The 67,742-nt window shown below is 44.8% G+C and overlaps 1 protein-coding gene and 38 non-coding genes across 39 annotated transcripts; 12 read left to right on the forward strand and 27 right to left on the reverse strand.

The window, feature by feature from the left end:
- The first annotated feature begins 2,021 nt into the window (after positions 1-2,021).
- LOC146547030 (uncharacterized) lies at positions 2,022-3,270 on the forward strand. Its single transcript, XM_085266090.1, has 2 exons — positions 2,022-2,299; positions 2,756-3,270. The coding sequence occupies exons 1-2, from the start codon at positions 2,122-2,124 to the stop codon at positions 3,268-3,270; spliced, it is 693 nt and encodes a 230-aa protein (XP_085122216.1). The 5' UTR covers positions 2,022-2,121.
- Positions 3,271-6,870: 3,600 nt separating this feature from the next.
- On the reverse strand, positions 6,871-6,942 carry trnaw-cca (transfer RNA tryptophan (anticodon CCA)). The gene has a single exon. It is a non-coding gene; the product is annotated as a tRNA-Trp (tRNA).
- A 1,615-nt stretch (positions 6,943-8,557) lies between these two features.
- Positions 8,558-8,629, reverse strand: trnam-cau (transfer RNA methionine (anticodon CAU)). Its single transcript has one exon. It is a non-coding gene; the product is annotated as a tRNA-Met (tRNA).
- Positions 8,630-9,934: 1,305 nt separating this feature from the next.
- On the reverse strand, positions 9,935-10,006 carry trnaw-cca (transfer RNA tryptophan (anticodon CCA)). Its single transcript has one exon. It is a non-coding gene; the product is annotated as a tRNA-Trp (tRNA).
- Positions 10,007-10,765: 759 nt separating this feature from the next.
- On the forward strand, positions 10,766-10,848 carry trnas-uga (transfer RNA serine (anticodon UGA)). Its single transcript has one exon. It is a non-coding gene; the product is annotated as a tRNA-Ser (tRNA).
- Positions 10,849-11,766: 918 nt separating this feature from the next.
- trnam-cau (transfer RNA methionine (anticodon CAU)) lies at positions 11,767-11,838 on the reverse strand. The gene has a single exon. It is a non-coding gene; the product is annotated as a tRNA-Met (tRNA).
- Positions 11,839-13,143: 1,305 nt separating this feature from the next.
- Positions 13,144-13,215, reverse strand: trnaw-cca (transfer RNA tryptophan (anticodon CCA)). Its single transcript has one exon. It is a non-coding gene; the product is annotated as a tRNA-Trp (tRNA).
- Positions 13,216-13,754: 539 nt separating this feature from the next.
- On the reverse strand, positions 13,755-13,826 carry trnam-cau (transfer RNA methionine (anticodon CAU)). Its single transcript has one exon. It is a non-coding gene; the product is annotated as a tRNA-Met (tRNA).
- Positions 13,827-15,131: 1,305 nt separating this feature from the next.
- trnaw-cca (transfer RNA tryptophan (anticodon CCA)) lies at positions 15,132-15,203 on the reverse strand. The gene has a single exon. It is a non-coding gene; the product is annotated as a tRNA-Trp (tRNA).
- Positions 15,204-15,962: 759 nt separating this feature from the next.
- trnas-uga (transfer RNA serine (anticodon UGA)) lies at positions 15,963-16,045 on the forward strand. Its single transcript has one exon. It is a non-coding gene; the product is annotated as a tRNA-Ser (tRNA).
- Positions 16,046-16,963: 918 nt separating this feature from the next.
- On the reverse strand, positions 16,964-17,035 carry trnam-cau (transfer RNA methionine (anticodon CAU)). The gene has a single exon. It is a non-coding gene; the product is annotated as a tRNA-Met (tRNA).
- Positions 17,036-18,340: 1,305 nt separating this feature from the next.
- trnaw-cca (transfer RNA tryptophan (anticodon CCA)) lies at positions 18,341-18,412 on the reverse strand. Its single transcript has one exon. It is a non-coding gene; the product is annotated as a tRNA-Trp (tRNA).
- A 759-nt stretch (positions 18,413-19,171) lies between these two features.
- On the forward strand, positions 19,172-19,254 carry trnas-uga (transfer RNA serine (anticodon UGA)). The gene has a single exon. It is a non-coding gene; the product is annotated as a tRNA-Ser (tRNA).
- Positions 19,255-20,172: 918 nt separating this feature from the next.
- trnam-cau (transfer RNA methionine (anticodon CAU)) lies at positions 20,173-20,244 on the reverse strand. Its single transcript has one exon. It is a non-coding gene; the product is annotated as a tRNA-Met (tRNA).
- Positions 20,245-21,549: 1,305 nt separating this feature from the next.
- Positions 21,550-21,621, reverse strand: trnaw-cca (transfer RNA tryptophan (anticodon CCA)). Its single transcript has one exon. It is a non-coding gene; the product is annotated as a tRNA-Trp (tRNA).
- Positions 21,622-22,380: 759 nt separating this feature from the next.
- Positions 22,381-22,463, forward strand: trnas-uga (transfer RNA serine (anticodon UGA)). The gene has a single exon. It is a non-coding gene; the product is annotated as a tRNA-Ser (tRNA).
- A 918-nt stretch (positions 22,464-23,381) lies between these two features.
- Positions 23,382-23,453, reverse strand: trnam-cau (transfer RNA methionine (anticodon CAU)). Its single transcript has one exon. It is a non-coding gene; the product is annotated as a tRNA-Met (tRNA).
- Positions 23,454-24,758: 1,305 nt separating this feature from the next.
- trnaw-cca (transfer RNA tryptophan (anticodon CCA)) lies at positions 24,759-24,830 on the reverse strand. The gene has a single exon. It is a non-coding gene; the product is annotated as a tRNA-Trp (tRNA).
- Positions 24,831-25,589: 759 nt separating this feature from the next.
- trnas-uga (transfer RNA serine (anticodon UGA)) lies at positions 25,590-25,672 on the forward strand. The gene has a single exon. It is a non-coding gene; the product is annotated as a tRNA-Ser (tRNA).
- Positions 25,673-26,590: 918 nt separating this feature from the next.
- trnam-cau (transfer RNA methionine (anticodon CAU)) lies at positions 26,591-26,662 on the reverse strand. The gene has a single exon. It is a non-coding gene; the product is annotated as a tRNA-Met (tRNA).
- A 1,305-nt stretch (positions 26,663-27,967) lies between these two features.
- Positions 27,968-28,039, reverse strand: trnaw-cca (transfer RNA tryptophan (anticodon CCA)). Its single transcript has one exon. It is a non-coding gene; the product is annotated as a tRNA-Trp (tRNA).
- Positions 28,040-28,798: 759 nt separating this feature from the next.
- trnas-uga (transfer RNA serine (anticodon UGA)) lies at positions 28,799-28,881 on the forward strand. The gene has a single exon. It is a non-coding gene; the product is annotated as a tRNA-Ser (tRNA).
- A 918-nt stretch (positions 28,882-29,799) lies between these two features.
- trnam-cau (transfer RNA methionine (anticodon CAU)) lies at positions 29,800-29,871 on the reverse strand. The gene has a single exon. It is a non-coding gene; the product is annotated as a tRNA-Met (tRNA).
- Positions 29,872-31,176: 1,305 nt separating this feature from the next.
- Positions 31,177-31,248, reverse strand: trnaw-cca (transfer RNA tryptophan (anticodon CCA)). Its single transcript has one exon. It is a non-coding gene; the product is annotated as a tRNA-Trp (tRNA).
- Positions 31,249-32,007: 759 nt separating this feature from the next.
- trnas-uga (transfer RNA serine (anticodon UGA)) lies at positions 32,008-32,090 on the forward strand. Its single transcript has one exon. It is a non-coding gene; the product is annotated as a tRNA-Ser (tRNA).
- Positions 32,091-33,008: 918 nt separating this feature from the next.
- Positions 33,009-33,080, reverse strand: trnam-cau (transfer RNA methionine (anticodon CAU)). Its single transcript has one exon. It is a non-coding gene; the product is annotated as a tRNA-Met (tRNA).
- Positions 33,081-34,385: 1,305 nt separating this feature from the next.
- Positions 34,386-34,457, reverse strand: trnaw-cca (transfer RNA tryptophan (anticodon CCA)). Its single transcript has one exon. It is a non-coding gene; the product is annotated as a tRNA-Trp (tRNA).
- Positions 34,458-35,216: 759 nt separating this feature from the next.
- On the forward strand, positions 35,217-35,299 carry trnas-uga (transfer RNA serine (anticodon UGA)). Its single transcript has one exon. It is a non-coding gene; the product is annotated as a tRNA-Ser (tRNA).
- Positions 35,300-36,217: 918 nt separating this feature from the next.
- On the reverse strand, positions 36,218-36,289 carry trnam-cau (transfer RNA methionine (anticodon CAU)). The gene has a single exon. It is a non-coding gene; the product is annotated as a tRNA-Met (tRNA).
- A 1,305-nt stretch (positions 36,290-37,594) lies between these two features.
- trnaw-cca (transfer RNA tryptophan (anticodon CCA)) lies at positions 37,595-37,666 on the reverse strand. Its single transcript has one exon. It is a non-coding gene; the product is annotated as a tRNA-Trp (tRNA).
- Positions 37,667-38,425: 759 nt separating this feature from the next.
- On the forward strand, positions 38,426-38,508 carry trnas-uga (transfer RNA serine (anticodon UGA)). The gene has a single exon. It is a non-coding gene; the product is annotated as a tRNA-Ser (tRNA).
- A 918-nt stretch (positions 38,509-39,426) lies between these two features.
- trnat-cgu (transfer RNA threonine (anticodon CGU)) lies at positions 39,427-39,498 on the reverse strand. The gene has a single exon. It is a non-coding gene; the product is annotated as a tRNA-Thr (tRNA).
- A 1,305-nt stretch (positions 39,499-40,803) lies between these two features.
- Positions 40,804-40,875, reverse strand: trnaw-cca (transfer RNA tryptophan (anticodon CCA)). The gene has a single exon. It is a non-coding gene; the product is annotated as a tRNA-Trp (tRNA).
- A 759-nt stretch (positions 40,876-41,634) lies between these two features.
- trnas-uga (transfer RNA serine (anticodon UGA)) lies at positions 41,635-41,717 on the forward strand. The gene has a single exon. It is a non-coding gene; the product is annotated as a tRNA-Ser (tRNA).
- A 918-nt stretch (positions 41,718-42,635) lies between these two features.
- Positions 42,636-42,707, reverse strand: trnam-cau (transfer RNA methionine (anticodon CAU)). Its single transcript has one exon. It is a non-coding gene; the product is annotated as a tRNA-Met (tRNA).
- Positions 42,708-44,012: 1,305 nt separating this feature from the next.
- Positions 44,013-44,084, reverse strand: trnaw-cca (transfer RNA tryptophan (anticodon CCA)). Its single transcript has one exon. It is a non-coding gene; the product is annotated as a tRNA-Trp (tRNA).
- A 759-nt stretch (positions 44,085-44,843) lies between these two features.
- On the forward strand, positions 44,844-44,926 carry trnas-uga (transfer RNA serine (anticodon UGA)). Its single transcript has one exon. It is a non-coding gene; the product is annotated as a tRNA-Ser (tRNA).
- A 918-nt stretch (positions 44,927-45,844) lies between these two features.
- On the reverse strand, positions 45,845-45,916 carry trnam-cau (transfer RNA methionine (anticodon CAU)). The gene has a single exon. It is a non-coding gene; the product is annotated as a tRNA-Met (tRNA).
- A 1,305-nt stretch (positions 45,917-47,221) lies between these two features.
- trnaw-cca (transfer RNA tryptophan (anticodon CCA)) lies at positions 47,222-47,293 on the reverse strand. The gene has a single exon. It is a non-coding gene; the product is annotated as a tRNA-Trp (tRNA).
- Between the last annotated feature and the right edge of the window lie 20,449 nt (positions 47,294-67,742).

Genomic DNA, 67,742 nt, shown 5'->3' on the forward strand with positions numbered 1-67,742 from the left:
GAGGAGTGTGTAGATCATCCTCACGCAGTTGCTGGACTGTCGAATCTGCCTGACAGTCTATGGTCAAAAGGGCCCACGGATGTTGGCCTAGCTAAGTGTCCTCCTGTCTTGTTCCAGCTCAAGTCACACACACCAATCAATAGACCACAGTATAAACACAAACCTGAAGCAGAGGCAGGAATTACAGAAACAATAGAAGGCCTGCTAAGGGCCGGGGTGTTAGAGCCCTCTCACTCACTGTGGAACACACCAATTCTACCAGTGGAGAAACATGGAACAGGAAAATACCGTATGGCACATGATTTGAGAGCCATTAATGAAATATTGCTCTCTACTACTGCACCGGTACCAAATCTGTACACAGCTTTATCAGCTATCACATGTGACCAAAAGTGGTTCACGTGCATTGACCTGGCAAATGCATTCTTTTGTCTTCCTCTGCATGAGTCACTCAGAGACATTTTTTCATTCACATACAGAGGCCAACAACTCAGATACACACGTTTGCCACAAGGCTTTGCACTTTCTCCAGGCATTTTCAATCAGGTGCTTAAAGAAGCCCTGTCGTCATGTAAATTGCCTAATGATTGTACATTAATACAATATGTTGATGATCTTCTCATTGCAGCCCCGTCAGCAGCGGATTGTACAGCGGCATCGTTCGTTGTGTTGAATAGGTTGGCGGAATGTGGCTTTAAAGTAAGTAAAGACAAGCTGCAGTTAGTTCGCCCTGAAGTGACCTTTTTGGGCCGGGTAATCGCACACAAATCAGTGGGTTTGATGAACACACACAGAGACCAAATTTTGACACACCCAAAACCGCGAACTGTGAGAGAAATGCTTTCTTTTCTTGGTTTAACAGGTTACAGCAGGCAGTTCATTCCGGATTATGCAGGCAAAACTGCCCCTTTAAGGGGCCTAATGAAGCAAGTTGGTGTTCGAAACTTTAAGGCTGAGTTGCCTTGGACGCCTGAAGCTGAAGCCGCATTTATTAGGGTAAAACAGGATTTGTCAAGGGCCTCAGATTTAGCCACACCCAATTATGATGAGCCATTCTATTTGGATGTTTCTGAAACAAACTCAATTGTAAATGGAGTGTTGTTTCAGAAAAAAGGGGGGGGTAGAGAAGTGCTCATGTATGTTAGTGTAAAACTACATCCAACAGAAGCAAAGCATCCTACATGCACACAACATGCAGCAGGGGTCGCTAGAATTATCCAAAAAACAGCACATGTAGTGAGAGAACACCCACTAAAAATACTCACTACACATAGCATAGTGGCATACGTGAATTCACAAGCATTTTGTATGTCACCACGGGCACAACAGAGACTGAGTAAAGTCTTAGAGGCCCCAAATTTGACATTCACACATGAAGGAATTAACATGGCAGATTTAATGGGTGTAGGGGAACCACATGACTGCGCCAAAAGAGCACAGATCGAGGAAAAGATTAGAGAGGACCTGAAGGCCGAACCCATACCGGGAGCTGAGGACTGGTTCACCGATGGATGTTGCCACCGAGACGAAGGAGGACTGAAAGCAGGGTATGCGGTGGTCTGCAGAGTAGAAGGAGATTATCAGGTCAGAGAGTCAGGAAGGATTGAGGGAAAGCAGTCGGCCCAGAGAGCTGAAGTGATAGCCTTAGCTCGAGCTTTGAGACTAGCCAAGAACAGGAGAGTGAACATCTACACCGATTCGGCATATGCGTTTGGAGCAGCGCATGTGGAGCTGCCTCAGTGGAAAAGAGCAGGATTCAGAACAGCAACCAATGCACCTATTTCCCACAAACATGAAATGGAGGAACTGGAAAAGGCCTTGGCTGACCCAGAGGAGGTGAGCATTATAAAATGCAAAGCTCACTCCCAAGGAACCAGCATGGTGGAAAAAGGAAACCAGAGAGCAGACGAAGCCGCAAAGGAGGCCGCAGGCTACAAAGGACAGAGACAAATGATACAGGTAACCCCAGAAGAGGAGAGATCTGTTGACTTGATTGAGGAAGTTAAACGGGCCCAGGAGGAGGCATCCCCAGAGGAAAAGGGGGTGTGGAAAAACAAAGGAGCCTGGCAGGATGGACATTTGTGGAGGGGGCCAGACGGGCGCCCCGTGCTGACAGCCAAAATGGCAGAACAGAAGGTGGATGAAGCCCACGGACTTGCCCACGTGGGGAGAGCCCAGATGGAAAGAAATTTGTGTCATTGGTGGCATCCTGAGCTGCGAGGAATGATAAGGGAGAAGGCCAGGATGTGCTTAATCTGTGGGGCACACAATCCTAAGCCAGCAGTAAAACCGGAAGTGGGTAAGTTTCGGCCCCCTGAGAGGCCGGGAGAGGAGATTGTTATTGATTTCACTGATATGATTGATTCTGGGCCGGGCGGTGTAAGATATTTGTTAGTGTGTGTTGACGCTTTGACCGGCTGGCCAGAGGCCTGGGCTACAAAAAAGGAGGATGCTAAGACTGTCATTAAGTGTTTAATCAATCATTACATTCCCCGTCATGGGTTCCCGAAAAGAATTAGATCAGATAATGGAACCCATTTTAAAAATCAAGATTTGGAAAAAGTAGAAAAAATGTTGGGCGTCCAGCATAAATTTGGAACGGTCTATCATCCTCAGTCTCAGGGGAAAGTAGAAAGAATGAACCTAAATTTGAAAAACAAATTGGCAAAAATCTGCGCGCAAACAGGGCTAAATTGGGTCGCAGCCCTGCCGGTTGCGTTGATGACCATAAGATGTTCTGTTAATCAATCCACAGGTTTTACACCATACGAGCTGCAAACCGGGAGACAGTTTCCGGCACCTTGGACGGTGGGCTCAGTTGAACGGGACAAAAAGGGGAACCGGTCCCACGCAGACTACTGGAACGAGCTAAAGGCGCTAGTGTCCAGTTTCACGAAACAGGCGGCTTGTAAAGGGCCCACAGGAGAAGGAGAGGTCCCGGACGCGAAAACAGTGTGGCTGAGAGTCATCAAACGAAAGTGGAAGGAGCCCCGCTGGACTGGTCCATATGAGGTATCGGCTCGGACGGCGACAGCGGTCCAACTGAAGGGGAAAGGCGACACCTGGTATCACTGGACGCAGTGCGCGGCTGCGCACGAGGGCTTGGTGGGGAAGGATCAATCTCAACCCGACGCAGGTGAAATTGAGCGGCAGAATAATCCCTCACACCTGTGCAACGGACCGACCGGTGGTCTACCCGGAAGGTCGAAGAAAGAAGAGCAGCCAAGGAGGAGATCGCCGCGCCAACGAAAAGGAGCGGTACCACACTGAACACCTAAAACAGGAGAGAGGCTCTGACAAAGGGCTTTGAACTTTTTACTACACCATAACATTCACATACCACCATGCCATCACAACAATTAGACACTGGTGATGAAAGAAGAGTTTCAAAAGCCATCACAATGTTCAAAATTATTATGAGTTTGATGTTAACTATGTTGCTAATCATGGCTATTTGTTTTTTGATTTGATTGTTGCAGACCGACCCGGGAAACCAGTCTGAGCACGGAGGCCATGCCAGTCCGGCGTTGTTTGATACACCAAGTACATCACGCGTGGTCCATAGTGATTTAAGGTTGCGGGCAAGAGTGAAGCGCGAGGTCTCTGGTAAAAAGGATGAGTGTCTCAGCACATATGGTGGTTTAGAATTAGATTATGTTATTGGCTCCACAACTTCCTTTACGTTTGATCTGTGTGATGTTGTTAATTGCAGGGACGTCGGCAGTGCTTGGAGGGGATACAATGTGTGGGTCTGTTGGGATTATTCAGTGAGTACGCACTGCGAGAGGGGAAATCGTCCGTATGACAGCTGGTGCCGTAATTGGGACCAGGTAAGGGGTTACACTGGGCAAAATTGGGAACCGTTAGAATCAGGATCAGAAAACGGGCTTAAACTACAGAGGGATTTTAGCCCCTCTGGAAACGCGTTAACTTTATCATTGGGGAATTGGCATCGCAAACAATCTATGTATTTGGTTCTGGGGGTGGAAATAGCGGGGGTTGATCCAAAAGGGTTAATTAAAGTTAATTTCCTAGAAAAAACTAATCGCGTACCGTCAGGTAGAGAAGACATAACAACTCGTGTGATTTCTACTCCCACCAGCTCTGTTGCATCTTTTACAGGGCATGAGGGGAGCGGGTCATCGGAAGCTACACCAGAGGAGCACGAACCAAGGGAGAGGCGAGTAGTGTCGGTGGACTACACCACCCTGAAACCTCAGGATTTGATTGAACGCGCTACCGGGTTCAGTGACAGCAACATCTGGCTGGACTGGATAGCCCAAAATGCTAGAGAACAAAAAGTGGCTAATTGTGTAGCCTGCGCTTCGGCAAGGCCGCGTTTATTTATAGAGCCTGCACCTCTGTATCCAGAGGATCAGTGGGGCTATAATTGTATGTTGCAAATAACTAGAGGAGCTGTGAATACGGGGAACTGCACTGTGTTGTCCAGTCTATTTCCCCCTATTGGCAAGCTCACGCAAGTAGGGCCGTTTATGCCCCGGAAAGATAATTATACGTGCTTTAAGTTTACCACAGATAAAGTTAAATATCGGTTGGGGGAAATTGACCCCAGTTGGTGTTCGGTCACCCAGATTGGGAGGACCACCAACAATGTGAGTGATGCAGCCACCCTAATTGGGACTTGGGCTAGGAGCGGGCTGTATTTCTATTGCGGGCACAGGACTCTACTGGTACGTGTTCCTCTTGGGAGCGTGAGGACGTGCGCGATGGTGAGACTAGGAGCGCCACTTATGCTAATCGGAAATAAGGTAAAGTCAATTCCCTCACACAATACGCGCACTTTGGCAGCCAGGCGCAAAAGACACATTTTGAGAAAGAGAGGAATACAAGACACAAATGTTTATGACCCTAGAATGAATTCCCCCACCTGGATCGACTCCATTGGAGTGCCCAGGGGGGTTCCAAATGAATTTAAACTTGTTGACCAAATAGCAGCCGGGTTTGAAAATATTCCAATAATTTCTGCTTTCTTTCCAGTGACTCCAAACAAGAATGTAGATAGGATTAATTATGTTCATTACAATGTACTGAGGCTCTCTAACCTGACCAGAGACGGATTGGAGGGGTTAGCGGAGCAGGTGGGTCCGACCTCGTTAATGGGAGTGCAGAATAGAATGGCCCTTGACATGTTGTTAGCGGAAAAGGGGGGCGTGTGTGCTATGTTTGCCGACCAGTGTTGCACCTTTATTCCAAACAATACTGCTCCAGATGGGTCGGTAACCAAGGCTCTGGAGGGCCTAAAGAGCCTTTCTGAAACTATGCATGATCACTCCGGTGTTGGTAATCCGTTAGAAGGCTGGCTGACCTCAGTGTTCGGACGGTGGAAGGGGGTCATCGCTTCGGTCATGTTTTCTTTGTCTGTTGTGGTGGGTATTATGGTTATTTGTTGTTGTCTCATCCCTTGTGCCAGAAGAATGTTCAAAAGTATGTCTGTGAGGGCAGTGGACCCTGGAGTCATTACTCCAATGTCCATGATGCCAATGATGCATGTGGAACTGAATGTGTAGGCCAAGGAGGGACACAACTGTTTGTGACCTCTGGATTCTCCAGAGGTCAACAGAGGGAATTGTAGAATAAGGAGGGGATGTTTTTCTCATTATCATTTAATATTTTAATATGGCATTATTAGTTCATTAGAAGTATATAACCAGCTTTGCATTAAGCATGAATTGAAGTTTTTGATCTTACATTATTCTTTGCATTACAGTGATGGTGATAACTTTAGTTTGATCTTTTTTACAGGTACCAGAATAATAACATGATTTTCCATTGCAGATGTAACCATGATCATTCCATACACATTGCAGTTTGTTGCTCATTCTAGAGTTGTGCTCAAGGTAATTAAAGGTTAAAAGCTACAGCCAGCGCGAGTCTGGCTGATCTATGGAGGGCAAAGGCTTTGAGCTTGGAAGGCCGCACGCGCTTACACAGCACTTATAAGATGTTATTCTTGGTGATTTTGTGCTTAGTCATGTTTTAATATGTTTTAAGTAGAAGTAGCTGATCCAGCAATATTCATTTAATATTATATACTTGATTTAGAGCAATACACACTGATGGTCTTAATAAATGAAAGAGTCCTTGTAGCTGCCATGTTGTGTCTTAGCAGGGTACAGACGGTTCCAGGAGAGGGGGGCAGTTAGCATCTGCCCTCGGGAAGGAGACGATGTTATTCTTTGTGTTAAATAAAATTGTCAACATTGATTGTATTACACCTGTCACTACGCATGAGGGGGCGTTCTAATACCCTGATTTCATAAAACTATGGTGATGTGTTTTTTGAGATGAGATCTGAGACTGTCTGCATACAGTGTCCATCTCCCACGTGTGTGATCATTAAATCATCGTTTGACTCAACCCGACCGGACCAGTGTTGTTATTGTGGGTTTTTCCTCTGGTGTCCATCTCCAATATTTTTGAACCATAACAACACCTATCCAATGTATTCACACCTGGTGCTTTCAGAAAACAATGGAACGTCCAGCTACCCGGGCCCCCTCCCCAGACGGTCAACACTTGCGGCTCCCCCATCACCTCTACCACTCAGTAAAGCTCACAAATTTCTCCATGTGCCTTCACACCTCTTTCCATACTTGAAAGGGATGTAAACAGACTCTCTAAGACACAGGACCCATGCAAAGCAGCTGGGCCAAATTCGGTGCCTCCATCCACCCTGAGGCACTGTGCTGATCAGTTGTCTACAGTGTTCACTGACACCATCAACAACTCACTGGAGACACGTCATGAGTCATGGACCTGAATTTCTGGACAGACGGACGAGTATGCCACAAGCAACTAAAAACCTCCTATTGGAAGGGAATCACAGGCTGCAGTCCTCTCACTCTCGGCTGACCTTGACGTGATTTGAACACGCAACCTTCTGATCTGGAGTCAGATGCGCTACCATTGCGCCACAAGGTCCCACAAACCTGCCCCTCTGCTCAAAACTTCTGAAAATCTCTGAGAAGCCAGACCATCTTTCCACACAAGCAATTTTTCTGCAACTGGAGGTTGTTCAACTTGTGAATGCAAAGAGGTTGTGCCAAAGACGCATGTCATTTCAGACCATGCATGTCAACATGCACACGTAGAATCTCTCTTTATACTTGAAAGGTTCTCCTCTTTGAGAAAAGAATACAAATCGAGGTTTGAAGTGCGCTTGCAGTAGTCAATCAAAGGCCTAATATAGTGTCTGTCATCCAGTGCTCACGCTCTGATGAGCTTTGCAAGCCAGCTAGACAAATTCTTAACAATGCATATTTGTTACTGATGCTTGTCAGAGAAAGACAAAGTCCTTGGACAGTGTCTAAAAATAAAAGACCTTCCTCTCACACACACCTAAAAAGTGATTGCTCAGAAGGGAGTGCTTTTGTACGTGATGATCTCCTGTCTCAAACACAAGCTGCTCTGGAGAGGCTCCTTGTGCCGTCTGCACCAAAATGCTATTCATGGGGGTAGGAGACCAGTGCTGTCAGCCTTGAATGAAATCTTACCTGACTAAACCACCTTACACTTCACACACAATGGTCTCTTCAACGACTGTTAATGGTATTTACCAGAGAAGTGACTTCTGACTAGGGAGTGTTCTGGCATGTGATGATCTCCAAAAGAACCAGCGCTGTTGGAGTATGGGTGCTTCTTTTTCTGCTAAGATAAGGTTGCAATTAGTCGGAGGGGCTCATATACAAAAGTTGCAACGGTGCCCAGGAGCATTGAGTGATTGACAGTTCTCCAATCACCGGTTCACACCACTGTACTTACATACTAATCATTCATGTACAAAATGTGCTTGTCTCCAAGGAGAGTCCCTCTTCTTCTCTCCAGGCTTTATAAACAAAAACGGTGGGAGATGTCGATCAGTGGCATGTGCACAGACTTTGAGTCACATATTAATTCAAACAGGCTGCAGTCCTGTCACTCTTGGTTGACCTTGATGTGATTTGAACATGCAAGCTTCTGATCTGGAGTCAGATGCGTTACCATTGCCCCAGAAGGTCCCACAAACCTGCCCCTCTGCCCAAAACTTCTGAAAATCTCTGCAAAGCCAATCCATCTTCTTTCCACACAAGACATCAAAATTGTTGCAGGGGGCTACTTGTTATCACTGCTATAGAAAGGCTAGAATGACAAATCTTAATCCTTTCTGGCTACGTTTGGTTTTCAGTTAGGCGGCAGTACCTGGTCACTGGTCTCCCGGCAAACACAGCCAGCCATTTGGGTACACCCAAAGCAACACAGTGGTCCAACCGTTTACCGTCACTTTAGCAGCAGGTACACCGTTGCCTCCATTGTTGTTCTTGTGTTGCAAACAGGTGATGTCACGCTGTTGAGGTAACAAAGTGAATGGGCTTTGAAGAAGATGTGGCAAACAGGTTATATTAACTAGGATTTGCTTCTTAGTGAGGCAACTTATGGGTTTAGTCTGTTTTGTCCAATTTTAGGAAGGTGAATGGCTTCTTCCTGGAAACCTATCCCAGACTTGTAAGCAAGCCTTTCGGAGCACAGTTGTTTAGTACGTCCTGAAAACAGACGAGCCTAGCAGAGGATGGTTTCGATCCATCGACCTCTGGGTTATGGGCCCAGCACGCTTCCGCTGCGCCACTCTGCTCCACACGTACCACAAGACTAGCGCTGCTTAAAAGTGGGCCTTCAATAACATCTTGCATGAACAAACTGTGGGAATTCTGAAGGTGGACGGTACCCGTTTGAACACTGACTTTTATAAATCTTTGTCACCTCGGTGTTCAATGCTTCAGAGCTTTTTGGACTGCTTGTCAGGTCTCGTGTGCGGCCCAACAGATTTTAAGCTAGGGTCAGCCAACCATTTCCTCGTTAGCTGCTAACTCGAATCACTGAGCTTATTGTGTGAGCCACTGAGTCGCATAGTCACGTAAACGCTTAGACGTGAAAACACTGACACTTGGTGTTGCGTATGTTTACTTCCTAAATAAACCCATGAACTCTCTTCAATGAACCTTATTTTACCTTTAGTTAACTAAAATCGACGTTCTGTTACACGAACACACTCTGCTGATGCACTTCGATGCTCTTAATACTTCCCGCTGATTGTCAATGGTACTTCTCATCGGTAGAGATGTAATACCGTCTGTAATCACAAGCACCGACATTAGACATGAAATCTGAATGTATCCAACACAGCGGACACAGTGACATTGTCCACAGTGAAAAACTATCCTGGATATGATGAGCTTGCTTCAGAATGCCAAGCCCAGCTCTGAAGCTGCTTTTAGATTTCATTATCATTCAAAACTGTTTGTTTGCTCGGAATGAAAAACTTATACTTGATATTTGAATGTTTTTTTCTTTACAATAATTTTGTGAGTTTCTCTTTGGTGCAGTCTTTACTTCTTTCAACTATGTGTTTACATGTATCTCATGGCATTGCTCTCTGTATACCTAAAGCATGTGGGTGTTTTGTTTGCCATTTGTATTCAGTTCCATTTACAGAAGCCCTCTAATTCAGCTACTATTCACACCTATCCAATGTATTCACACCTGGTGCTTTCAGAAAACAATGGAACGTCCAGCTACCCGGGCCCCCTCCCCAGACGGTCAACACTTGCGGCTCCCCCATCACCTCTACCACTCAGTAAAGCTCACAAATTTCTCCATGTGCCTTCACACCTCTTTCCATTCTTGAAAGGGATGTAAACAGACTCTCTAAGACACAGGACCCATGCAAAGCAGCTGGGCCAAATTCGGTGCCTCCATCCACCCTGAGGCACTGTGCTGATCAGTTGTCTACAGTGTTCACTGACACCATCAACAACTCACTGGAGACACGTCATGAGTCATGGACCTGAATTTCTGGACAGACGGACGAGTATGCCACAAGCAACTAAAAACCTCCTATTGGAAGGGAATCACAGGCTGCAGTCCCCTCACTCTCGGCTGACCTTGACGTGATTTGAACACGCAACCTTCTGATCTGGAGTCAGATGCGCTACCATTGCGCCACAAGGTCCCACAAACCTGCCCCTCTGCTCAAAACTTCTGAAAATCTCTGAGAAGCCAGACCATCTTTCCACACAAGCAATTTTTCTGCAACTGGAGGTTGTTCAACTTGTGAATGCAAAGAGGTTGTGCCAAAGACGCATGTCATTTCAGACCATGCATGTCAACATGCACACGTAGAATCTCTCTTTATACTTGAAAGGTTCTCCTCTTTGAGAAAAGAATACAAATCGAGGTTTGAAGTGCGCTTGCAGTAGTCAATCAAAGGCCTAATATAGTGTCTGTCATTCAGTGCTCACGCTCTGATGAGCTTTGCAAGCCAGCTAGACAAATTCTTAACAATGCATATTTGTTACTGATGCTTGTCAGAGAAAGACAAAGTCCTTGGACAGTGTCTAAAAATAAAAGACCTTCCTCTCACACACACCTAAAAAGTGATTGCTCAGAAGGGAGTGCTTTTGTACGTGATGATCTCCTGTCTCAAACACAAGCTGCTCTGGAGAGGCTCCTTGTGCCGTCTGCACCAAAATGCTATTCATGGGGGTAGGAGACCAGTGCTGTCAGCCTTGAATGAAATCTTACCTGACTAAACGACCTTACACTTCACACACAATGGTCTCTTCAACGACTGTTAATGGTATTTACCAGAGAAGTGACTTCTGAGTAGGGAGTGTTCTGGCATGTGATGATCTCCAAAAGAACCAGCGCTGTTGGAGCAGGGAGCAGGCATCTCTCACCACAGGCCAAAAGGTGCAGGTGAAGAGGAGGAGCTGTGATGGCCGAGAGGTTAAGGCGTTGGATTTGAAATCCAATGGGGTGTTCCCCGCGCAGATTCAAACCCTGCTCACAGCGAAAATGCGTTACGGGTGCTTCTTTTTCTGCTAAGATAAGGTTGCAATTAGTCGGAGGGGCTCATATACAAAAGTTGCAACGGTGCCCAGGAGCATTGAGTGATTGACAGTTCTCCAATCACCGGTTCACACCACTGTACTTACATACTAATCATTCATGTACAAAATGTGCTTGTCTCCAAGGAGAGTCCCTCTTCTTCTCTCCAGGCTTTATAAACAAAAACGGTGGGAGATGTCGATCAGTGGCATGTGCACAGACTTTGAGTCACATATTAATTCAAACAGGCTGCAGTCCTGTCACTCTTGGTTGACCTTGATGTGATTTGAACACGCAAGCTTCTGATCTGGAGTCAGATGCGCTACCATTGCCCCACAAGGTCCCACAAACCTGCCCCTCTGCCCAAAACTTCTGAAAATCTCTGCAAAGCCAATCCATCTTCTTTCCACACAAGACATCAAAATTGTTGCAGGGGGCTACTTGTTATCACTGCTATAGAAAGGCTAGAATGACAAATCTTAATCCTTTCTGGCTACGTTTGGTTTTCAGTTAGGCGGCAGTACCTGGTCACTGGTCTCCCGGCAAACACAGCCAGCCATTTGGGTACACCCAAAGCAACACAGTGGTCCAACCGTTTACCGTCACTTTAGCAGCAGGTACACCGTTGCCTCCATTGTTGTTCTTGTGTTGCAAACAGGTGATGTCACGCTGTTGAGGTAACAAAGTGAATGGGCTTTGAAGAAGATGTGGCGAACAGGTTATATTCACTAGGATTTGCTTCTTAGTGAGGCAACTTCTGGGTTTAGTCTGTTTTGTCCAATTTTAGGAAGGTGAATGGCTTCTTCCTGGAAACCTATCCCAGACTTGTAAGCAAGCCTTTCGGAGCACAGTTGTTTAGTACGTCCTGAAAACAGACGAGCCTAGCAGAGGATGGTTTCGATCCATCGACCTCTGGGTTATGGGCCCAGCACGCTTCCGCTGCGCCACTCTGCTCCACACGTACCACAAGACTAGCGCTGCTTAAAAGTGGGCCTTCAATAACATCTTGCATGAACAAACTGTGGGAATTCTGAAGGTGGACGGTACCCGTTTGAACACTGACTTTTATAAATCTTTGTCAACTCAGCGTTCAATGCTTCAGAGCTTCTTGGACTGCTTGTCAGGTCTCGTGTGCGGCCCAACAGATTTTAAGCTAGGGTCAGCCAACCATTTCCTCGTTAGCTGCTAACTCGAATCACTGGGCTTATTGTGTGAGCCACTGAGTCGCATAGTCACGTAAACGCTTAGACGTGAAAACACTGACACTTGGTGTTGCGTATGTTTACTTCCTAAATAAACCCATGAACTCTCTTCAATGAACCTTATTTTACCTTTAGTTAACAAAAATCGCCGTTCTTTTACACGAACACACTCTGCTGATGCACTTCGATGCTCTTAATACTTCCCGCTGATTGTCAATGGTAGTTCTTATCGGTAGAGATGTAATACCGTCTGTAATCACAAGCACCGACATTAGACACGAAATCTGAATGTATCCAACACAGCGGACACAGTGACATTGTCCACAGTGAAAAACTATCCTGGATATGATGAGCTTGCTTCAGAATGCCAAGCCCAGCTCTGAAGCTGCTTTTAGATTTCATTATCATTCAAAACTGTTTGTTTGCTCGGAATGAAAAACTTATACTTGATATTTGAATGTTTTTTTCTTTACAATAATTTTGTGAGTTTCTCTTTGGTGCAGTCTTTACTTCTTTCAACTATGTGTTTACATGTATCTCATGGCATGGTTCTCTGTATACCTGCAGCATGCGAGTGTTTTGTTTGCCATTTTTATTCAGTTCCATTTACAGAAGCCCTCTAATTCAGCTGCTATTCACACCTATCCAATGTATTCACACCTGGTGCTTTCAGAAAACAATGGAACGTCCAGCTACCCGGGCCCCCTCCCCAGACGGTCAACACTTGCGGCTCCCCCATCACCTCTACCACTCAGTAAAGCTCACAAATTTCTCCATGTGCCTTCACACCTCTTTCCATACTTGAAAGGGATGTAAACAGACTCTCTAAGACACAGGACCCACGCAAAGCAGCTGGGCCAAATTCGGTGCCTCCATCCACCCTGAGGCACTGTGCTGATCAGTTGTCTACAGTGTTCACTGACACCATCAACAACTCACTGGAGACACGTCATGAGTCATGGACCTGAATTTCTGGACAGACGGACGAGTATGCCACAAGCAACTAAAAACCTCCTATTGGAAGGGAATCACAGGCTGCAGTCCTCTCACTCTCGGCTGACCTTGACGTGATTTGAACACGCAACCTTCTGATCTGGAGTCAGATGCGCTACCATTGCCCCACAAGGTCCCACAAACCTGCCCCTCTGCCCAAAACTTCTGAAAATCTCTGCAAAGCCAATCCATCTTCTTTCCACACAAGACATCAAAATTGTTGCAGGGGGCTACTTGTTATCACTGCTATAGAAAGGCTAGAATGACAAATCTTAATCCTTTCTGGCTACGTTTGGTTTTCAGTTAGGCGGCAGTACCTGGTCACTGGTCTCCCGGCAAACACAGCCAGCCATTTGGGTACACCCAAAGCAACACAGTGGTCCAACCGTTTACCGTCACTTTAGCAGCAGGTACACCGTTGCCTCCATTGTTGTTCTTGTGTTGCAAACAGGTGATGTCACGCTGTTGAGGTAACAAAGTGAATGGGCTTTGAAGAAGATGTGGCGAACAGGTTATATTCACTAGGATTTGCTTCTTAGTGAGGCAACTTCTGGGTTTAGTCTGTTTTGTCCAATTTTAGGAAGGTGAATGGCTTCTTCCTGGAAACCTATCCCAGACTTGTAAGCAAGCCTTTCGGAGCACAGTTGTTTAGTACGTCCTGAAAACAGACGAGCCTAGCAGAGGATGGTTTCGATCCATCGACCTCTGGGTTATGGGCCCAGCACGCTTCCGCTGCGCCACTCTGCTCCACACGTACCACAAGACTAGCGCTGCTTAAAAGTGGGCCTTCAATAACATCTTGCATGAACAAACTGTGGGAATTCTGAAGGTGGACGGTACCCGTTTGAACACTGACTTTTATAAATCTTTGTCACCTTGGCGTTCAATGCTTCAGAGCTTCTTGGACTGCTTGTCAGGTCTCGTGTGCGGCCCAACAGATTTTAAGCTAGGGTCAGCCAACCATTTCCTCGTTAGCTGCTAACTCGAATCACTGAGCTTATTGTGTGAGCCACTGAGTCGCATAGTCACGTAAACGCTTAGACGTGAAAACACTGACACTTGGTGTTGCGTATGTTTACTTCCTAAATAAACCCATGAACTCTCTTCAATGAACCTTATTTTACCTTTAGTTAACTAAAATCGACATTCTGTTACACGAACACACTCTGCTGATGCACTTCGATGCTCTTAATACTTCCCGCTGATTGTCAATGGTAGTTCTCATCGGTAGAGATGTAATACCGTCTGTAATCACAAGCACCGACATTAGACATGAAATCTGAATGTATCCAACACAGCGGACACAGTGACATTGTCCACAGTGAAAAACTATCCTGGATATGATGAGCTTGCTTCAGAATGCCAAGCCCAGCTCTGAAGCTGCTTTTAGATTTCATTATCATTCAAAACTGTTTGTTTGCTCGGAATGAAAAACTTATACTTGATATTTGAATGTTTTTTTCTTTACAATAATTTTGTGAGTTTCTCTTTGGTGCAGTCTTTACTTCTTTCAACTATGTGTTTACATGTATCTCATGGCATGGTTCTCTGTATACCTGCAGCATGTGGGTGTTTTGTTTGCCATTTGTATTCAGTTCCATTTACAGAAGCCCTCTAATTCAGCTACTATTCACACCTATCCAATGTATTCACACCTGGTGCTTTCAGAAAACAATGGAACGTCCAGCTACCCGGGCCCCCTCCCCAGACGGTCAACACTTGCGGCTCCCCCATCACCTCTACCACTCAGTAAAGCTCACAAATTTCTCCATGTGCCTTCACACCTCTTTCCATACTTGAAAGGGATGTAAACAGACTCTCTAAGACACAGGACCCATGCAAAGCAGCTGGGCCAAATTCGGTGCCTCCATCCACCCTGAGGAACTGTGCTGATCAGTTGTCTACAGTGTTCACTGACACCATCAACAACTCACTGGAGACACGTCATGAGTCATGGACCTGAATTTCTGGACAGACGGACGAGTATGCCACAAGCAACTAAAAACCTCCTATTGGAAGGGAATCACAGGCTGCAGTCCCCTCACTCTCGGCTGACCTTGACGTGATTTGAACACGCAACCTTCTGATCTGGAGTCAGATGCGCTACCATTGCGCCACAAGGTCCCACAAACCTGCCCCTCTGCTCAAAACTTCTGAAAATCTCTGAGAAGCCAGACCATCTTTCCACACAAGCAATTTTTCTGCAACTGGAGGTTGTTCAACTTGTGAATGCAAAGAGGTTGTGCCAAAGACGCATGTCATTTCAGACCATGCATGTCAACATGCACACGTAGAATCTCTCTTTATACTTGAAAGGTTCTCCTCTTTGAGAAAAGAATACAAATCGAGGTTTGAAGTGCGCTTGCAGTAGTCAATCAAAGGCCTAATATAGTGTCTGTCATTCAGTGCTCACGCTCTGATGAGCTTTGCAAGCCAGCTAGACAAATTCTTAACAATGCATATTTGTTACTGATGCTTGTCAGAGAAAGACAAAGTCCTTGGACAGTGTCTAAAAATAAAAGACCTTCCTCTCACACACACCTAAAAAGTGATTGCTCAGAAGGGAGTGCTTTTGTACGTGATGATCTCCTGTCTCAAACACAAGCTGCTCTGGAGAGGCTCCTTGTGCCGTCTGCACCAAAATGCTATTCATGGGGGTAGGAGACCAGTGCTGTCAGCCTTGAATGAAATCTTACCTGACTAAACCACCTTACACTTCACACACAATGGTCTCTTCAACGACTGTTAATGGTATTTACCAGAGAAGTGACTTCTGAGTAGGGAGTGTTCTGGCATGTGATGATCTCCAAAAGAACCAGCGCTGTTGGAGCAGGGAGCAGGCATCTCTCACCACAGGCCAAAAGGTGCAGGTGAAGAGGAGGAGCTGTGATGGCCGAGAGGTTAAGGCGTTGGATTTGAAATCCAATGGGGTGTTCCCCGCGCAGATTCAAACCCTGCTCACAGCGAAAATGCGTTACGGGTGCTTCTTTTTCTGCTAAGATAAGGTTGCAATTAGTCGGAGGGGCTCATATACAAAAGTTGCAACAGTGCCCAGGAGCATTGAGTGATTGACAGTTCTCCAATCACCGGTTCACACCACTGTACTTACATACTAATCATTCATGTACAAAATGTGCTTGTCTCCAAGGAGAGTCCCTCTTCTTCTCTCCAGGCTTTATAAACAAAAACGGTGGGAGATGTCGATCAGTGGCATGTGCACAGACTTTGAGTCACATATTAATTCAAACAGGCTGCAGTCCTGTCACTCTTGGTTGACCTTGATGTGATTTGAACACGCAAGCTTCTGATCTGGAGTCAGATGCGCTACCATTGCCCCACAAGGTCCCACAAACCTGCCCCTCTGCCCAAAACTTCTGAAAATCTCTGCAAAGCCAATCCATCTTCTTTCCACACAAGACATCAAAATTGTTGCAGGGGGCTACTTGTTATTACTGCTATAGAAAGGCTAGAATGACAAATCTTAATCCTTTCTGGCTACGTTTGGTTTTCAGTTAGGCGGCAGTACCTGGTCACTGGTCTCCCGGCAAACACAGCCAGCCATTTGGGTACACCCAAAGCAACACAGTGGTCCAACCGTTTACCGTCACTTTAGCAGCAGGTACACCGTTGCCTCCATTGTTGTTCTTGTGTTGCAAACAGGTGATGTCACGCTGTTGAGGTAACAAAGTGAATGGGCTTTGAAGAAGATGTGGCGAACAGGTTATATTCACTAGGATTTGCTTCTTAGTGAGGCAACTTCTGGGTTTAGTCTGTTTTGTCCAATTTTAGGAAGGTGAATGGCTTCTTCCTGGAAACCTATCCCAGACTTGTAAGCAAGCCTTTCGGAGCACAGTTGTTTAGTACGTCCTGAAAACAGACGAGGCTAGCAGAGGATGGTTTCGATCCATCGACCTCTGGGTTATGGGCCCAGCACGCTTCCGCTGCGCCACTCTGCTCCACACGTACCACAAGACTAGCGCTGCTTAAAAGTGGGCCTTCAATAACATCTTGCATGAACAAACTGTGGGAATTCTGAAGGTGGACGGTACCCGTTTGAACACTGACTTTTATAAATCTTTGTCACCTTGGCGTTCAATGCTTCAGAGCTTCTTGGACTGCTTGTCAGGTCTCGTGTGCGGCCCAACAGATTTTAAGCTAGGGTCAGCCAACCATTTCCTCGTTAGCTGCTAACTCGAATCACTGAGCTTATTGTGTGAGCCACTGAGTCGCATAGTCACGTAAACGCTTAGACGTGAAAACACTGACACTTGGTGTTGCGTATGTTTACTTCCTAAATAAACCCATGAACTCTCTTCAATGAACCTTATTTTACCTTTAGTTAACTAAAATCGACATTCTGTTACACGAACACACTCTGCTGATGCACTTCGATGCTCTTAATACTTCCCGCTGATTGTCAATGGTAGTTCTCATCGGTAGAGATGTAATACCGTCTGTAATCACAAGCACCGACATTAGACATGAAATCTGAATGTATCCAACACAGCGGACACAGTGACATTGTCCACAGTGAAAAACTATCCTGGATATGATGAGCTTGCTTCAGAATGCCAAGCCCAGCTCTGAAGCTGCTTTTAGATTTCATTATCATTCAAAACCGTTTGTTTGCTCGGAATGAAAAACGTATACTTGATATTTGAATGTTTTTTTCTTTACAATAATTTTGTGAGTTTCTCTTTGGTGCAGTCTTTACTTCTTTCAACTATGTGTTTACATGTATCTCATGGCATGGTTCTCTGTATACCTAAAGCATGTGGGTGTTTTGTTTGCCATTTGTATTCAGTTCCATTTACAGAAGCCCTCTAATTCAGCTACTATTCACACCTATCCAATGTATTCACACCTGGTGCTTTCAGAAAACAATGGAATGTCCAGCTACCCGGGCCCCCTCCCCAGACGGTCAACACTTGCGGCTCCCCCATCACCTCTACCACTCAGTAAAGCTCACAAATTTCTCCATGTGCCTTCACACCTCTTTCCATACTTGAAAGGGATGTAAACAGACTCTCTAAGACACAGGACCCACGCAAAGCAGCTGGGCCAAATTCGGTGCCTCCATCCACCCTGAGGCACTGTGCTGATCAGTTGTCTACAGTGTTCACTGACACCATCAACAACTCACTGGAGACACGTCATGAGTCATGGACCTGAATTTCTGGACAGACGGACGAGTATGCCACAAGCAACTAAAAACCTCCTATTGGAAGGGAATCACAGGCTGCAGTCCCCTCACTCTTGGCTGACCTTGACGTGATTTGAACACGCAACCTTCTGATCTGGAGTCAGATGCGCTACCATTGCGCCACAAGGTCCCACAAACCTGCCCCTCTGCTCAAAACTTCTGAAAATCTCTGAGAAGCCAGACCATCTTTCCACACAAGCAATTTTTCTGCAACTGGAGGTTGTTCAACTTGTGAATGCAAAGAGGTTGTGCCAAAGACGCATGTCATTTCAGACCATGCATGTCAACATGCACACGTAGAATCTCTCTTTATACTTGAAAGGTTCTCCTCTTTGAGAAAAGAATACAAATCGAGGTTTGAAGTGCGCTTGCAGTAGTCAATCAAAGGCCTAATATAGTGTCTGTCATTCAGTGCAAACGCTCTGATGCGCTTTGCAAGCCAGCTAGACAAATTCTTAACAATGCATATTTGTTACTGATGCTTGTCAGAGAAAGACAAAGTCCTTGGACAGTGTCTAAAAATAAAAGACCTTCCTCTCACACACACCTAAAAAGTGATTGCTCAGAAGGGAGTGCTTTTGTACGTGATGATCTCCTGTCTCAAACACAAGCTGCTCTGGAGAGGCTCCTTGTGCCGTCTGCACCAAAATGCTATTCATGGGGGTAGGAGACCAGTGCTGTCAGCCTTGAATGAAATCTTACCTGACTAAACGACCTTACACTTCACACACAATGGTCTCTTCAACGACTGTTAATGGTATTTACCAGAGAAGTGACTTCTGACTAGGGAGTGTTCTGGCATGTGATGATCTCCAAAAGAACCAGCGCTGTTGGAGCAGGGAGCAGGCATCTCTCACCACAGGCCAAAAGGTGCAGGTGAAGTGGAGGAGCTGTGATGGCCGAGAGGTTAAGGCGTTGGATTTGAAATCCAATGGGGGGTTCCCCGCGCAGGTTCAAACCCTGCTCACAGCGAAAATGCGTTACGGGTGCTTCTTTTTCTGCTAAGATAAGGTTGCAATTAGTCGGAGGGGCTCATATACAAAAGTTGCAACGGTGCCCAGGAGCATTGAGTGATTGACAGTTCTCCAATCACCGGTTCACACCACTGTACTTACATACTAATCATTCATGTACAAAATGTGCTTGTCTCCAAGGAGAGTCCCTCTTCTTCTCTCCAGGCTTTATAAACAAAAACGGTGGGAGATGTCGATCAGTGGCATGTGCACAGACTTTGAGTCACATATTAATTCAAACAGGCTGCAGTCCTGTCACTCTTGGTTGACCTTGATGTGATTTGAACACGCAAGCTTCTGATCTGGAGTCAGATGCGCTACCATTGCCCCACAAGGTCCCACAAACCTGCCCCTCTGCCCAAAACTTCTGAAAATCTCTGCAAAGCCAATCCATCTTCTTTCCACACAAGACATCAAAATTGTTGCAGGGGGCTACTTGTTATCACTGCTATAGAAAGGCTAGAATGACAAATCTTAATCCTTTCTGGCTACGTTTGGTTTTCAGTTAGGCGGCAGTACCTGGTCACTGGTCTCCCGGCAAACACAGCCAGCCATTTGGGTACACCCAAAGCAACACAGTGGTCCAACCGTTTACCGTCACTTTAGCAGCAGGTACACCGTTGCCTCCATTGTTGTTCTTGTGTTGCAAACAGGTGATGTCACGCTGTTGAGGTAACAAAGTGAATGGGCTTTGAAGAAGATGTGGCGAACAGGTTATATTAACTAGGATTTGCTTCTTAGTTAGGCAACTTCTGGGTTTAGTCTGTTTTGTCCAATTTTTGGAAGGTGAATGGCTTCTTCCTGGAAACCTATCCCAGACTTGTAAGCAAGCCTTTCGGAGCACAGTTGTTTAGTACGTCCTGAAAACAGACGAGCCTAGCAGAGGATGGTTTCGATCCATCGACCTCTGGGTTATGGGCCCAGCACGCTTCCGCTGCGCCACTCTGCTCCACACGTACCACAAGACTAGCGCTGCTTAAAAGTGGGCCTTCAATAACATCTTGCATGAACAAACTGTGGGAATTCTGAAGGTGGACGGTACCCGTTTGAACACTGACTTTTATAAATCTTTGTCACCTCAGCGTTCAATGCTTCAAAGCTTCTTGGACTGCTTGTCAGGTCTCGTGTGCGGCCCAACAGATTTTAAGCTAGGGTCAGCCAACCATTTCCTCGTTAGCTGCTAACTCGAATCACTGAGCTTATTGTGTGAGCCACTGAGTCGCATAGTCACGTAAACGCTTAGACGTGAAAACACTGACACTTGGTGTTGCATATGTTTACTTCCTAAATAAACCCATGAACTCTCTTCAATGAACCTTATTTTACCTTTAGTTAACTAAAATCGACATTCTGTTACACGAACACACTCTGCTGATGCACTTCGATGCTCTTAATACTTCCCGCTGATTGTCAATGGTAGTTCTCATCGGTAGAGATGTAATACCGTCTGTAATCACAAGCACCGACATTAGACATGAAATCTGAATGTATCCAACACAGCGGACACAGTGACATTGTCCACAGTGAAAAACTATCCTGGATATGATGAGCTTGCTTCAGAATGCCAAGCCCAGCTCTGAAGCTGCTTTTAGATTTCATTATCATTCAAAACCGTTTGTTTGCTCGGAATGAAAAACTTATACTTGATATTTGAATGTTTTTTTCTTTACAATAATTTTGTGAGTTTCTCTTTGGTGCAGTCTTTACTTCTTTCAACTATGTGTTTACATGTATCTCATGGCATTGCTCTCTGTATACCTGCAGCATGTGGGTGTTTTGTTTGCCATTTGTATTCAGTTCCATTTACAGAAGCCCTCTAATTCAGCTACTATTCACACCTATCCAATGTATTCACACCTGGTGCTTTCAGAAAACAATGGAACGTCCAGCTACCCGGGCCCCCTCCCCAGACGGTCAACACTTGCGGCTCCCCCATCACCTCTACCACTCAGTAAAGCTCACAAATTTCTCCATGTGCCTTCACACCTCTTTCCATACTTGAAAGGGATGTAAACAGACTCTCTAAGACACAGGACCCACGCAAAGCAGCTGGGCCAAATTCGGTGCCTCCATCCACCCTGAGGCACTGTGCTGATCAGTTGTCTACAGTGTTCACTGACACCATCAACAACTCACTGGAGACACGTCATGAGTCATGGACCTGAATTTCTGGACAGACGGACGAGTATGCCACAAGCAACTAAAAACCTCCTATTGGAAGGGAATCACAGGCTGCAGTCCTCTCACTCTCGGCTGACCTTGACGTGATTTGAACACGCAACCTTCTGATCTGGAGTCAGATGCGCTACCATTGCGCCACAAGGTCCCACAAACCTGCCCCTCTGCTCAAAACTTCTGAAAATCTCTGAGAAGCCAGACCATCTTTCCACACAAGCAATTTTTCTGCAACTGGAGGTTGTTCAACTTGTGAATGCAAAGAGGTTGTGCCAAAGACGCATGTCATTTCAGACCATGCATGTCAACATGCACACGTAGAATCTCTCTTTATACTTGAAAGGTTCTCCTCTTTGAGAAAAGAATACAAATCGAGGTTTGAAGTGCGCTTGCAGTAGTCAATCAAAGGCCTAATATAGTGTCTGTCATTCAGTGCTCACGCTCTGATGAGCTTTGCAAGCCAGCTAGACAAATTCTTAACAATGCATATTTGTTACTGATGCTTGTCAGAGAAAGACAAAGTCCTTGGACAGTGTCTAAAAATAAAAGACCTTCCTCTCACACACACCTAAAAAGTGATTGCTCAGAAGGGAGTGCTTTTGTACGTGATGATCTCCTGTCTCAAACACAAGCTGCTCTGGAGAGGCTCCTTGTGCCGTCTGCACCAAAATGCTATTCATGGGGGTAGGAGACCAGTGCTGTCAGCCTTGAATGAAATCTTACCTGACTAAACGACCTTACACTTCACACACAATGGTCTCTTCAACGACTGTTAATGGTATTTACCAGAGAAGTGACTTCTGACTAGGGAGTGTTCTGGCATGTGATGATCTCCAAAAGAACCAGCGCTGTTGGAGCAGGGAGCAGGCATCTCTCACCACAGGCCAAAAGGTGCAGGTGAAGTGGAGGAGCTGTGATGGCCGAGAGGTTAAGGCGTTGGATTTGAAATCCAATGGGGGGTTCCCCGCGCAGGTTCAAACCCTGCTCACAGCGAAAATGCGTTACGGGTGCTTCTTTTTCTGCTAAGATAAGGTTGCAATTAGTCGGAGGGGCTCATATATAAAAGTTGCAACGGTGCCCAGGAGCATTGAGTGATTGACAGTTCTCCAATCACCGGTTCACACCACTGTACTTACATACTAATCATTCATGTACAAAATGTGCTTGTCTCCAAGGAGAGTCCCTCTTCTTCTCTCCAGGCTTTATAAACAAAAACGGTGGGAGATGTCGATCAGTGGCATGTGCACAGACTTTGAGTCACATATTAATTCAAACAGGCTGCAGTCCTGTCACTCTTGGTTGACCTTGATGTGATTTGAACACGCAAGCTTCTGATCTGGAGTCAGATGCGCTACCATTGCCCCACAAGGTCCCACAAACCTGCCCCTCTGCCCAAAACTTCTGAAAATCTCTGCAAAGCCAATCCATCTTCTTTCCACACAAGACATCAAAATTGTTGCAGGGGGCTACTTGTTATCACTGCTATAGAAAGGCTAGAATGACAAATCTTAATCCTTTCTGGCTACGTTTGGTTTTCAGTTAGGCGGCAGTACCTGGTCACTGGTCTCCCGGCAAACACAGCCAGCCATTTGGGTACACCCAAAGCAACACAGTGGTCCAACCGTTTACCGTCACTTTAGCAGCAGGTACACCGTTGCCTCCATTGTTGTTCTTGTGTTGCAAACAGGTGATGTCACGCTGTTGAGGTAACAAAGTGAATGGGCTTTGAAGAAGATGTGGCGAACAGGTTATATTAACTAGGATTTGCTTCTTAGTTAGGCAACTTCTGGGTTTAGTCTGTTTTGTCCAATTTTTGGAAGGTGAATGGCTTCTTCCTGGAAACCTATCCCAGACTTGTAAGCAAGCCTTTCGGAGCACAGTTGTTTAGTACGTCCTGAAAACAGACGAGCCTAGCAGAGGATGGTTTCGATCCATCGACCTCTGGGTTATGGGCCCAGCACGCTTCCGCTGCGCCACTCTGCTCCACACGTACCACAAGACTAGCGCTGCTTAAAAGTGGGCCTTCAATAACATCTTGCATGAACAAACTGTGGGAATTCTGAAGGTGGACGGTACCCGTTTGAACACTGACTTTTATAAATCTTTGTCACCTCAGCGTTCAATGCTTCAAAGCTTCTTGGACTGCTTGTCAGGTCTCGTGTGCGGCCCAACAGATTTTAAGCTAGGGTCAGCCAACCATTTCCTCGTTAGCTGCTAACTCGAATCACTGAGCTTATTGTGTGAGCCACTGAGTCGCATAGTCACGTAAACGCTTAGACGTGAAAACACTGACACTTGGTGTTGCATATGTTTACTTCCTAAATAAACCCATGAACTCTCTTCAATGAACCTTATTTTACCTTTAGTTAACTAAAATCGACATTCTGTTACACGAACACACTCTGCTGATGCACTTCGATGCTCTTAATACTTCCCGCTGATTGTCAATGGTAGTTCTCATCGGTAGAGATGTAATACCGTCTGTAATCACAAGCACCAACATTAGACATGAAATCTGAATGTATCCAACACAGCGGACACAGTGACATTGTCCACAGTGAAAAACTATCCTGGATATGATGAGCTTGCTTCAGAATGCCAAGCCCAGCTCTGAAGCTGCTTTTAGATTTCATTATCATTCAAAACCGTTTGTTTGCTCGGAATGAAAAACTTATACTTGATATTTGAATGTTTTTTTCTTTACAATAATTTTGTGAGTTTCTCTTTGGTGCAGTCTTTACTTCTTTCAACTATGTGTTTACATGTATCTCATGGCATTGCTCTCTGTATACCTGCAGCATGTGGGTGTTTTGTTTGCCATTTGTATTCAGTTCCATTTACAGAAGCCCTGTAATTCAGCTACTATTCACACCTATCCAATGTATTCACACCTGGTGCTTTCAGAAAACAATGGAACGTCCAGCTACCCGGGCCCCCTCCCCAGACGGTCAACACTTGCGGCTCCCCCATCACCTCTACCACTCAGTAAAGCTCACAAATTTCTCCATGTGCCTTCACACCTCTTTCCATACTTGAAAGGGATATAAACAGACTCTCTAAGACACAGGACCCACGCAAAGCAGCTGGGCCAAATTCGGTGCCTCCATCCACCCTGAGGCACTGTGCTGATCAGTTGTCTACAGTGTTCACTGACACCATCAACAACTCACTGGAGACACGTCATGAGTCATGGACCTGAATTTCTGGACAGACGGACGAGTATGCCACAAGCAACTAAAAACCTCCTATTGGAAGGGAATCACAGGCTGCAGTCCTCTCACTCTCGGCTGACCTTGACGTGATTTGAACACGCAACCTTCTGATCTGGAGTCAGATGCGCTACCATTGCGCCACAAGGTCCCACAAACCTGCCCCTCTGCTCAAAACTTCTGAAAATCTCTGAGAAGCCAGACCATCTTTCCACACAAGCAATTTTTCTGCAACTGGAGGTTGTTCAACTTGTGAATGCAAAGAGGTTGTGCCAAAGACGCATGTCATTTCAGACCATGCATGTCAACATGCACACGTAGAATCTCTCTTTATACTTGAAAGGTTCTCCTCTTTGAGAAAAGAATACAAATCGAGGTTTGAAGTGCGCTTGCAGTAGTCAATCAAAGGCCTAATATAGTGTCTGTCATTCAGTGCTCACGCTCTGATGAGCTTTGCAAGCCAGCTAGACAAATTCTTAACAATGCATATTTGTTACTGATGCTTGTCAGAGAAAGACAAAGTCCTTGGACAGTGTCTAAAAATAAAAGACCTTCCTCTCACACACACCTAAAAAGTGATTGCTCAGAAGGGAGTGCTTTTGTACGTGATGATCTCCTGTCTCAAACACAAGCTGCTCTGGAGAGGCTCCTTGTGCCGTCTGCACCAAAATGCTATTCATGGGGGTAGGAGACCAGTGCTGTCAGCCTTGAATGAAATCTTACCTGACTAAACGACCTTACACTTCACACACAATGGTCTCTTCAACGACTGTTAATGGTATTTACCAGAGAAGTGACTTCTGACTAGGGAGTGTTCTGGCATGTGATGATCTCCAAAAGAACCAGCGCTGTTGGAGCAGGGAGCAGGCATCTCTCACCACAGGCCAAAAGGTGCAGGTGAAGTGGAGGAGCTGTGATGGCCGAGAGGTTAAGGCGTTGGATTTGAAATCCAATGGGGGGTTCCCTGCGCAGGTTCAAACCCTGCTCACAGCGAAAATGCGTTACGGGTGCTTCTTTTTCTGCTAAGATAAGGTTGCAATTAGTCGGAGGGGCTCATATACAAAAGTTGCAACGGTGCCCAGGAGCATTGAGTGATTGACAGTTCTCCAATCACCGGTTCACACCACTGTACTTACATACTAATCATTCATGTACAAAATGTGCTTGTCTCCAAGGAGAGTCCCTCTTCTTCTCTCCAGGCTTTATAAACAAAAACGGTGGGAGATGTCGATCAGTGGCATGTGCACAGACTTTGAGTCACATATTAATTCAAACAGGCTGCAGTCCTGTCACTCTTGGTTGACCTTGATGTGATTTGAACACGCAAGCTTCTGATCTGGAGTCAGATGCGCTACCATTGCCCCACAAGGTCCCACAAACCTGCCCCTCTGCCCAAAACTTCTGAAAATCTCTGCAAAGCCAATCCATCTTCTTTCCACACAAGACATCAAAATTGTTGCAGGGGGCTACTTGTTATCACTGCTATAGAAAGGCTAGAATGACAAATCTTAATCCTTTCTGGCTACGTTTGGTTTTCAGTTAGGCGGCAGTACCTGGTCACTGGTCTCCCGGCAAACACAGCCAGCCATTTGGGTACACCCAAAGCAACACAGTGGTCCAACCGTTTACCGTCACTTTAGCAGCAGGTACACCGTTGCCTCCATTGTTGTTCTTGTGTTGCAAACAGGTGATGTCACGCTGTTGAGGTAACAAAGTGAATGGGCTTTGAAGAAGATGTGGCGAACAGGTTATATTCACTAGGATTTGCTTCTTAGTTAGGCAACTTCTGGGTTTAGTCTGTTTTGTCCAATTTTTGGAAGGTGAATGGCTTCTTCCTGGAAACCTATCCCAGACTTGTAAGCAAGCCTTTCGGAGCACAGTTGTTTAGTACGTCCTGAAAACAGACGAGCCTAGCAGAGGATGGTTTCGATCCATCGACCTCTGGGTTATGGGCCCAGCACGCTTCCGCTGCGCCACTCTGCTCCACACGTACCACAAGACTAGCGCTGCTTAAAAGTGGGCCTTCAATAACATCTTGCATGAACAAACTGTGGGAATTCTGAAGGTGGACGGTACCCGTTTGAACACTGACTTTTATAAATCTTTGTCACCTCAGCGTTCAATGCTTCAAAGCTTCTTGGACTGCTTGTCAGGTCTCGTGTGCGGCCCAACAGATTTTAAGCTAGGGTCAGCCAACCATTTCCTCGTTAGCTGCTAACTCGAATCACTGAGCTTATTGTGTGAGCCACTGAGTCGCATAGTCACGTAAACGCTTAGACGTGAAAACACTGACACTTGGTGTTGCATATGTTTACTTCCTAAATAAACCCATGAACTCTCTTCAATGAACCTTATTTTACCTTTAGTTAACTAAAATCGACATTCTGTTACACGAACACACTCTGCTGATGCACTTCGATGCTCTTAATACTTCCCGCTGATTGTCAATGGTAGTTCTCATCGGTAGAGATGTAATACCGTCTGTAATCACAAGCACCAACATTAGACATGAAATCTGAATGTATCCAACACAGCGGACACAGTGACATTGTCCACAGTGAAAAACTATCCTGGATATGATGAGCTTGCTTCAGAATGCCAAGCCCAGCTCTGAAGCTGCTTTTAGATTTCATTATCATTCAAAACCGTTTGTTTGCTCGGAATGAAAAACTTATACTTGATATTTGAATGTTTTTTTCTTTACAATAATTTTGTGAGTTTCTCTTTGGTGCAGTCTTTACTTCTTTCAACTATGTGTTTACATGTATCTCATGGCATTGCTCTCTGTATACCTGCAGCATGTGGGTGTTTTGTTTGCCATTTGTATTCAGTTCCATTTACAGAAGCCCTGTAATTCAGCTACTATTCACACCTATCCAATGTATTCACACCTGGTGCTTTCAGAAAACAATGGAACGTCCAGCTACCCGGGCCCCCTCCCCAGACGGTCAACACTTGCGGCTCCCCCATCACCTCTACCACTCAGTAAAGCTCACAAATTTCTCCATGTGCCTTCACACCTCTTTCCATACTTGAAAGGGATGTAAACAGACTCTCTAAGACACAGGACCCACGCAAAGCAGCTGGGCCAAATTCGGTGCCTCCATCCACCCTGAGGCACTGTGCTGATCAGTTGTCTACAGTGTTCACTGACACCATCAACAACTCACTGGAGACACGTCATGAGTCATGGACCTGAATTTCTGGACAGACGGACGAGTATGCCACAAGCAACTAAAAACCTCCTATTGGAAGGGAATCACAGGCTGCAGTCCTCTCACTCTCGGCTGACCTTGACGTGATTTGAACACGCAACCTTCTGATCTGGAGTCAGATGCGCTACCATTGCGCCACAAGGTCCCACAAACCTGCCCCTCTGCTCAAAACTTCTGAAAATCTCTGAGAAGCCAGACCATCTTTCCACACAAGCAATTTTTCTGCAACTGGAGGTTGTTCAACTTGTGAATGCAAAGAGGTTGTGCCAAAGACGCATGTCATTTCAGACCATGCATGTCAACATGCACACGTAGAATCTCTCTTTATACTTGAAAGGTTCTCCTCTTTGAGAAAAGAATACAAATCGAGGTTTGAAGTGCGCTTGCAGTAGTCAATCAAAGGCCTAATATAGTGTCTGTCATTCAGTGCTCACGCTCTGATGAGCTTTGCAAGCCAGCTAGACAAATTCTTAACAATGCATATTTGTTACTGATGCTTGTCAGAGAAAGACAAAGTCCTTGGACAGTGTCTAAAAATAAAAGACCTTCCTCTCACACACACCTAAAAAGTGATTGCTCAGAAGGGAGTGCTTTTGTACGTGATGATCTCCTGTCTCAAACACAAGCTGCTCTGGAGAGGCTCCTTGTGCCGTCTGCACCAAAATGCTATTCATGGGGGTAGGAGACCAGTGCTGTCAGCCTTGAATGAAATCTTACCTGACTAAACGACCTTACACTTCACACACAATGGTCTCTTCAACGACTGTTAATGGTATTTACCAGAGAAGTGACTTCTGAGTAGGGAGTGTTCTGGCATGTGATGATCTCCAAAAGAACCAGCGCTGTTGGAGCAGGGAGCAGGCATCTCTCACCACAGGCCAAAAGGTGCAGGTGAAGTGGAGGAGCTGTGATGGCCGAGAGGTTAAGGCGTTGGATTTGAAATCCAATGGGGGGTTCCCCGCGCAGGTTCAAACCCTGCTCACAGCGAAAATGCGTTACGGGTGCTTCTTTTTCTGCTAAGATAAGGTTGCAATTAGTCGGAGGGGCTCATATATAAAAGTTGCAACGGTGCCCAGGAGCATTGAGTGATTGACAGTTCTCCAATCACCGGTTCACACCACTGTACTTACATACTAATCATTCATGTACAAAATGTGCTTGTCTCCAAGGAGAGTCCCTCTTCTTCTCTCCAGGCTTTATAAACAAAAACGGTGGGAGATGTCGATCAGTGGCATGTGCACAGACTTTGAGTCACATATTAATTCAAACAGGCTGCAGTCCTGTCACTCTTGGTTGACCTTGATGTGATTTGAACACGCAAGCTTCTGATCTGGAGTCAGATGCGCTACCATTGCCCCACAAGGTCCCACAAACCTGCCCCTCTGCCCAAAACTTCTGAAAATCTCTGCAAAGCCAATCCATCTTCTTTCCACACAAGACATCAAAATTGTTGCAGGGGGCTACTTGTTATCACTGCTATAGAAAGGCTAGAATGACAAATCTTAATCCTTTCTGGCTACGTTTGGTTTTCAGTTAGGCGGCAGTACCTGGTCACTGGTCTCCCGGCAAACACAGCCAGCCATTTGGGTACACCCAAAGCAACACAGTGGTCCAACCGTTTACCGTCACTTTAGCAGCAGGTACACCGTTGCCTCCATTGTTGTTCTTGTGTTGCAAACAGGTGATGTCACGCTGTTGAGGTAACAAAGTGAATGGGCTTTGAAGAAGATGTGGCGAACAGGTTATATTAACTAGGATTTGCTTCTTAGTTAGGCAACTTCTGGGTTTAGTCTGTTTTGTCCAATTTTTGGAAGGTGAATGGCTTCTTCCTGGAAACCTATCCCAGACTTGTAAGCAAGCCTTTCGGAGCACAGTTGTTTAGTACGTCCTGAAAACAGACGAGCCTAGCAGAGGATGGTTTCGATCCATCGACCTCTGGGTTATGGGCCCAGCACGCTTCCGCTGCGCCACTCTGCTCCACACGTACCACAAGACTAGCGCTGCTTAAAAGTGGGCCTTCAATAACATCTTGCATGAACAAACTGTGGGAATTCTGAAGGTGGACGGTACCCGTTTGAACACTGACTTTTATAAATCTTTGTCACCTCAGCGTTCAATGCTTCAAAGCTTCTTGGACTGCTTGTCAGGTCTCGTGTGCGGCCCAACAGATTTTAAGCTAGGGTCAGCCAACCATTTCCTCGTTAGCTGCTAACTCGAATCACTGAGCTTATTGTGTGAGCCACTGAGTCGCATAGTCACGTAAACGCTTAGACGTGAAAACACTGACACTTGGTGTTGCATATGTTTACTTCCTAAATAAACCCATGAACTCTCTTCAATGAACCTTATTTTACCTTTAGTTAACTAAAATCGACATTCTGTTACACGAACACACTCTGCTGATGCACTTCGATGCTCTTAATACTTCCCGCTGATTGTCAATGGTAGTTCTCATCGGTAGAGATGTAATACCGTCTGTAATCACAAGCACCAACATTAGACATGAAATCTGAATGTATCCAACACAGCGGACACAGTGACATTGTCCACAGTGAAAAACTATCCTGGATATGATGAGCTTGCTTCAGAATGCCAAGCCCAGCTCTGAAGCTGCTTTTAGATTTCATTATCATTCAAAACCGTTTGTTTGCTCGGAATGAAAAACTTATACTTGATATTTGAATGTTTTTTTCTTTACAATAATTTTGTGAGTTTCTCTTTGGTGCAGTCTTTACTTCTTTCAACTATGTGTTTACATGTATCTCATGGCATTGCTCTCTGTATACCTGCAGCATGTGGGTGTTTTGTTTGCCATTTGTATTCAGTTCCATTTACAGAAGCCCTGTAATTCAGCTACTATTCACACCTATCCAATGTATTCACACCTGGTGCTTTCAGAAAACAATGGAACGTCCAGCTACCCGGGCCCCCTCCCCAGACGGTCAACACTTGCGGCTCCCCCATCACCTCTACCACTCAGTAAAGCTCACAAATTTCTCCATGTGCCTTCACACCTCTTTCCATACTTGAAAGGGATGTAAACAGACTCTCTAAGACACAGGACCCACGCAAAGCAGCTGGGCCAAATTCGGTGCCTCCATCCACCCTGAGGCACTGTGCTGATCAGTTGTCTACAGTGTTCACTGACACCATCAACAACTCACTGGAGACACGTCATGAGTCATGGACCTGAATTTCTGGACAGACGGACGAGTATGCCACAAGCAACTAAAAACCTCCTATTGGAAGGGAATCACAGGCTGCAGTCCTCTCACTCTCGGCTGACCTTGACGTGATTTGAACACGCAACCTTCTGATCTGGAGTCAGATGCGCTACCATTGCGCCACAAGGTCCCACAAACCTGCCCCTCTGCTCAAAACTTCTGAAAATCTCTGAGAAGCCAGACCATCTTTCCACACAAGCAATTTTTCTGCAACTGGAGGTTGTTCAACTTGTGAATGCAAAGAGGTTGTGCCAAAGACGCATGTCATTTCAGACCATGCATGTCAACATGCACACGTAGAATCTCTCTTTATACTTGAAAGGTTCTCCTCTTTGAGAAAAGAATACAAATCGAGGTTTGAAGTGCGCTTGCAGTAGTCAATCAAAGGCCTAATATAGTGTCTGTCATTCAGTGCTCACGCTCTGATGAGCTTTGCAAGCCAGCTAGACAAATTCTTAACAATGCATATTTGTTACTGATGCTTGTCAGAGAAAGACAAAGTCCTTGGACAGTGTCTAAAAATAAAAGACCTTCCTCTCACACACACCTAAAAAGTGATTGCTCAGAAGGGAGTGCTTTTGTACGTGATGATCTCCTGTCTCAAACACAAGCTGCTCTGGAGAGGCTCCTTGTGCCGTCTGCACCAAAATGCTATTCATGGGGGTAGGAGACCAGTGCTGTCAGCCTTGAATGAAATCTTACCTGACTAAACGACCTTACACTTCACACACAATGGTCTCTTCAACGACTGTTAATGGTATTTACCAGAGAAGTGACTTCTGACTAGGGAGTGTTCTGGCATGTGATGATCTCCAAAAGAACCAGCGCTGTTGGAGCAGGGAGCAGGCATCTCTCACCACAGGCCAAAAGGTGCAGGTGAAGTGGAGGAGCTGTGATGGCCGAGAGGTTAAGGCGTTGGATTTGAAATCCAATGGGGGGTTCCCCGCGCAGGTTCAAACCCTGCTCACAGCGAAAATGCGTTACGGGTGCTTCTTTTTCTGCTAAGATAAGGTTGCAATTAGTCGGAGGGGCTCATATACAAAAGTTGCAACGGTGCCCAGGAGCATTGAGTGATTGACAGTTCTCCAATCACCGGTTCACACCACTGTACTTACATACTAATCATTCATGTACAAAATGTGCTTGTCTCCAAGGAGAGTCCCTCTTCTTCTCTCCAGGCTTTATAAACAAAAACGGTGGGAGATGTCGATCAGTGGCATGTGCACAGACTTTGAGTCACATATTAATTCAAACAGGCTGCAGTCCTGTCACTCTTGGTTGACCTTGATGTGATTTGAACACGCAAGCTTCTGATCTGGAGTCAGATGCGCTACCATTGCCCCACAAGGTCCCACAAACCTGCCCCTCTGCCCAAAACTTCTGAAAATCTCTGCAAAGCCAATCCATCTTCTTTCCACACAAGACATCAAAATTGTTGCAGGGGGCTACTTGTTATCACTGCTATAGAAAGGCTAGAATGACAAATCTTAATCCTTTCTGGCTACGTTTGGTTTTCAGTTAGGCGGCAGTACCTGGTCACTGGTCTCCCGGCAAACACAGCCAGCCATTTGGGTACACCCAAAGCAACACAGTGGTCCAACCGTTTACCGTCACTTTAGCAGCAGGTACACCGTTGCCTCCATTGTTGTTCTTGTGTTGCAAACAGGTGATGTCACGCTGTTGAGGTAACAAAGTGAATGGGCTTTGAAGAAGATGTGGCGAACAGGTTATATTCACTAGGATTTGCTTCTTAGTTAGGCAACTTCTGGGTTTAGTCTGTTTTGTCCAGTTTTTGGAAGGTGAATGGCTTCTTCCTGGAAACCTATCCCAGACTTGTAAGCAAGCCTTTCGGAGCACAGTTGTTTAGTACGTCCTGAAAACAGACGAGCCTAGCAGAGGATGGTTTCGATCCATCGACCTCTGGGTTATGGGCCCAGCACGCTTCCGCTGCGCCACTCTGCTCCACACGTACCACAAGACTAGCGCTGCTTAAAAGTGGGCCTTCAATAACATCTTGCATGAACAAACTGTGGGAATTCTGAAGGTGGACGGTACCCGTTTGAACACTGACTTTTATAAATCTTTGTCACCTCAGCGTTCAATGCTTCAAAGCTTCTTGGACTGCTTGTCAGGTCTCGTGTGCGGCCCAACAGATTTTAAGCTAGGGTCAGCCAACCATTTCCTCGTTAGCTGCTAACTCGAATCACTGAGCTTATTGTGTGAGCCACTGAGTCGCATAGTCACGTAAACGCTTAGACGTGAAAACACTGACACTTGGTGTTGCATATGTTTACTTCCTAAATAAACCCATGAACTCTCTTCAATGAACCTTATTTTACCTTTAGTTAACTAAAATCGACATTCTGTTACACGAACACACTCTGCTGATGCACTTCGATGCTCTTAATACTTCCCGCTGATTGTCAATGGTAGTTCTCATCGGTAGAGATGTAATACCGTCTGTAATCACAAGCACCAACATTAGACATGAAATCTGAATGTATCCAACACAGCGGACACAGTGACATTGTCCACAGTGAAAAACTATCCTGGATATGATGAGCTTGCTTCAGAATGCCAAGCCCAGCTCTGAAGCTGCTTTTAGATTTCATTATCATTCAAAACCGTTTGTTTGCTCGGAATGAAAAACTTATACTTGATATTTGAATGTTTTTTTCTTTACAATAATTTTGTGAGTTTCTCTTTGGTGCAGTCTTTACTTCTTTCAACTATGTGTTTACATGTATCTCATGGCATTGCTCTCTGTATACCTGCAGCATGTGGGTGTTTTGTTTGCCATTTGTATTCAGTTCCATTTACAGAAGCCCTGTAATTCAGCTACTATTCACACCTATCCAATGTATTCACACCTGGTGCTTTCAGAAAACAATGGAACGTCCAGCTACCCGGGCCCCCTCCCCAGACGGTCAACACTTGCGGCTCCCCCATCACCTCTACCACTCAGTAAAGCTCACAAATTTCTCCATGTGCCTTCACACCTCTTTCCATACTTGAAAGGGATATAAACAGACTCTCTAAGACACAGGACCCACGCAAAGCAGCTGGGCCAAATTCGGTGCCTCCATCCACCCTGAGGCACTGTGCTGATCAGTTGTCTACAGTGTTCACTGACACCATCAACAACTCACTGGAGACACGTCATGAGTCATGGACCTGAATTTCTGGACAGACGGACGAGTATGCCACAAGCAACTAAAAACCTCCTATTGGAAGGGAATCACAGGCTGCAGTCCTCTCACTCTCGGCTGACCTTGACGTGATTTGAACACGCAACCTTCTGATCTGGAGTCAGATGCGCTACCATTGCGCCACAAGGTCCCACAAACCTGCCCCTCTGCTCAAAACTTCTGAAAATCTCTGAGAAGCCAGACCATCTTTCCACACAAGCAATTTTTCTGCAACTGGAGGTTGTTCAACTTGTGAATGCAAAGAGGTTGTGCCAAAGACGCATGTCATTTCAGACCATGCATGTCAACATGCACACGTAGAATCTCTCTTTATACTTGAAAGGTTCTCCTCTTTGAGAAAAGAATACAAATCGAGGTTTGAAGTGCGCTTGCAGTAGTCAATCAAAGGCCTAATATAGTGTCTGTCATTCAGTGCTCACGCTCTGATGAGCTTTGCAAGCCAGCTAGACAAATTCTTAACAATGCATATTTGTTACTGATGCTTGTCAGAGAAAGACAAAGTCCTTGGACAGTGTCTAAAAATAAAAGACCTTCCTCTCACACACACCTAAAAAGTGATTGCTCAGAAGGGAGTGCTTTTGTACGTGATGATCTCCTGTCTCAAACACAAGCTGCTCTGGAGAGGCTCCTTGTGCCGTCTGCACCAAAATGCTATTCATGGGGGTAGGAGACCAGTGCTGTCAGCCTTGAATGAAATCTTACCTGACTAAACGACCTTACACTTCACACACAATGGTCTCTTCAACGACTGTTAATGGTATTTACCAGAGAAGTGACTTCTGACTAGGGAGTGTTCTGGCATGTGATGATCTCCAAAAGAACCAGCGCTGTTGGAGCAGGGAGCAGGCATCTCTCACCACAGGCCAAAAGGTGCAGGTGAAGTGGAGGAGCTGTGATGGCCGAGAGGTTAAGGCGTTGGATTTGAAATCCAATGGGGGGTTCCCCGCGCAGGTTCAAACCCTGCTCACAGCGAAAATGCGTTACGGGTGCTTCTTTTTCTGCTAAGATAAGGTTGCAATTAGTCGGAGGGGCTCATATACAAAAGTTGCAACGGTGCCCAGGAGCATTGAGTGATTGACAGTTCTCCAATCACCGGTTCACACCACTGTACTTACATACTAATCATTCATGTACAAAATGTGCTTGTCTCCAAGGAGAGTCCCTCTTCTTCTCTCCAGGCTTTATAAACAAAAACGGTGGGAGATGTCGATCAGTGGCATGTGCACAGACTTTGAGTCACATATTAATTCAAACAGGCTGCAGTCCTGTCACTCTTGGTTGACCTTGATGTGATTTGAACACGCAAGCTTCTGATCTGGAGTCAGATGCGCTACCATTGCCCCACAAGGTCCCACAAACCTGCCCCTCTGCCCAAAACTTCTGAAAATCTCTGCAAAGCCAATCCATCTTCTTTCCACACAAGACATCAAAATTGTTGCAGGGGGCTACTTGTTATCACTGCTATAGAAAGGCTAGAATGACAAATCTTAATCCTTTCTGGCTACGTTTGGTTTTCAGTTAGGCGGCAGTACCTGGTCACTGGTCTCCCGGCAAACACAGCCAGCCATTTGGGTACACCCAAAGCAACACAGTGGTCCAACCGTTTACCGTCACTTTAGCAGCAGGTACACCGTTGCCTCCATTGTTGTTCTTGTGTTGCAAACAGGTGATGTCACGCTGTTGAGGTAACAAAGTGAATGGGCTTTGAAGAAGATGTGGCGAACAGGTTATATTCACTAGGATTTGCTTCTTAGTTAGGCAACTTCTGGGTTTAGTCTGTTTTGTCCAGTTTTTGGAAGGTGAATGGCTTCTTCCTGGAAACCTATCCCAGACTTGTAAGCAAGCCTTTCGGAGCACAGTTGTTTAGTACGTCCTGAAAACAGACGAGCCTAGCAGAGGATGGTTTCGATCCATCGACCTCTGGGTTATGGGCCCAGCACGCTTCCGCTGCGCCACTCTGCTCCACACGTACCACAAGACTAGCGCTGCTTAAAAGTGGGCCTTCAATAACATCTTGCATGAACAAACTGTGGGAATTCTGAAGGTGGACGGTACCCGTTTGAACACTGACTTTTATAAATCTTTGTCACCTCAGCGTTCAATGCTTCAAAGCTTCTTGGACTGCTTGTCAGGTCTCGTGTGCGGCCCAACAGATTTTAAGCTAGGGTCAGCCAACCATTTCCTCGTTAGCTGCTAACTCGAATCACTGAGCTTATTGTGTGAGCCACTGAGTCGCATAGTCACGTAAACGCTTAGACGTGAAAACACTGACACTTGGTGTTGCATATGTTTACTTCCTAAATAAACCCATGAACTCTCTTCAATGAACCTTATTTTACCTTTAGTTAACTAAAATCGACATTCTGTTACACGAACACACTCTGCTGATGCACTTCGATGCTCTTAATACTTCCCGCTGATTGTCAATGGTAGTTCTCATCGGTAGAGATGTAATACCGTCTGTAATCACAAGCACCAACATTAGACATGAAATCTGAATGTATCCAACACAGCGGACACAGTGACATTGTCCACAGTGAAAAACTATCCTGGATATGATGAGCTTGCTTCAGAATGCCAAGCCCAGCTCTGAAGCTGCTTTTAGATTTCATTATCATTCAAAACCGTTTGTTTGCTCGGAATGAAAAACTTATACTTGATATTTGAATGTTTTTTTCTTTACAATAATTTTGTGAGTTTCTCTTTGGTGCAGTCTTTACTTCTTTCAACTATGTGTTTACATGTATCTCATGGCATTGCTCTCTGTATACCTGCAGCATGTGGGTGTTTTGTTTGCCATTTGTATTCAGTTCCATTTACAGAAGCCCTGTAATTCAGCTACTATTCACACCTATCCAATGTATTCACACCTGGTGCTTTCAGAAAACAATGGAACGTCCAGCTACCCGGGCCCCCTCCCCAGACGGTCAACACTTGCGGCTCCCCCATCACCTCTACCACTCAGTAAAGCTCACAAATTTCTCCATGTGCCTTCACACCTCTTTCCATACTTGAAAGGGATATAAACAGACTCTCTAAGACACAGGACCCACGCAAAGCAGCTGGGCCAAATTCGGTGCCTCCATCCACCCTGAGGCACTGTGCTGATCAGTTGTCTACAGTGTTCACTGACACCATCAACAACTCACTGGAGACACGTCATGAGTCATGGACCTGAATTTCTGGACAGACGGACGAGTATGCCACAAGCAACTAAAAACCTCCTATTGGAAGGGAATCACAGGCTGCAGTCCTCTCACTCTCGGCTGACCTTGACGTGATTTGAACACGCAACCTTCTGATCTGGAGTCAGATGCGCTACCATTGCGCCACAAGGTCCCACAAACCTGCCCCTCTGCTCAAAACTTCTGAAAATCTCTGAGAAGCCAGACCATCTTTCCACACAAGCAATTTTTCTGCAACTGGAGGTTGTTCAACTTGTGAATGCAAAGAGGTTGTGCCAAAGACGCATGTCATTTCAGACCATGCATGTCAACATGCACACGTAGAATCTCTCTTTATACTTGAAAGGTTCTCCTCTTTGAGAAAAGAATACAAATCGAGGTTTGAAGTGCGCTTGCAGTAGTCAATCAAAGGCCTAATATAGTGTCTGTCATTCAGTGCTCACGCTCTGATGAGCTTTGCAAGCCAGCTAGACAAATTCTTAACAATGCATATTTGTTACTGATGCTTGTCAGAGAAAGACAAAGTCCTTGGACAGTGTCTAAAAATAAAAGACCTTCCTCTCACACACACCTAAAAAGTGATTGCTCAGAAGGGAGTGCTTTTGTACGTGATGATCTCCTGTCTCAAACACAAGCTGCTCTGGAGAGGCTCCTTGTGCCGTCTGCACCAAAATGCTATTCATGGGGGTAGGAGACCAGTGCTGTCAGCCTTGAATGAAATCTTACCTGACTAAACGACCTTACACTTCACACACAATGGTCTCTTCAACGACTGTTAATGGTATTTACCAGAGAAGTGACTTCTGACTAGGGAGTGTTCTGGCATGTGATGATCTCCAAAAGAACCAGCGCTGTTGGAGCAGGGAGCAGGCATCTCTCACCACAGGCCAAAAGGTGCAGGTGAAGTGGAGGAGCTGTGATGGCCGAGAGGTTAAGGCGTTGGATTTGAAATCCAATGGGGGGTTCCCCGCGCAGGTTCAAACCCTGCTCACAGCGAAAATGCGTTACGGGTGCTTCTTTTTCTGCTAAGATAAGGTTGCAATTAGTCGGAGGGGCTCATATATAAAAGTTGCAACGGTGCCCAGGAGCATTGAGTGATTGACAGTTCTCCAATCACCGGTTCACACCACTGTACTTACATACTAATCATTCATGTACAAAATGTGCTTGTCTCCAAGGAGAGTCCCTCTTCTTCTCTCCAGGCTTTATAAACAAAAACGGTGGGAGATGTCGATCAGTGGCATGTGCACAGACTTTGAGTCACATATTAATTCAAACAGGCTGCAGTCCTGTCACTCTTGGTTGACCTTGATGTGATTTGAACACGCAAGCTTCTGATCTGGAGTCAGATGCGCTACCATTGCCCCACAAGGTCCCACAAACCTGCCCCTCTGCCCAAAACTTCTGAAAATCTCTGCAAAGCCAATCCATCTTCTTTCCACACAAGACATCAAAATTGTTGCAGGGGGCTACTTGTTATCACTGCTATAGAAAGGCTAGAATGACAAATCTTAATCCTTTCTGGCTACGTTTGGTTTTCAGTTAGGCGGCAGTACCTGGTCACTGGTCTCCCGGCAAACACAGCCAGCCATTTGGGTACACCCAAAGCAACACAGTGGTCCAACCGTTTACCGTCACTTTAGCAGCAGGTACACCGTTGCCTCCATTGTTGTTCTTGTGTTGCAAACAGGTGATGTCACGCTGTTGAGGTAACAAAGTGAATGGGCTTTGAAGAAGATGTGGCGAACAGGTTATATTAACTAGGATTTGCTTCTTAGTTAGGCAACTTCTGGGTTTAGTCTGTTTTGTCCAATTTTTGGAAGGTGAATGGCTTCTTCCTGGAAACCTATCCCAGACTTGTAAGCAAGCCTTTCGGAGCACAGTTGTTTAGTACGTCCTGAAAACAGACGAGCCTAGCAGAGGATGGTTTCGATCCATCGACCTCTGGGTTACGGGCCCAGCACGCTTCCGCTGCGCCACTCTGCTCCACACGTACCACAAGACTAGCGCTGCTTAAAAGTGGGCCTTCAATAACATCTTGCATGAACAAACTGTGGGAATTCTGAAGGTGGACGGTACCCGTTTGAACACTGACTTTTATAAATCTTTGTCACCTCAGCGTTCAATGCTTCAAAGCTTCTTGGACTGCTTGTCAGGTCTCGTGTGCGGCCCAACAGATTTTAAGCTAGGGTCAGCCAACCATTTCCTCGTTAGCTGCTAACTCGAATCACTGAGCTTATTGTGTGAGCCACTGAGTCGCATAGTCACGTAAACGCTTAGACGTGAAAACACTGACACTTGGTGTTGCATATGTTTACTTCCTAAATAAACCCATGAACTCTCTTCAATGAACCTTATTTTACCTTTAGTTAACTAAAATCGACATTCTGTTACACGAACACACTCTGCTGATGCACTTCGATGCTCTTAATACTTCCCGCTGATTGTCAATGGTAGTTCTCATCGGTAGAGATGTAATACCGTCTGTAATCACAAGCACCGACATTAGACATGAAATCTGAATGTATCCAACACAGCGGACACAGTGACATTGTCCACAGTGAAAAACTATCCTGGATATGATGAGCTTGCTTCAGAATGCCAAGCCCAGCTCTGAAGCTGCTTTTAGATTTCATTATCATTCAAAACCGTTTGTTTGCTCGGAATGAAAAACTTATACTTGATATTTGAATGTTTTTTTCTTTACAATAATTTTGTGAGTTTCTCTTTGGTGCAGTCTTTACTTCTTTCAACTATGTGTTTACATGTATCTCATGGCATTGCTCTCTGTATACCTGCAGCATGTGGGTGTTTTGTTTGCCATTTGTATTCAGTTCCATTTACAGAAGCCCTCTAATTCAGCTACTATTCACACCTATCCAATGTATTCACACCTGGTGCTTTCAGAAAACAATGGAACGTCCAGCTACCCGGGCCCCCTCCCCAGACGGTCAACACTTGCGGCTCCCCCATCACCTCTACCACTCAGTAAAGCTCACAAATTTCTCCATGTGCCTTCACACCTCTTTCCATACTTGAAAGGGATGTAAACAGACTCTCTAAGACACAGGACCCACGCAAAGCAGCTGGGCCAAATTCGGTGCCTCCATCCACCCTGAGGCACTGTGCTGATCAGTTGTCTACAGTGTTCACTGACACCATCAACAACTCACTGGAGACACGTCATGAGTCATGGACCTGAATTTCTGGACAGACGGACGAGTATGCCACAAGCAACTAAAAACCTCCTATTGGAAGGGAATCACAGGCTGCAGTCCTCTCACTCTCGGCTGACCTTGACGTGATTTGAACACGCAACCTTCTGATCTGGAGTCAGATGCGCTACCATTGCGCCACAAGGTCCCACAAACCTGCCCCTCTGCTCAAAACTTCTGAAAATCTCTGAGAAGCCAGACCATCTTTCCACACAAGCAATTTTTCTGCAACTGGAGGTTGTTCAACTTGTGAATGCAAAGAGGTTGTGCCAAAGACGCATGTCATTTCAGACCATGCATGTCAACATGCACACGTAGAATCTCTCTTTATACTTGAAAGGTTCTCCTCTTTGAGAAAAGAATACAAATCGAGGTTTGAAGTGCGCTTGCAGTAGTCAATCAAAGGCCTAATATAGTGTCTGTCATTCAGTGCTCACGCTCTGATGAGCTTTGCAAGCCAGCTAGACAAATTCTTAACAATGCATATTTGTTACTGATGCTTGTCAGAGAAAGACAAAGTCCTTGGACAGTGTCTAAAAATAAAAGACCTTCCTCTCACACACACCTAAAAAGTGATTGCTCAGAAGGGAGTGCTTTTGTACGTGATGATCTCCTGTCTCAAACACAAGCTGCTCTGGAGAGGCTCCTTGTGCCGTCTGCACCAAAATGCTATTCATGGGGGTAGGAGACCAGTGCTGTCAGCCTTGAATGAAATCTTACCTGACTAAACGACCTTACACTTCACACACAATGGTCTCTTCAACGACTGTTAATGGTATTTACCAGAGAAGTGACTTCTGAGTAGGGAGTGTTCTGGCATGTGATGATCTCCAAAAGAACCAGCGCTGTTGGAGCAGGGAGCAGGCATCTCTCACCACAGGCCAAAAGGTGCAGGTGAAGTGGAGGAGCTGTGATGGCCGAGAGGTTAAGGCGTTGGATTTGAAATCCAATGGGGGGTTCCCCGCGCAGGTTCAAACCCTGCTCACAGCGAAAATGCGTTACGGGTGCTTCTTTTTCTGCTAAGATAAGGTTGCAATTAGTCGGAGGGGCTCATATATAAAAGTTGCAACGGTGCCCAGGAGCATTGAGTGATTGACAGTTCTCCAATCACCGGTTCACACCACTGTACTTACATACTAATCATTCATGTACAAAATGTGCTTGTCTCCAAGGAGAGTCCCTCTTCTTCTCTCCAGGCTTTATAAACAAAAACGGTGGGAGATGTCGATCAGTGGCATGTGCACAGACTTTGAGTCACATATTAATTCAAACAGGCTGCAGTCCTGTCACTCTTGGTTGACCTTGATGTGATTTGAACACGCAAGCTTCTGATCTGGAGTCAGATGCGCTACCATTGCCCCACAAGGTCCCACAAACCTGCCCCTCTGCCCAAAACTTCTGAAAATCTCTGCAAAGCCAATCCATCTTCTTTCCACACAAGACATCAAAATTGTTGCAGGGGGCTACTTGTTATCACTGCTATAGAAAGGCTAGAATGACAAATCTTAATCCTTTCTGGCTACGTTTGGTTTTCAGTTAGGCGGCAGTACCTGGTCACTGGTCTCCCGGCAAACACAGCCAGCCATTTGGGTACACCCAAAGCAACACAGTGGTCCAACCGTTTACCGTCACTTTAGCAGCAGGTACACCGTTGCCTCCATTGTTGTTCTTGTGTTGCAAACAGGTGATGTCACGCTGTTGAGGTAACAAAGTGAATGGGCTTTGAAGAAGATGTGGCGAACAGGTTATATTAACTAGGATTTGCTTCTTAGTTAGGCAACTTCTGGGTTTAGTCTGTTTTGTCCAATTTTTGGAAGGTGAATGGCTTCTTCCTGGAAACCTATCCCAGACTTGTAAGCAAGCCTTTCGGAGCACAGTTGTTTAGTACGTCCTGAAAACAGACGAGCCTAGCAGAGGATGGTTTCGATCCATCGACCTCTGGGTTATGGGCCCAGCACGCTTCCGCTGCGCCACTCTGCTCCACACGTACCACAAGACTAGCGCTGCTTAAAAGTGGGCCTTCAATAACATCTTGCATGAACAAACTGTGGGAATTCTGAAGGTGGACGGTACCCGTTTGAACACTGACTTTTATAAATCTTTGTCACCTCAGCGTTCAATGCTTCAAAGCTTCTTGGACTGCTTGTCAGGTCTCGTGTGCGGCCCAACAGATTTTAAGCTAGGGTCAGCCAACCATTTCCTCGTTAGCTGCTAACTCGAATCACTGAGCTTATTGTGTGAGCCACTGAGTCGCATAGTCACGTAAACGCTTAGACGTGAAAACACTGACACTTGGTGTTGCATATGTTTACTTCCTAAATAAACCCATGAACTCTCTTCAATGAACCTTATTTTACCTTTAGTTAACTAAAATCGACATTCTGTTACACGAACACACTCTGCTGATGCACTTCGATGCTCTTAATACTTCCCGCTGATTGTCAATGGTAGTTCTCATCGGTAGAGATGTAATACCGTCTGTAATCACAAGCACCGACATTAGACATGAAATCTGAATGTATCCAACACAGCGGACACAGTGACATTGTCCACAGTGAAAAACTATCCTGGATATGATGAGCTTGCTTCAGAATGCCAAGCCCAGCTCTGAAGCTGCTTTTAGATTTCATTATCATTCAAAACCGTTTGTTTGCTCGGAATGAAAAACTTATACTTGATATTTGAATGTTTTTTTCTTTACAATAATTTTGTGAGTTTCTCTTTGGTGCAGTCTTTACTTCTTTCAACTATGTGTTTACATGTATCTCATGGCATTGCTCTCTGTATACCTGCAGCATGTGGGTGTTTTGTTTGCCATTTGTATTCAGTTCCATTTACAGAAGCCCTCTAATTCAGCTACTATTCACACCTATCCAATGTATTCACACCTGGTGCTTTCAGAAAACAATGGAACGTCCAGCTACCCGGGCCCCCTCCCCAGACGGTCAACACTTGCGGCTCCCCCATCACCTCTACCACTCAGTAAAGCTCACAAATTTCTCCATGTGCCTTCACACCTCTTTCCATACTTGAAAGGGATGTAAACAGACTCTCTAAGACACAGGACCCACGCAAAGCAGCTGGGCCAAATTCGGTGCCTCCATCCACCCTGAGGCACTGTGCTGATCAGTTGTCTACAGTGTTCACTGACACCATCAACAACTCACTGGAGACACGTCATGAGTCATGGACCTGAATTTCTGGACAGACGGACGAGTATGCCACAAGCAACTAAAAACCTCCTATTGGAAGGGAATCACAGGCTGCAGTCCTCTCACTCTCGGCTGACCTTGACGTGATTTGAACACGCAACCTTCTGATCTGGAGTCAGATGCGCTACCATTGCGCCACAAGGTCCCACAAACCTGCCCCTCTGCTCAAAACTTCTGAAAATCTCTGAGAAGCCAGACCATCTTTCCACACAAGCAATTTTTCTGCAACTGGAGGTTGTTCAACTTGTGAATGCAAAGAGGTTGTGCCAAAGACGCATGTCATTTCAGACCATGCATGTCAACATGCACACGTAGAATCTCTCTTTATACTTGAAAGGTTCTCCTCTTTGAGAAAAGAATACAAATCGAGGTTTGAAGTGCGCTTGCAGTAGTCAATCAAAGGCCTAATATAGTGTCTGTCATTCAGTGCTCACGCTCTGATGAGCTTTGCAAGCCAGCTAGACAAATTCTTAACAATGCATATTTGTTACTGATGCTTGTCAGAGAAAGACAAAGTCCTTGGACAGTGTCTAAAAATAAAAGACCTTCCTCTCACACACACCTAAAAAGTGATTGCTCAGAAGGGAGTGCTTTTGTACGTGATGATCTCCTGTCTCAAACACAAGCTGCTCTGGAGAGGCTCCTTGTGCCGTCTGCACCAAAATGCTATTCATGGGGGTAGGAGACCAGTGCTGTCAGCCTTGAATGAAATCTTACCTGACTAAACGACCTTACACTTCACACACAATGGTCTCTTCAACGACTGTTAATGGTATTTACCAGAGAAGTGACTTCTGAGTAGGGAGTGTTCTGGCATGTGATGATCTCCAAAAGAACCAGCGCTGTTGGAGCAGGGAGCAGGCATCTCTCACCACAGGCCAAAAGGTGCAGGTGAAGTGGAGGAGCTGTGATGGCCGAGAGGTTAAGGCGTTGGATTTGAAATCCAATGGGGGGTTCCCCGCGCAGGTTCAAACCCTGCTCACAGCGAAAATGCGTTACGGGTGCTTCTTTTTCTGCTAAGATAAGGTTGCAATTAGTCGGAGGGGCTCATATATAAAAGTTGCAACGGTGCCCAGGAGCATTGAGTGATTGACAGTTCTCCAATCACCGGTTCACACCACTGTACTTACATACTAATCATTCATGTACAAAATGTGCTTGTCTCCAAGGAGAGTCCCTCTTCTTCTCTCCAGGCTTTATAAACAAAAACGGTGGGAGATGTCGATCAGTGGCATGTGCACAGACTTTGAGTCACATATTAATTCAAACAGGCTGCAGTCCTGTCACTCTTGGTTGACCTTGATGTGATTTGAACACGCAAGCTTCTGATCTGGAGTCAGATGCGCTACCATTGCCCCACAAGGTCCCACAAACCTGCCCCTCTGCCCAAAACTTCTGAAAATCTCTGCAAAGCCAATCCATCTTCTTTCCACACAAGACATCAAAATTGTTGCAGGGGGCTACTTGTTATCACTGCTATAGAAAGGCTAGAATGACAAATCTTAATCCTTTCTGGCTACGTTTGGTTTTCAGTTAGGCGGCAGTACCTGGTCACTGGTCTCCCGGCAAACACAGCCAGCCATTTGGGTACACCCAAAGCAACACAGTGGTCCAACCGTTTACCGTCACTTTAGCAGCAGGTACACCGTTGCCTCCATTGTTGTTCTTGTGTTGCAAACAGGTGATGTCACGCTGTTGAGGTAACAAAGTGAATGGGCTTTGAAGAAGATGTGGCGAACAGGTTATATTAACTAGGATTTGCTTCTTAGTTAGGCAACTTCTGGGTTTAGTCTGTTTTGTCCAATTTTTGGAAGGTGAATGGCTTCTTCCTGGAAACCTATCCCAGACTTGTAAGCAAGCCTTTCGGAGCACAGTTGTTTAGTACGTCCTGAAAACAGACGAGCCTAGCAGAGGATGGTTTCGATCCATCGACCTCTGGGTTATGGGCCCAGCACGCTTCCGCTGCGCCACTCTGCTCCACACGTACCACAAGACTAGCGCTGCTTAAAAGTGGGCCTTCAATAACATCTTGCATGAACAAACTGTGGGAATTCTGAAGGTGGACGGTACCCGTTTGAACACTGACTTTTATAAATCTTTGTCACCTCAGCGTTCAATGCTTCAAAGCTTCTTGGACTGCTTGTCAGGTCTCGTGTGCGGCCCAACAGATTTTAAGCTAGGGTCAGCCAACCATTTCCTCGTTAGCTGCTAACTCGAATCACTGAGCTTATTGTGTGAGCCACTGAGTCGCATAGTCACGTAAACGCTTAGACGTGAAAACACTGACACTTGGTGTTGCATATGTTTACTTCCTAAATAAACCCATGAACTCTCTTCAATGAACCTTATTTTACCTTTAGTTAACTAAAATCGACATTCTGTTACACGAACACACTCTGCTGATGCACTTCGATGCTCTTAATACTTCCCGCTGATTGTCAATGGTAGTTCTCATCGGTAGAGATGTAATACCGTCTGTAATCACAAGCACCAACATTAGACATGAAATCTGAATGTATCCAACACAGCGGACACAGTGACATTGTCCACAGTGAAAAACTATCCTGGATATGATGAGCTTGCTTCAGAATGCCAAGCCCAGCTCTGAAGCTGCTTTTAGATTTCATTATCATTCAAAACCGTTTGTTTGCTCGGAATGAAAAACTTATACTTGATATTTGAATGTTTTTTTCTTTACAATAATTTTGTGAGTTTCTCTTTGGTGCAGTCTTTACTTCTTTCAACTATGTGTTTACATGTATCTCATGGCATTGCTCTCTGTATACCTGCAGCATGTGGGTGTTTTGTTTGCCATTTGTATTCAGTTCCATTTACAGAAGCCCTGTAATTCAGCTACTATTCACACCTATCCAATGTATTCACACCTGGTGCTTTCAGAAAACAATGGAACGTCCAGCTACCCGGGCCCCCTCCCCAGACGGTCAACACTTGCGGCTCCCCCATCACCTCTACCACTCAGTAAAGCTCACAAATTTCTCCATGTGCCTTCACACCTCTTTCCATACTTGAAAGGGATGTAAACAGACTCTCTAAGACACAGGACCCACGCAAAGCAGCTGGGCCAAATTCGGTGCCTCCATCCACCCTGAGGCACTGTGCTGATCAGTTGTCTACAGTGTTCACTGACACCATCAACAACTCACTGGAGACACGTCATGAGTCATGGACCTGAATTTCTGGACAGACGGACGAGTATGCCACAAGCAACTAAAAACCTCCTATTGGAAGGGAATCACAGGCTGCAGTCCTCTCACTCTCGGCTGACCTTGACGTGATTTGAACACGCAACCTTCTGATCTGGAGTCAGATGCGCTACCATTGCGCCACAAGGTCCCACAAACCTGCCCCTCTGCTCAAAACTTCTGAAAATCTCTGAGAAGCCAGACCATCTTTCCACACAAGCAATTTTTCTGCAACTGGAGGTTGTTCAACTTGTGAATGCAAAGAGGTTGTGCCAAAGACGCATGTCATTTCAGACCATGCATGTCAACATGCACACGTAGAATCTCTCTTTATACTTGAAAGGTTCTCCTCTTTGAGAAAAGAATACAAATCGAGGTTTGAAGTGCGCTTGCAGTAGTCAATCAAAGGCCTAATATAGTGTCTGTCATTCAGTGCTCACGCTCTGATGAGCTTTGCAAGCCAGCTAGACAAATTCTTAACAATGCATATTTGTTACTGATGCTTGTCAGAGAAAGACAAAGTCCTTGGACAGTGTCTAAAAATAAAAGACCTTCCTCTCACACACACCTAAAAAGTGATTGCTCAGAAGGGAGTGCTTTTGTACGTGATGATCTCCTGTCTCAAACACAAGCTGCTCTGGAGAGGCTCCTTGTGCCGTCTGCACCAAAATGCTATTCATGGGGGTAGGAGACCAGTGCTGTCAGCCTTGAATGAAATCTTACCTGACTAAACGACCTTACACTTCACACACAATGGTCTCTTCAACGACTGTTAAGTAACACCCAAATACAATACTACAGCTAGAGCCCAGAGTCACAACTTATAATAAGAACAGCTGCATCCATATACAATCTCTTCATGAAGTTTTTTTGTCAAGTGAGTTCTCGAGTTTTCCGAGCTTTTTCCTTTAGTTTTGCTTTAATATTTATCGCTTTGAGTTAAGTTTCTTTCTTTCTTTATCCTCCTAAGACCCGAGCTCTTCCATGGCATGCATTTTTAATTTCTCTTTGATGTTTGAGGATATTGGGACCCGATGAATGTAAAAACAAAGAATTACCAGATTTGATTGAGGTTTTTTTGACAGATTTTTTTTTCTAAGAAAAATGAGAGCCACAAATGAGAATATTCATTCAAAATTTCAATAGAACAGTGGCATTATAATGCCCTCGTAAGTGGATATCATCCCCTTGTCTAGCAAAATTTAGTATTCTGGTCTAGACCAAGGGTTAGCAACCCTTAACACCGAAAGAGCTGTTTGGACCCAGTTTTCATAGAAAAGAAAACACTGGGAGCCGCAAATACTTTTTGACATCTAAAATGAAGATAACACTGTTATTGTTTTTTTTATCTTTATGCTTTATAAACAACTAAAGTTTGTTGCTTATGAAATACAAGAAGTGCTACAGAGAAATTTTTATTTTATTTATGTAATGAACAAATTTTGAACTCTTAAAAAATATAACAAAAAGGAAAGACACCCAGGTGAAGGTCTCTTTTAAATGAAAGCTTAAGCTGAAGTTAAATCATTCATATAGCAAACAAAAACTGTAGTGAGCCGTCACCCTTATATCACCTTTGGGATTTCGCAGCCTGTAGCGGAGCCTTGACCTGAATTTAAAAAATAATTGGAAAACAGCACTATACTACTAATAATTGGAAAATAATTATTTGCAAAATATCTGCATAAATATTTATTTTACGTGGTTAATGTGTGCGGCAGAGCGTGGTCTGCAGTGCTGCTGCAGGGGAGGCGGACGCACCTAAGCGGCACCCGCAATCAAGCCTCGCCGGCTTAAAGTTTGTGCTTTCTCTGCTGTCATGTTGGTGTGTACCGGGCTGTGAGCTGCAAAACCACAGCTGGCTGTGTGGGTACACCAACCATGTGTGAAAAGTGGTCAATAAAGAAAAAAGCATGTTCATGCAAACATTGTCGGGTCTGCCGTGGTATATTTACAATGGGACACCTGTTCCTGAACCTCTGCGCAGGGCGCCTGCAGACCGGGGCTGTACGAAGTCTCTAGTAAGCTGTCATCTGTGAGGCGTGAGCTGTGTTTGTTGTTACCATAGTTCATGGAGGAGAATAGCTGCTCACATATGTATGTGGCTCCGAAGATCCATCCTTGGCCTACCTGGGGTTGAAAGTCTCGATAAATGCATGGCATTTCGGCGGGTATGGTTTATGCAAGTGTGACACTTATTTTGAGCGATGAAAAATAATAACATAATTTTACTTTTATGTTTCAAGATCACAATGAACTTCCAATTTGACCACAAGTTAAAAAAAAAATAACACAAATAAAATACACTTCAGTTAAATACTTATAATTATTTTCCAAACCACGTGGAGCCGCAGTATAAGGACTAAAGAGCTGCAGGCGGCTCCGGAACCGCATTTAGGGTTGCCTAGACCCCTGGTCTAACACCGGATGAATGACAGTTTCCTCATATCTTCTCTGTTTTTAAGAGACCTTCCTGTTTGAATGTAACTCAGTTACTAGTTTGGGGTAGAGTGCTTTTGCAAAGTTTCCTTGTTTCTTTTTGTTTTTATCATTTATCGTTTCCTCATTTCTCCTCTTTAGAGTGGTTTCACCTGCTTCTACTTAGTTCCTTGTGTAATTATATTCCAAGTGTCATGACTTATTGCCAGTGTGAAGAGGTGAACTTCCCATCATTACAGGAAGAGTTTGTTTGTTATCTGCATTTCTTCAAACATACGACCCAAAGGACCACACCATCTCTATAGTGGAATATAAAATGGGACGTATAATATAATATAATATAATATAATATAATATAATATAATATAATATAATATACGTTTGTGGACAAGGCTCAACGGGCCGAACACTCTAAAGGAAAAGAAAGACAACGCAGGAAATTCTACACCTTGCTTTCAAGAACATTCACTCCTCAGTCTGAACCTACACAACTCAGAGAAGAACACACACCTGAGGACAGTCAGGAAAAATGGGTGAAGTACTTTTCAGACCGGAATCTCACTGAACCTGAAGAGAAAGTGTTAGCCATAGTCTTTTTACTTGGTTCATTCAAGTAAGAAGTTCAGTTCAGAAGTTTCTGAGCTAATTTTGTTTTCTCCTGAATTTCCAACAGCACCCCAAAGAAGGTGACAAGAAGACAGTCTACACACACTTCACAAACCAGCAACTGCAAAGTTAATTTAGAGGTGATTTTATTTAACTGCTGTATGACACAGTGTCTCAAGTATTTAAATACACTGTATATGTGTATCTGTGTATTCTACCAGTAAATTAAGAGGGCTTAAGTAGTGAGTGGGAGGCTGCCTGGTGGTATGAATCAGTAGTTTCTGCAAACAGAAACAACAAACTAACTATGAAATGAATGTGAACCAGCTCATTCTAATAACTGTGGCTTGAACACTAAGCTTTTTAAGTGAGAACCTTGTGAACACTGGACAGTTTCCTCATTACTTCATTTGACATCTTTACTTGTTACTTGTGTATCTTTTCCTTGTTCCTTGAAGTGTTCTGAATGTTAGTTCTTATCATAGTTTAACCCTTTAAAGCCTAAACCATGAGATAATTGCCAAAAAACTAAAATATTTTGCAAGTGTGTATTGAACCTTCAAAAAATTCAAAAAAATGAAATATCAGTTTGCATATATGACTTGTTTTGCTACATTTCTGTGGAATTTATTGCTCTGAATTTGTTTATTTTACACTTCTTCTATGATCTGTGAGCTTCCTTATACATCATTTATGAATAAGATTACATAGACAATTAGCATTGCTAAGAGTACAGCAAAATATTAAGCTGCAACCCAACAGAACAAATAAAGGACATGCTCTAAATTCAAACAGAGGTTTGAAGAAGTAACAACCCAGCAAACAATAGGCTAAATGAAAAATGAAGCTCTACCAGACTCCAAAATAACTTCCACATCTGGTTTGGGATCTATGGGAAAGATATGTCTGTGTAGGTTCTCAATCAAGTTCAAGTTCAAGTTCAAGGTTCTTTATTTGTCACATGCATAGTTATACAAGTATAACACACAGTGAAATGTAGCCTGACACGCTCCTTGACTTGTGCAAAAAATGGGGGGGGGGGGTGTAGAGGAAGAACATTTTATATATATATATATATATATATATATATATATATATATATATATATATATATATATATATATATATATATACATATATCCTGCGCAGTATCTTAGCTATTCCCAGGACTGCGCTCTTCTGGACAGAGATCTCCGATGTTGTTCCCGGGATCTGCTGGAGCCACTCGCCTAGCTTGGGAGTCACCGCACCTAGTGCTCCGATTACCACGGGGACCACCGTTACCTTCACCCTCCACATCCTCTCGAGCTCTTCTCTGAGCCCTTGGTATTTCTCCAGCTTCTCGTGTTCCTTCTTCCTGATATTGCTGTCATTCGGAACCGCTACATCGATCACTACGGCCGTCTTCTTCTGTTTGTCTACCACCACTATGTCCGGTTGGTTAGCCACCACCATTTTGTCTGTCTGTATCTGGAAGTCCCACAGGATCTTAGCTCGGTCATTCTCCACCACCCTTGGGGGCATCTCCCATTTTGACCTCGGGACTTCCAGGTTATACTCGGCACAGATGTTCCTGTACACTATGCCGGCCACTTGGTTATGGCGTTCCATGTATGCCTTGCCTGCTAGCATCTTGCACCCTGCTGTTATGTGCTGGATTGTCTCTGGGGCATCTTTACACAGCCTGCACCTGGGGTCTTGCCTGGTGTGATAGACCCCAGCCTCTATGGATCTTGTGCTCAGAGCTTGTTCTTGTGCTGCCATGATTAGTGCCTCTGTGCTGTCTTTCAGTCCAGCTTTGTCCAGCCTCTGGTAGGATTTCTGGATATCAGCCACCTCCTCTATCTGCCGGTGGTACATACCGTGCAGGGGCCTGTCCTTCCATGATGGTTCCTCGTCTCCCTCCTCTTTCTTGGGTTTCTGCTGCCTGAGGTATTCACTGAGCACTCGGTCAGTTGGGGCCATCTTCCCAATGTATTCTTGGATGTTCGTTGTCTCATCCTGGACTGTGGTGCTGACACTCACCAGTCCCCGGCCCCCTTCCTTCCGCTTAGCGTACAGCCTCAGGGTGCTGGACTTGGGGTGAAACCCTCCATGCATGGTAAGGAGCTTTCTTGTCTTTATGTCAGTGGGTTCTATCTCCTCCTTTGGCCAGCCTATTACCCCAGCAGGGTACCTGATCACGGGCAGGGCGTACGTGTTGATGGCCCGGATCTTGTTCTTACCATTCAGCTGACTCCTCAGGACTTGCCTGACCCTCTGCAGGTACTTGGTGGTTGCAGCTTTTCTAGCGGCCTCTTCATGGTTCCCATTCGCCTGCGGGATCCCCAAGTACTTGTAACTGTCCTCTATGTCTGCAATGTTGCCTTCTGGTAGTTCAATCCCCTCAGTTCTGACTACCTTCCCTCTCTTTGTTACCATCCAACTACACTTCTCCAGTCCGAACGTCATTCCAATGTCATTGCTGTATAGCCTGGTAGTGTGGATCAGTGAATCGATGTCTCGTTCACTCTTGGCATACAGCTTGATGTCATCCATGTACAGGAGGTGGCTGACAACTGCTCCGTTCCGTAGTCGGTATCCGTAGCCAGTCTTGTTAATGATCTCACTGAGGGGGTTCAGGCCTATGCAGAACAGCAGTGGGGACAGAGCATCTCCTTGGTAGATCCCGCACTTGATGGTGACTTGTGCTATGGGCTTGGAGTTGGCCTCTAGTGTTGTACGCCACATCCCCATTGAGTTCCTGATGAAGGCTCTTAGGGTCCCATTGATCTTGTACAATTCTAGGCATTCCAGTATCCAGCTGTGGGGCATTGAGTCATAGGCCTTCTTGTAATCAATCCAGGCAGTGCACAGGTTGGTCAGTCTGGTCTTGCAGTCTCGGCTGATTGTTCTGTCTACCAGTAGCTGGTGTTTTGCGCCTCTGGTATCCTTGCCAATTCCTTTCTGTGTCTCGCTCATGTATTGACCCATGTGCCTGTTCATCTTAGCCGATATGATGCCTGACAGGAGCTTCCATGTAGTACTGAGGCAGGTTATTGGTCGGTAGTTGGAGGGGACCGGTCCCTTCTTGGGGTCCTTGGGGATCAGGACCGTCCGGCCTTCAGTTAGCCATTCCGGGTGTCTCTCGTTAACTAGCAGCTGGTTCATTTGTGCTGCCAGACGCTCGTGGAGTGCAGTCAGCTTCTTCAGTCAGTAGGCGTGAACCATGTCGGGCCCTGGTGCTGTCCAACTCTTCATACTGGAGACACTTTCTTGGATATCTGCCACTGTGATGGTTACTGGACCCTGTTCAGGGAGGTCGCTGTGGTCAGCCCTCAGATCCTCTAGCCACTGAGCATTGCCGTTATGGGTTGCATCCTTCTCCCATGTGCTCTTCCAGTATTGCTCCGTCTCCAGCCTTGGTGGTGCTGTTCTCTTATTGTTCCCTTGCCACTGAGAGTACACCTTTGCTGGTTCTGTGGAGAACAGCTGGTTTATTCTCCTGCCTTCTATCTCTCTGGTGTACCTCCTCAAGCGGCTGGCCAAGGCTGTGAGTCTTTGCTTGGCAGTTTCCAAGGCCTCAGGTATGGACAGCTTGCTGTATTTCTTAGGCACCTTATTTGTCGCACCTTTCTGCAACTCCGTTAGTTGGCTAACCTCCCTCCGTGCTACTTTGATCTTGCCCTCTAGCCTCCTTCTCCATGGAGGGTACTGCCCCTTGTGGCTGTTCAACTTGTAGCCAAGCATCTCACTGATCACTGCTGCCGTATTGTAGATCAGCTTGTTAGTGTCGGTAATCGTGGTTGTAGGTATTGCCCGTAGTGCTGCATTAACATCATCTAGCAGACCTTCTGAGGGTACTTCACGTAATCTTGGTAACCGGCTACGGGGGATCCAGGTTTCAAGCTTGGCCATGATCCTATTTTTCAGGTCAGTTCCTCTCGCACTCAACGATCCTTCTCCTATCGCACTTGGGGCTATGTACCCAATCTCGGGTGGGGGTGATGATATCGCCCCCCTGACCTGGCGTCCTGACTCCTCCTTGCCATAGCATTTGTGTTGTACCTCGTCAATCTCTAGCTGTGAGAGCAGTCCCTTCTTTCGAATGTTGGAACACTGAGCTACTAGTTGTTATATATATATATATATATATATATATATATATATATATATATATATATATATATATATATTAGGGGTGCAACGATACACAAAATTCACGGTTCGGTTCGGTTCAATACTTTGGTGTCACGGTTCGATATTTTTTCGATACAAAAAAAAATGTTCATGCCTTTTTAATTTGTCATTTATTAAAATTATAAATATATATTTTAACACAAAAGTACAGTTTTTAAATTTAACCCTAACCCTTGTGCGTGTTGTTTTTTAGCTCGTCATATTGCAGCCACAGAAATTCTTTTGTCCATGAAACCATAAAGCTGCACTTTCTTTTTGCCTTATAGTCTGATTTGTCATAACTTCTCCGTTTTGTGGTAAGCTTTTCTTTGGCTGTCACTTCTTCACCCTGACCTGTCTTATTTGGCTCAGCAGAACTAAAATATATATCTGTCTGTGAAGGTTCTCAGTCATCCAGGTCATCATAGTGAAATATATATCCTGCCGCACTCACATAAGCTCAGCGATTCTCTGCGCGATCAACCTCTCACATGTTTAAGCTGCGGGAGATTTCACTTGTCATGTTTGCATAGTAAGCTAACAATTAATAAGACGATGTCAGAGGAATTGGTGCACAAATTATCATCACTCACAGATCAGTGCTGTCGCTCTCTATACACAGTTCGCGCGATTGCAAAGTGAAAGCAAAAAAACAAGCGCAAATTCAAACACGATTTCAATATGTCACATATTGACAGTGGCTCACCCAATGACATAATTACCCAGCTACATTTCTGAAAGAATGCAAAAGCAATGACATATATTTTTCCTTCCTACAACAGCCCGACAGGCAGGGCAGAGATAGCCCCGGGACGTCGGGCTAGCGATATTGCGAGCCCTGTATCTGATTGAGGAATCACTCATCTTTGGAAAAGAGAGTTTATTACAGAGAAATGTCTCTTTCCAAAATAAAAGCTATACTATCCGCTTCTTCTGGGCTATATTCTCAGCAGCATATTAAACATATCAGGTCTCCATAAGGAGAATCCTGTGCTAACAGCTGTCTAAATGACTCAGCTAAAGTTTGTAGCATGCATGCTTGTTGTTTTTGTCTTTGCACTAGGATGATGTCGGTGTAAATGTGCAGTCATATTCGTTGTGTTCCCACTAGTGCTTTCAGGTTAATCTCGTTGAAATAACCTTAACGCCACAACACGGCACATCTCCGTTAACGAGCTACGCTATACAGAGGGGCTAGACGGCCAACACGTTAACGAGCTAACTGCGCTAACACACTAGCTCCCACCCATGTAATTGAGCATTGCATGGCACATCCAACATACTGTTTTACTTTAGTCCATGACTCGCTTACCTTCAGGGTCATACGTCACATGAAAACCAAAATAATTCCAAACGCCAGATCTGAATGAGGGTGGGGAGGTCCACTTCTGTCTCGCTAGCTTGCCCTGCGCTCTTCCTTCTGACCATGCTGTCTGTGTTGAGCGCTCAGTGAATCTGCGTTCGACTACTCCGCCTAGGCTGCACTCTCGAGCCTAGGCGGAGTAGTCAAATGCAGATTCACTGAGCGCTCAACACAGACAGCATCGTCAGAAGGAAAGTTGATAAAATAAATTACAAATTTTGTATTGTTCTTTTTTTTTTCTCCCCTTTGGTTTTCTTTCTTTCTCTCCCCCTCTTTCTTTCATTCTTTCCCCCTGTCCTATCCCACAGTCATGTCTGTCCCGTTTGCAACTGAAAATAAAATAAATTCATAATTATAATAAAGGTCAATCAAATGGACCAATATGATGATCCACTTAAAATAAATCCTCTTGGCATCTTTCTTGGCCTCAAGACAACAATTCTGATGGCTATAGATCCAAACGGGACACAAAAAAAAAAAAAAAATTGAAAAAAATTGAAAAAAATTGTATTGTTCGATACATATGCGTACCGAACCGAAAGCACTGTATCGAACGGTTCAATATCGATACGAATATCGTTGCACCCCTAATATATATATATATATATATATATATATATATATATATATATATATATACATATATATATATATATATATATATATATATATATATATATATATATATACATTGGCTGAATGTGAAGTAGTAGCAGCAAGCAGGTGAATTCTGTACATTAATATGAATAGACATCTGACTATTTTACAGGATAGACAATATAAACATATTTAAAATTAAAGGAATTGAAATGTACATTGTGCCTTGGTTTAGTGTCTGGAAGAGTCCTGTCTCAGTCAATTATAGATGATGTGAGAGGGCGGGTGTGTGTGTTTAGGGCACGGATGGCTTGGGGATAGAAGCTCCTCTTGAGTCTCTCTGTCCTTGCCCAGAAGATGCGGAACCTTCTACCAGATTGCAGAAGTTGGAACAGTTTGTTGCCAGGATGGGACGGGTCCTTCAGTATCTGCGCTGCTCTAGTCCGGCATCTCCTCATCCAGGTCACGATAATCTACGAGCTTTGTTTAAGTTTCTTGAAGACATTTCACCTCTTATCTCAGAAGCTTCTTCATTTCTAAGAGCAAATGGTGGAGAGTCCCAGATATGTAAGCCCCATTGGGAGTGTCCCTTGAGATTGATCGTTTTGCCTAATCACACAAGCCAAGGTGTAAAAACGGGTGTGGGTCAGCCAAGGTTTCAGGTGAACCCAAACGTGCCCCACCCTTTATGTGACTTATCAACACATTCTCACTCCCAACTCGTCAAACGTGTGACGCATGGTCAGGCTCCCTCTGCTTCACTTATGGACGCGCAGGGTACCCCTCTCGCATCGGGAATTGACGTGAAGGGTCCTCCGATTGAAGAGATTGCCGCGGAAGTGCCTGTTGTCGGTATATTTAAACATTTTCCAAATCACATTGTAGTGACGTATACAGAACACAATAAATTATATAATGTAAACAACTACCGGTACCTGAAAAACAGGTAGAACGATACTTTTGTATCGTTTATTGCATTTACGGAGTGAGTGATGTATGCTGGGTAATGGCACAGCTAGCTACTGGGTGACTTTATTCACCCGCTTCGGCTGTTATCAGTCCATACAATGGGCGTTATTAGCACAAATCAGTCCCATAGATATGGACCATCTCCTGCTAGATTGTTCAGAAGGTTGTTCTCATCCATCCAGATGGAGGATCACTAACAGGAGAGTGGGAGACTCCAGAATCCACTCTGGCTGGAATCCGGTGGATATGCAGTGTGTACAGGTAAGACCATTTAAACGGACAGCATTTATAGAATGACTATTAAAAGTCAGCGAGTGTCAGTAATGTTAATGTGGTTATGTTAGTAATACACAGAGTGCTAATATAACAGCTTTAAGATGCATTTGTAGATATTATTACGTGTTTTACCGTCTTTATGGTGCTAGCTTAAAGTTACGGTGTAAACGTTAGCTTATATTGGAGGAAAGCTGTTACTGTTTAAACGATGTTAGCACAGAAATATTAGCTTCTGTCATGACTGATGAAGTTACTAGTTAATAAAGTTTCCAGTAAAGTGTTTAATCGCAGCCACAGATTGACAGCAAATATCTCGATTAGCTTCACTGCATCTATAATAAATATGTGCAAGTTTCAGTGCTTCATTTAAACTGTATGATACTTATACTGACCCAGGGTCAGTGTAAAATACAATCCCAGCTGTGTTCCTGAGAGGTGGACTGTGAGCACAGAAACACATGTTCATACATACAGCTGCAGCAAACTTACATTAATTTTAAATAGATTTGTTACTCTGATGTCTGTCTCTGTGTTAGTCCTCTGACAGACTGGTGACCTGTCCAGGTGTGTTCTACCTATGACTACTGGGACAGGCTCTAGCCTCTGTAATAGAAATTTTCTGTTATTCTCATTTAAAGTATTTAAGTGCTTATGCATATGCTTAGTTGTGACACTGTTATAGACTGTTCAGTGAAAGTTTCTAAAACTAGATGAACTTACTTCAGCGTCAGCAGTTTGAGAAAACAACTCCCTTTACAGGTGCTGATAAGGCCAAGGGCACAAAACAGCACAACCATTGATCCGTTGAAGTGTGGTAGGATCAGTTTGTAACTTCCTCCCTCTTCCTTGGAATGCATAAAGGAGGAGGAGCACCACTTCTGTGGCAGCGCTGACATGACTGAACTGTGATGTTTGATGTGTGTTGGCGCAGTAATAAATAGCTTGATCACAGCTCTTTCTGTGTTGCAGACTTTATTTAAAAAATTCCACGACACCCCCCCACTGTGAACCTGAATTTAATATTCAGAAGACATTTGTTTAAATAGTTCTACAAATCTGAGCTGTTGGTGTGTCCTTGGATTGTGTGGTAATAATATTAGAGCCTGCAATCTTTCTTACTGAAACTCTACTATGAGTCATGTTACCTGAGATTAATTCTATGTTTACCTGTCAGCCTGGACGAATGTGCTGTGTGAAGGAAATTAAATTAAATCAGATCTGAACTGCGTACATTTAAGGAACCTGTTCATATTTAATTGAAATATGAACCAGTGATTTTTTGATTGCTGATTCCAAGAGAGTCTTTGTGGAAATCCTGTTTGGCTTTTTGTTATTTTAATTCTCTTCTCTGTTTTCCAGAACAGTTCTCCACAGTCACTGTCCACATGGGTCAGTGGGACCAAGAAGCACTCTGCTAATGTGTGGACTCTGACCAGCAACATCCAGCAAGACCCAGACAGCGTTTTCTATCTCCCAGCTGGAGTTTTTTGTTTGTCTGTGACTGGAGAGTCAGATTTTTGTTGAGCTTCACACTTGCAGAGGTAAGTCAGTTTGCAGAGATCCCTCCCACCCTGGCTTTTATGTGCTAGATTTCTTATCTGAAAGAGTAATATTTCAGTGACTGCTGCTTATACCACAGGTTAATACACGCTACTGATCCCTGATAGGAGAATCATCAATTTTGCCAACAAAGAAGCCTGGTGGATGTTTGTTTACAGTCTGATGATGGGACATCATGCTCTGTATCTTCAAAGTTTGCCTCCTCATTATTATTCATACCCAGTAATGTGAAGTATGCTCATATCTACTATAACTGAACCAACCTGGTGCTCTTCATTAATGGAGGCTGTTGAGTCTGAATGTTGGATGTTGTGTATCTCGTGTTCTCTGGGCTTTGTTGTCCTCAGTCTTTTCGCAGGATCAGAAAGCAAAACCAGGAGGCGCGTAAATGTTTCTTCTCCATGATGTTTCTTCAAATGTTTCTTCTGGATAATGATAAGACTGTGACACGAGATGCCACCTTTGGTCTTGTGATGACGCAAAGCTCAGGAAGAAGTGTGATTAAATGATACCCACATGTTGAGAAGGATGTACAGGGGCACCTGCAGCCAAATCCAAGCTTCAGGTTAGTTGTAGTTGCAGAATGCTATAGACTGAGACATCTGAGGCATCAAATGCTTGATTAAACAGATGAAAAAAAGAAGTTTCTTCCCTATAATTATCACTTCTTAAAATCTGTAGCAACTTCAAGTCTGTCAGCGTGCTGAGCATGCTCAGAATGTGACAATATATTTTTGTTCAATATTTAATTTCTTTCAGTTGCAATTGTTAAATGAATATATATATATATGTATATATATATATATATATATATATATATATATATATATATATATATATATATATATATATATATTCTTATAATTTAGCAAATTAAATTATCAAAAAATATACATATATCTGTATTAGTTTTAATAAATTAATTTGACACCTGTATTGAAAATACCATATTGTATTCATACAGAATTAAAATCAAATCAAAAATCAAATCAAATCACTTTTATTGTCACATCACATGTGCAGGTACATTGGTACAGCACATGTGAGTGAAATTCTTATGTGCGAGCTTCACAAGCAACAGAGTTGTGCAAAATACAATAATGTAAACAAGCAAAATACAAGAATGGCTACATCTGAAACTAATAAATATATGTACAATATATAATAGTATATGCATTTCTGGATGTGTATACTAAATATTTTTCTACGTGTGTGTGTGTGTGTGTGTACACATATTTTACAAATTAAATAGAGTAAACAATAAATAAAATATATAAAAATATACAGAGTTGAGACATGTGCAAAACAGTGGCATTACTGTACAGTATGGAGTGCATAATGTTAAAGTTCCAGTAGTGAAGCTGAGGTGTCTATGACGTGTTCAGCAGTCTGATGGCCTGATGGAAAAAGCTGTCTCTCAGTCTGCTGGTACGGGACCGGATGCTGCAGAACCTCCTTCCTGGGGGAAGTAGTCTGAACAGTTTATGGCTGGGGTGACTGGAGTCCTTGATGATCCTCCCCGCTTTCCTCAGGCACCGCTTCCTGTAGATGTCTTGTAGGGAGGGAAGCTCACCTCCAATTATCCGTTCAGAGCACCACACTACTCGCTGGAGAGCTTTGCAGTTGTAGGCGGTGCTGTTGCCATACCTGTCATGGTCCTGGGTCCCCTGACCCAGCGTTTTTAGTTCCTTGTGATGTTTGTAATATTGTACTTGTGTGAGTTATTTTATGGTTTCTAGTTTCGATCCCTTGCCCTTCATGTTTCTCTGTGTCCCCTCTGTTCTGTGTAAGTCTGTGTCTGCATGTTTGATTTCCCCTCTGTGTCTTTCGGTTCTTAGAGTCCTCTGCCTTATGGTTTATGTCTCTGTGTTTCTTAGTTGCTGTCTCCACTGTGTCAAGTTCGCGTCTCTATGTGATCCTTCCTGTTTTACTTTGAAGTTCCGTGTCTTATGTGAATGTGTCCTGCTTTGCTTGTCTCGTCAGTCCTGATTTCTCCCAGCTGTGCCCTCCTTCTGTGTCTCATTCCCTCGTTATCCCTCTGTGTATTTAAGCCCTGTGTTTCTCTTTGTCAGTGTCGTAGTCTCCCTCATGCTGTGTGTGATTCTCCCCGTGGTTCCTGGTTTACTTTATGTTTAGCTTTCCCAGTTTAGTGTAGTACTGTTTTTGTGTTTCACCCTTTGCCAGCATTAAAGCTGTGTTTTTGAGTTTACGTTTCGTCTCCGTGAGTTTGCGTTTGGGTCCTTCTCCTGCCTGCCACACAGCCGAATCATGACAATACCAGGTGGTGATGCATCCAGTGAGGATGCTCTCAATGGCACAGTGATAGAAGGTCCTGAGGATGCGGGGGCTCATGCCCAATCTTTTCAGTCTCCTGAGAAAGAAGAGGTGCTGCTGCGCCTTCTTCACTGTTTTGTTTGTGTGTACTGACCACGTAAGATCCTCAGCCAGATGTACTCCAAGGAACCGGAAGCTGCTCACTCTCTCCACAGCAGCGCCGTTGATGGTGATGGGGGTGTGTACTTCTCTGCACCTCCGGAAGTCCACTATCAACTCCTTTGTCTTTGCGACGTTGAGGGTGAGATGGTTGTCTTGACACCAGTGGGTCAGGGTGCTGACCTCCTCCCTGTAAGCCGTCTCATCACCGTTGGTGATAAGACCCACCACTGTAGTGTCGTCCGCAAACTTCACAATGATGTTGGAGTTGTTAGTGGCTGTGCAGTCGTAGGTGTAGAGTGAGTACAGGAGAGGGCTCAGTACACACCCCTGTGGAGCACCAGTGTTCAGTGTGATGGGGGATGAGGTGATGCTGCCCAGTCTGACCACTTGGCGTCTGTCAGACAGGAAGCTAAGGATCCAGCTGCAGAGGGAGCTACTCAGTCCTAGATCCTGCAGTTTCCTGTCCAGCTTCGAGGGAACGATGGTATTGAATGCTGAGCTGTAATCTACAAACAGCATTCTCACATACGTGTCTCTCTTCTCCAGGTGTGACAGGGCAGTGTGTAGTGTCAGGGCTATGGCATCATCAGTGGACCTGTTGTGGCGGTATGCAAACTGTAGAGGGTCCAGTGAGTCGGGTAGTGCAGAGCAGATGAAGTCCCTGACCAGCTTCTCGAAGCATTTGCTTACGATGGGGGCCAGGGCTACAGGTCGCCAGTCGTTCAATGAGGAGATGGTGGAGGATTTGGGTACAGGGACGATGGTGGCCATTTTGAAGCAGGCTGGGACTACAGACAGAGAGAGGGAAAGGTTGAAGATGTGCGTGAACACTCCAGCCAGCTGAGCCGCGCATGACCTTAGGACGCGGCCGGGAATCCCGTCCGGACCAGTAGCTTTGCGTGCGTTCACCTTCCTGAAGCACTTCCGCACATCCTCCTCAGACACAGTGTGCGCACTGACGTCATCCGCGGTGCGCACACTGTCCGGTCTCATGGTGTTCGCTGTGTCGAATCTACCGTAGAATACGTTTAGATCCTCACACAGAGAGGCCGTGGTCTGCGGTGTGCTGGTTTTCCCTCTAAAGTCTGTGATCGTGTTTAGTCCCTGCCACATACTCCGAGGGTTGTCAAACTGTTGCTCCACCCTGTCCCTGTACTCACGTTTGGCTGCTTTGATCGTCTTCCGGAGTTGGTAATGTGTGTGTTTGTAGTCCGATGTGTTCGCGGAGGCAAAGGCGGTGCTCCGTGCCGCGCGAACATCTCCGTTAATCCAGGGTTTTTGATTTGGGAAGGATTTAACTGTTCTGGATGGGACGACATCTTCCACGCATTTCCTGATAAATCCGCAGACTGAGTCTGTGTACTCATCAATGTCCCTAGCAGCCACGTGAAACATTTCCCAGTCCGCGTGATCAAAACAGTCCCGCAGCGCAGACTCCGATTGGTCCGTCCAACAGTGCACCGCCCTCCGGGTTGGAGCTTCCTGTTTCAGCTTCTGCCTGTAGGCGGGCAGGAGCAGGATGGAGCAGTGATCTGATTGGCCGAATGGGGCGCGGGGGAGGGCTTTGTACACATCTCGGAAAGAGGTGTAGCAGTGGTCGAGTAGCCGGTCTCCACGAGTGTTAAAATGGATGTGTTGGTGGAGTTTGGGTGAGACTTTCTTCAGGTTTCCCTTATTAAAGTCTCCGGCTGTGATAAACGCTGCCTCTGAGTGTGCGGTTTCCTCGCTGCTGATCGCGCTGTATAGTTCCCTGAGCGCTCGGTCAGTGTCGGCTTGTGGGGGAATGTAAACAGCCGTAATAATGGCCGGCACTTAATCATCAGGTACTCCAGGTCCGGTGAGCAGAAGGATTTGACCGGGTGCACGTTCGCATAATCACACCAGCTGTTGTTGATCATGAAACACACACCACCGCCTCTGCTTTTCCCAGTAAGATCCTGTGACCTGTCCGCGCGATGCACAGAGAACCCCGGTAGTTGTATTGCGGAGTCCGGTACCTTGTCCAATAGCCAGGTTTCTGTGAGGCAGATCACGCAGCAGTCCTGCATCTCTCGCTGGAATGAGATCCGTGCCCGAAGCTCGCACAGCTTGTTCTCCAGAGACTGCACATTAGCCAGTAATAAACTGGGTAACGGTGGTCTGTTAGTGCGCCGTCTCAGTCGAACCAGAACGCCAGATCTTCTCCCTCTGCGTCGGCGTTTGCGGCCTCCAGGGCCAGAGAACAAAGGCGTCTCGGTGAGATGAATGGGGGGTCTGCAAACGGAGCGTCCGTGTTGCAAAACGTTAACTCCGGAAAGTTATAAGAAAGACCGTCTTTTATGTCCAGTAAGGTTTGTCGGTCGTACACAAGGAGACATGTGCTACTCGAGAAAAAATGAAGGAAAAGTAAAATTAAGCACAGAAAAAAGCTGTTGCTTGGGGGAGCTCGCGACGAGGCTGCCATACTCGGCGCCATCTTGGATCAGCACGCCAGTTTGGTATCATTGTTTGTCTGCTCACTGATTGCTGAAGCTAAGAGCTGCTTTGATCTGTTTGGATCTAAAGTATCCAAAGTTGAGCTCTGATGTTTCTTCACCCCTGTGTGTGTGATATGTGATTTCCTACATGCTGGCAGAGCAGCAGTTTGTGCTCACAGATGGTGACGGTGTGGAGAGACGGTGGTGTTTCCTCAGAAGAACTAGCAGAGTCACAAAGGACACGAGTCCATCTCACCACCTTGACTTGCTGACTGATGCTCGTCTGCACTGCACAGAGGAAATCAACTGACCGAGGTTTGTCCAGTGACGTGTTATGAAATGTATATTTGTTTTATGCTTACAGTTATGTTTTTCTTGACAGAGGCTCTGCAGAGGTTAGACAAAGCAGAGAAAACATGTGCTTTACATTTTACTGTGATTTATTGAGATATTTGTTGCCTGATGTTCAGCAGGAATGGAGAAATAGAATCAAAGGGAGATGTTTTTGACGTTTTTGTAATGATGTAAGTAAATCTTCAATATTATTTATTTGCTTGGTTATATTAGGAGTGTTTCTGAGTGAGGGGGAGAGGAGTCATCATCCTGTTTAAGTGACGTAGATCAGTGGATACACTTGTCTCCCCTTTAAAGGAGACAATCCAAGTCATTCTTAAATGTTAGCGCTTTCAAATACACAAACATTTTTAAAGGACAAAAATGAACATCCAACTTTGACTGTAATACAAAATAAATCTTTGCATGTGTGTTTTCAAACTCTCAGATGGGCAGCATATCAGTCTTGGACTGTCTAACCTGCCGGAGCAGCATTGAATGACCACCGCACATGAGCATGTTCCTGCAACATTCAGCATCTGATCCTTCATCTGTGTGCTGCTGCTTTTGGTAAGTAGAGTTACCCAACTCCAGTAACTCTAAACACATGCCATCCATTTCTAACGGCCTGGTTACTTCCTGTCAGTTACTTTAGAAACCATGTGGTCACCTGACCTAACACTGTTTCTTCTTCTTCCCCTTAATGTTGAAGTGTCAAATGTCAAACAGCTGGAGGGGAAACTACACCAGTGTACTGAGATGTTTCACCAACACGTGCCAGATGCTGTTCCTTCATGGTGACATCACCAGAGACAGCCCCGCCCACCTCAGGACCTCGCCATTGATCATGATGATTATAATGATGACAGCGAGCGGAACTAAGACTGTAAAAATCCACGACCAGAATTTTTCTTTCTAATTATTAATGAATACTGAGAGCCTCTTTCTGTGTTTTGTCTGTTTTGGGGTTGTTTTTTTTACCTCATTTGTTACTAACAAAGTTCAGCAAACTCACACAGTTTACATTCTGTATGTTTCCATCTTTACCAGCCACACTCCAACTGCATTTAAGAAAATAATCCTTAGAAATTGTCGTTTTTCTCTTTTGTAATTGATGATAATTCAGTGAATATACTGCGCTGCTTCCTTTTATTGCTTTAAGTTTTTCAGTGTCCAGTTATTTTTTACTGCCGTTTGAATTCTCTGTATGTTTGACCCTGTAGACTGTTTGATGGATTGCTTGTCTTCCTATTTGTTACCACCGCCTGTTTTTGACTAAAGATTTGGATTTCTGGCTTCAACACAGCCTCTGCGTGTCCTCTCTTTGTGTCCTCTTCCTCTGTGAATGTGTTGCATGTGTCACAGATTCATTTTATTAACAGCTTTCCCACAGTGAGTTGCATCAGCATTCATTCACAGCACATTTCAGAAGGATTCAGATTAATACAGTGATCTTACAGTCAGAATGATCCTGACAGAGTGCCACTGTAAATGATCTTTCATCAGGTAAATTTTAAAGTTCAGTATTTCAAAGCAGGAGTTATGAAGAATCATGCTGGCATTAGGACTAATAATATGTACTTATAAAGTCAAAGTTTTTTAATTATGCTAGAATATCGGAAGACAATCAACTTTTAGTGTTTTCTGCATATTAATTATTCTGAAATAGAGATGGTGACCCTCACTGTACAGAAGCACTAAACAACTGACAATCTAACAGACATCATTGGCCCGAGCTGTCATGCACAGTGAGTCTGATCCTTTGCTGTGAGAGTCTGACAAGCATGTTTCTGATCAGTCGCGCTAAACAACAGCAGCACGTTTAAGCTTGATTAGCTGTTGTTAGAATTTATTTAATATTAATTTCTAGTATCAGCTGATGTTTGCTGGAGCCACAGCTGTAAAGCTGCTGGTCATGATATGGTTTGGTTATCTGGTGAGAGGGAAACATGAAGATGAAACCAGGAGATGTCCTTACTGAATCACCAGAGCTGAACAGGTGATGGAGAAACAGGTTTACCTTTTAGGTGACATGAATGAGTTGAAGGGAAGTTATGAACTGTTTCTGAGAGACAAATAACACCAGGATCCTTTTCTAAGTAGCTGACAGCTGGTAACTGTGCAGGCGCAGATCTAGCAAAGTGTTGCCAGGGGGGCATGTAGGGCATTAACAGGGAAAGGGGGGCACAAAGAAATACTTTTCTTTCTTATTCTCATTTAAAATGTCTCGCTTTTAAAAAATAATTATCTGAATCTTACAACAAACGATTGATAGATTGATGCATATATACCATCAGAACAGCGTACAACACTGTCACAACAGTGTTTATTTTCATTCAAAGGCTTTATGATTTTTCCTATAATGGTGGGCCGGTCTCTAGTCAAAATGCCCGGGCTGATTTTCTGTCCCAGTCCAGCCCTGTAAGCAGCTCATCTGCAGTCTGGTGTTTCCTACATCTTCCTATTCAGAAGGCAGAATTTCCGAGTTGTGAGTACAATCGAAAGCACCACGACTGCAGTTTTTGTGTTGGATGTAAAAGGCTCACATGACGCTGTGACGTAGGCTAGAATCATGGCAGCAGTCAATGACGGTCCAGGCGTGGGATTTCTCTCGTGGAAATATGCACATTATCTTTTCCTTTCTATTGGTAGGTGGCACAGTGCACTTGTGGCAAGTAAGCAAGCTAGAAGACTGGCAAAGTTATGGAAGAAACACATTAACAAGAGAATTCTGAGTAAAACCAAAGTTACTTTCCCTAGTAACTAGTTACTTTGAAAGTAACGAGTAACTTGAAGTAACTGAGTTACTTTTGAGAGAAGTAACTAGTAATGTAACTAAGTTACTATTTTAAAGTAACTTACCCAACACTGGTCATGAACGGCCATAAAAGGCCTATAATTAAAGAACAAAGCGGGGTTTCAGTTCGAGTTGCGGCAGACTGTCACTACTTGTAAATGGAACGCAGCCTTCCTACGGCGGACAGCTAACAACAGGAATCGGACGCGGTCCACCCAAGTCCACAGCAACCACCATAGCAACCGCCTAGCTTGACCTTAAAAACATATTCTGTCTTCATAACTATCAAAAATGTGAAATGATTTGCAAAGTGTGAAAGTGTTACAGCTGCAGAGAGCTATGGCGGTATCTATGGAAGCTGTTTACATAGCTAATAATATACGATGTAACCATGGAGACAGTCAGTCACGTGAGCTAGCGGTGCACGTTTACTACAGTGAATAAGGTGATTGCATGCACACGCTGCAGAGGGTAAAGACATTACTTCAATATTGTTTTATATTGATATATATTTGCCTTCTGTTGACCATCACCTCAGGTTCACCATTACAGTTTCAGCATACAGATGCACACTGTCTAAATATGAACACATTCAAAAACTCATGTCTCA

This window comes from Mchenga conophoros, linkage group LG23 (assembly GCF_057382185.1).
Source record: "Mchenga conophoros isolate Kocher_MC1m ecotype Shallow Benthic linkage group LG23, M_conophoros_male_GT1.1, whole genome shotgun sequence".
NCBI classification, from domain to species: Eukaryota; Metazoa; Chordata; class Actinopteri; order Cichliformes; family Cichlidae; genus Mchenga; species Mchenga conophoros.

What these genes read in the sequence shown, in the direction of transcription:
- LOC146547030 (XM_085266090.1), top strand. Translation starts at nt 2,122, where the DNA reads ATGGCAGAACAGAAGGTGGATGAAGCCCACGGACTTGCCCACGTGGGG. An exon ending in AGCAGTAAAACCGGAAGTGG is followed by an intron (nt 2,300 to 2,755) that starts GTAAGTTTCGGC and finishes ATCAATCCACAG; the next exon opens with GTTTTACACCATACGAGCTG.